This window comes from Phyllobates terribilis, unplaced genomic scaffold (genome assembly GCF_046119375.1).
Source record: "Phyllobates terribilis strain yellow unplaced genomic scaffold, ASM4611937v1 Scaffold_3__8_contigs__length_932513732, whole genome shotgun sequence".
NCBI lineage: Eukaryota > Metazoa > Chordata > Amphibia > Anura > Dendrobatidae > Phyllobates > Phyllobates terribilis.
The window spans coordinates 675,976,845-676,048,933 of record NW_027362763.1 but is presented as its reverse complement, the minus strand read 5'-3'; positions in this window follow the sequence as shown (position 1 = coordinate 676,048,933).

Genomic DNA, 72,089 nt, shown 5'->3' with positions numbered 1-72,089 from the left:
TTTCCTCTTACTCTTTTGGTGGCAAGAATGTTCTCTACCTCAAACTCGTCCTCAGCGGAAACCGGAGCAGGAGGCGTACCTGTAGACTTGGAAAAAGAGTTAAGCACCACGGGTTTGAGGAGAGATACATGGAAGGAGTTAGGGATCCGTAAGTTGGCCGGGAGTTTCAATTTATAGGCCACCGGGTTGATCTGACTGATGACCTCCAGAGGACCGATGAACCGAGGCCCTAACTTGTAAGAAGGTATCTTGAGTCGAACATATTTAGATGAGAGCCAGACTTTATCTCCTGGACGAAATTGTGGAGGATCCAGGCGTTTTTTGTCAGCGTGTCTTTTCATACGCTCGGATGACAGAAGGAGTGCGGACCGGGTACTCTCCCATATGGAGGAAAATTTGCTAACGAGAGATTCCGCAGCCGGGTTGTCCACAGAGGTGGAGACAGGAAAAGGAATCCGAGGATGCTGACCAAAGACTACAAAAAACTCGGATTTGGAGGAGGATTCGCTCTCGTGATTATTATAAGAGAACTCGGCCCATGGTAGGAGATCCACCCAGTCAGAATGGTGGGCATTAACGAAGTGCCGGAGGTAACTGGTCAGGTTCTGATTGATCCGCTCCACTTGACCATTGGACTGTGGGTGGTAAGCGGAAGAGAAGTCCAGGGTGACGTCTAGTAGTTTACAAGTGGCTCTCCAGAAACGTGAGGTGAACTGTACCCCACGATCCGACACGATGTGGAGGGGCAGGCCATGAAGACGGAAGATGTGGCGGATAAAGTCTTTAGCCAGCTCGGGTGCAGACGGGAGGCCTGGCAGGGGAATAAAGTGAGCCATCTTGGAAAAGCGGTCAGCGACCACCCAAATGACCGTACAACCGGCAGAGACGGGGAGATCAGTTATGAAGTCCATAGCAATATGCTGCCAGGGGGCAGCAGGCACAGGAAGCGGAAGGAGGCGTCCGGCTGGCAGATGTCTCGGGACTTTGTTGCGGGCGCAGGACACACAGGCAGAAACAAAGTCTATTACGTCCTTGTGCAGGGTAGGCCACCAATAGTGCCGGGCAATAAGCTGGAGGGTCTTTTTCTGACCGGCGTGGCCAGCTAGTTTAGACGAATGGCCCCAGTGTAGGATCTTCTCCCGATCAGGTACTGAAACAAACGTCTTACCGGGAGGGAGACGATTTAGACTCACGAGAGCCACCTGCATTACTCTGGCGGGATCGATGATATGTTTAGGTTCTTCCTCGAGATCGGACACCAGAAAGGATCGGGACAAGGCGTCTGCTTTGACGTTTTTGTCAGCCGGGCGAAAATGAAGAACAAAATCAAAGCGAGCAAAAAACAAGGACCACCGGGCTTGGCGCGGGTTAAGTCTCTGGGCATGCTGGAGGTAAGCCAAGTTCTTGTGGTCAGTGTAAATTATTACCGGATGAAGAGCCCCCTCGAGTAGGTAACGCCACTCCTCCAACGCCAGCTTGATGGCCAATAACTCTCGGTCTCCTATGGAATAGTTGCGCTCAGAAGAGGAGAAGAGTTTGGAGAAGAAGCCACAAGTTACCATTCTCCCGGAAGATGATTTTTGAGTAAGTACCGCTCCGGCTCCAGAGGAGGAGGCGTCAACTTCCAGGAAGAACTGCTTGTTGCCGTCCGGGCGATGCAGCACCGGGGCGGAAGAGAAGGCCTGTTTTAGGGAAAGAAAGGACTCCTCTGCTTCGGGCGGCCACTCTTTGGGATTAGTACCCTTACGGGTGAGCGCGGAAATTGGGGCAGTCCGGGAAGAGAAGTGTGGTATGAAGAGGCGGTAGTAGTTGGCGAAGCCCAGGAATCGCTGAATGGCCTTCAACCCCTCCGGTCGGGGCCATTTCTCGATGGCAGACAGTTTCTCAGGATCCATTTGTAGGCCGGTCTGAGAGATAATGTAGCCCAGAAACGGAAGCGAGGTCTGCTCAAAGAGGCACTTCTCATATTTAGCGTAGAGATGGTTCTGCCTGAGCCTGAGCAGGACCTGACGAACGTCCCTCCGGTGAGTCTGGAGATCCGGAGAGAAGACCAAGATGTCGTCCAGGTACACCACTACGCAGGAGTAGAGAAGGTCCCGGAAGATGTCATTGACCAACTCTTGAAAGACGGCAGGAGCGTTACAGAGGCCAAAGGGCATTACCAGATATTCATAGTGGCCGTCCCGGGTGTTGAATGCCGTCTTCCATTCATCCCCCTGACGGATACGAACCAGGTTGTACGCCCCATGGAGGTCCAGTTTGGTGAAGATTCTAGCCCCCCTCAGACAATCAAATAACTCCGGAATGAGCGGAAGGGGGTACTTATTCTTCACTGTGATCTGGTTAAGGCCTCTATAGTCTATACAGGGACGGAGAGAGCCGTCCTTCTTTTTGACGAAAAAGAAGCCTGCTCCCGCCGGGGAGGTAGATTTCCGGATGAATCCCCTGGCCAGATTCTCCTCAATATATTCGGACATCGACCGGGTCTCAGCAGCGGATAATGGATAAATACGCCCACGGGGAGGAGAAGTACCAGGTAACAGGTCGATAGGGCAGTCGTATGGTCTATGAGGGGGTAGTGTCTCTGCCTCCTTTTTATTAAAGACATCAGCATAAGACCAATAAGGGATCGGAAGTCCAGGTAGATTAGCTGGGGTAGGAGAAGGACGGACGGGATGAACGGGAACCAGACAGGTCTTATGGCAGCCCTGTCCCCAGCGAAGGACTTCTCCGGTCTGCCAGTCAAGAACGGGTGCATGTCTCTGGAGCCAAGGTAGACCTAGCAAGAGGGCGTGAGAGAGTCCAGGCAGAACATGGAAGGAGATACTTTCAGAATGCAGCATTCCCACCTGCAGAGTAATGGATTCGGTGATGAGTTGGATGGGGCGTGGTAAGAGCCCCCCATCCACGGCAGCAACAGACAAGGGTACAGTCAGAGGTTTGGTGGGGATGCGGTATTTCTCTACCAGGGACTGTGAAATAAGATTCCCGGCTGCTCCAGAGTCAAGTTGGGCTAGTTCGAAATAACGGTTCTCCCCGTAGACGATTGAAACTGACAACAGCAGGGATGGAGAGGATTTATTCTTGTCTAGGTGGACCTCTCTGAGCGAACCTAGACACAGGCGTTTCCCGACCTCTCCGGGCAGGCACGGATCCGGTGCTCCTTACTGCCACAGTAGAAGCAGGTCCCCTCGGCACGGCGTAAGTCCTGACGGGTTTTGACCATCTTGGCCTGGTCGACCTGCATAGGCTCAGGAGTGTGTACCTGGGTAGAGACGGAAGGAGTGACGGGTTTCTGAAAAGTAGGAGCTAGACGTGGTAACCTCCTCTCACGGGTGACCTCTCTGGCACGCTCCTGGAACCGTAGGTCAATCCGGGTGGCAAGAGTTATTAAGTCATCGAGAGTGGTAGGAATGTCCCGACCGGCAAGTTCATCTTTAATACGGCCGGACAGACCCTCCCAGAAGACGGATACCAGAGCGTCGTTATCCCAGGCCAGCTCCGAGGCAAGGGTACGGAACCGTATGGCATATTGGCCCACGGTGAGACTCTCCTGACGGAGGCGTAGCAATGATGATGCGGATGAGATTTTCCGTCCGGGTTCGTCAAAAACTTTCCGGAAAGACGTGAGAAAAGCAGGCAAGTTGGACACCAGGGGGTCTCCTCTCTCCCATAGAGGATTTAGCCAGGCCAGGGCCTCCCCGGTGAGATGGGACATGATGAATGCAATTTTGGCTCGGTCAGAGTTAAACTGGTGGGACAATAGTTCAAAGTGCAGGGTGCACTGATTTATGAAGCCCCGAGCCTGGGCGGAGTCGCCTCCGAAGCGAGGAGGTGCAGAAAGCCGGGGTCCGGGGTAGGATGTCATGGTATTAGTGGGCAGCGGAGCTGCCGGATTGCGAGACATGGCACTGGCGGAGGTTGCTGGCGGAGCAGTCAGAGTGTCCAGGCGAGTATTGACATTCCGCAGGTGACCCAGGATGGACTCTTGTTGGGACCTTTGACGGGACAGTTCATGACACAGGTCCGAGAGCGAGGGAGCTTGGGTGCCACCGGGTTCCATGGCCAGTGCAAACTGTAACGGGTCTGGGAGGCGGAACCTCTGAGCTACTATACAAGGGGGCAGTCCTTGTAAGGGAGCGGGTGGCGACCAGGCAGGCAGTCACAGCAGGTGACCGGGGCAGTCTCTGGAAGAAGGGGCAGGAGGTCACGGCCAGTGATCGGGGCAGTCTCTGGATGAACGGGCAGATGGTCACGGCAAGTGACCGGGGCTGTCTCTGCGTGAACGGGAAGATGGTCACGGCAAGTGACCGGGGCAGTCTCTGAGAGAGGGGTTGGTACGACCTGTGGCAGCTGAAGGTAGATGAGCGCTCCCAGGTGAGCGGGCAGAAGTCTATGGGCAGGCAGGTGGTCACAGCACGTGACGGCAAGGCCTCCAGGTAGGCTAGCGAACAGGCAGCAGATGAGCGCTCCCAGGTGAGCGGGCAGGAGTCACTGGACAGGCAGGTGGTCACAGCACGTGACGGCGGAGCCTCCAGGTAGGCTAGCAGGCAGGTAGCAGATGAGCGCTCCCAGGTGAGCGGGCAGGAGTCACTGGACAGGCAGGTGGTCACAGCACGTGACGGCGGAGCCTACAGGTAGGCTAACAGGCAGGTAGCAGATGTGCGCTCCCAGGTGAGCGGGCAAGCTGGTCCATAGACAGACTGACCGGAGTTGTAAGGCAGACCGTCGGACCTCAGGCAAGCAGGCAGGTAGCTGATGTGCGCTCCCAGGTGAGCGGGCAAGTTGGTACTTAGACAGACTGACCGGAGTTGTAAGGCAGACCGTCGGACCTCAGGCAGGCAGGCAGGTAGCAGGAAATCAGGCAGGATTAGGACAGCAAGCTGTCAGGAATCTGGCAGGTAACTGGCAGGTAACTGGCAACGGGACCTGAGGGCTGAAGCAGAGTAGAACGGTGCAACAACATTGCTCGGGCACCTCCATTTTGGAGGAGGTGCCTTATATATGGTAAAGTCCTCCGGCCATTGGCCGGGGACTCCTTAAGACGGCGCGCGCGGCCCCTTTAAGAGGGAGGGAGAGCGCGCGCGCCCTAAGCACAGTGGCCGGGAAGGAGCGCGCGCTGCCAGCAGAGCGGGAGAGGGACGCCGGGCACGGAGCAGAGCGGTGAGGGGAACAGCGTCCCTGCCTAGCAGAGGGCAGGGACGCCGGCACTACAGCCTGTCAACTGACAATGCTGACAAGGTGACCCTTATCAAAATGAACAAGGGCTGGATTGGGCCAGACTTCTCATCACCACTAAATGACAGCAGAGTAACATAAAGTCAAATCCACTGTGTTATTTCGGGAGGTGTATTCCCATGCACAGCTTCACACCCACACATGGGTATACTCTTCCTCATTTTGGCTGTTTTTTGCTCTTCTCCTTATCCTCAGCCTCCACCACCACTATACCATTAGGGTGACTGTGGTCCGTGTTGCCAGCATTGCAAGTTCCTCCGTCCTAATTTTTGGCAGCTTTTGCTTGGAAGGCATAGGCAAAGACTATGGGAGACCCACTCCCCAATAATGGGAATAATGCTTTTAATATGCTGTACTGCATAGCTCTTGTAAGGGGCATTAAAACCGTCTTGTTAAGCTACTGTGACCTCCACGTCTCTTCCAAGGGGCATTAAAACCGCCTTGTTAAACCACTCTGAACTCCACGTCTAAGGGGCATTAAAACCATCTTGTTAAACCACTCTGACCTCCACGTCTCTTCCAATGGGCATTAGAACCATCTTGTTAAGCTACTGTGACCTCCACGTCTCTTCCAAGGGGCATTAAAACCATCTTGTTAAACCACTCTGAACTCCAAGTCTCTTCCAAGGGGCATTAGAACCATCTTGTTAAGCTACTGTGACCTCCACGTCTCTTCCAAGGGGCATTAAAACCGTCTTGTTAAACCACTCTGAACTCCACATCTCTTCCAAGGGGCATTAAAACCGTCTTTTTAAGCTACTGTGACCTCCACGTCTCTTCCAAGGGGCATTAAAACCGTCTTGTTGAACCACTCTGACCTCCATGTCTCTTCCAAGGGGCATTAAAACCGTCTTAAGCTACTGTGACCTCCACGTCTCTTCCAAGGGGTATTAAAACCGTCTTGTTAAACCACTCTGAACTCCACGTCTCTTTCAAGGGGCATTAAAACCGTCTTGTTAAGCTACTGTGACCTCCACGTCTCTTCCAAGGGGCATTAAATTCGTCTTGCTAAGGTACTGTGACCTCCACGTCTCTTCCAAGGGGCATTAATACCCTCTTGTTAAACCACTCTGAACTCCACGCCTCTTCCAAGGGGCATTAAAACCGTCTTGTTAAACCACTCTGAACTCCACGTCTCTTCCAAGGGGCATTAAAACCATCTTGTTAAGCTACTGTGACCTCCACATCTCTTCCAAGGGGCATTAAAACCGTCTTGTTAAACCACTCTGAACTCCACGTCTCTTCCAAGGGGCATTAAAACTGTCTTGTTAAACCACTCTTAACTCCACGTCTCTTCCAAGGGGCATTAAAACCGTCTTGTTAAGCTACTGTGACATCCACGTCTCTTCCAAGAGGCATTAAAACCGTCTTGTTAAACTACTCTGACCTCCACGTCTCTTACAAGGGGCATTAAAACCGTCTTGTTAAGCTACTGTTACCTCCACGTCTCTTCCAAGGGGCATTAAAACCGTCTTGTTAAGCTACTGTGACCTCCACGTCTCTTCCAAGGGACATTAAAACCTTCTTGTTAAACCACTCTGACGTCCACGTCTATTCCAAGGGACATTAAAACCGTTTTGTTAAGCTATTGTGACCTCCACGTCTCTTCCAAGGGGCAATAAAACCGTCTTGTTAAACCACTCTGACCTCCACGTCTCTTCCAAGGGGCATTAAAACCGTCTTGTTAAGCTACTGTGACCTCCACGTCTCTTCCAAGGGGCATTAAAACCATCTTGTTAAACCACTCTGAACTCCACAGCTCTTCCAAGGGGCATTGAAATGTTGTTTATAATTAACTCTAACCTCCACGACACTTCCAACAGGCATTGCATTTCCTCCTAATTTTAGTCAGCTTTTGCTTTTCAATGCATAGGCGAACACTAAGGGAGACCCACTCCCCAATAATGGGTAGAAGGTTTTTAGAACGCTGTAATCCACGTCTGTTTCAAGGGGAATTGCAGTTCCTCATAATTTTTGGAAAGCCTTCCATTCACTGCTTAGGCCAACAGTATACAGGAGACCCAGTTGCTATAAATGGAAAAAAAAAGTTTAGTTAAGGCTCTCTGACCTCCATATCACTTCCAAGGAGCATTGGAGTGCCTCAAATTTTTTGGTAGGCATTGCACTCACTGTATCACCTATAACTGTGTAGCCGAACCGCTCCTTTTGGTACAAAAACATATCCTACAAGATATGTGTGTTAGACTTGCCTGATATTGATGTGAATGGTCCCTGTTCCTCCTGCTCTTTCTCTTTTGCCACTGTTATGTTCTGCTACCAGAGCTAAGGAAAGAGAGGAGATCTGTCCCTACGATAGAACTCAGCTTAATCCCTACGATGTAACAGGGGACCTGATCCTGCGATCAGACCTGCTAAAGTCCTAAGCTAGTCTGTACGGAGACCTATAGATGTGGGGAAGGAATCCCTACAAGTACTAAGGACTGGGAGGAAAATGGGACACCTCCTAACAGAAATAGTAGCAGACAGACGAACAAACAAAATATATAGAACATAGAGGTCCGTAGACCAAGCAAACTAACAGAGTTAGATACAGAGCACAGGCTAGCTAGAAAGTAGTTAAACAATGAAGTCCAGCAAAGCCAGAAGGGCGGAGCAGGATTAAATAGGCCAACAAGGTCATGTGACCAGCAAAGGAAAAAACCTAAGAGCAAGGTTCTAACAGTACCCCCCCTTCTAAGAGGATCCTCCGGATCCCCTAGGACCAGGCTTATCAGGAAATCTCCTGTGAAACGCTCTGATAAGTCTGGACGCGGAAACATCATCCGACCTCACCCAAGAGTTATCCTCGGGTCCGAAACCTTTCCAGGCCACAAGATACTGCAAACTACCTTTATACCGTCTAGAGTTAAGGATGCGAGAAATTTCATATTCCCCGTCCTCCACCACCGGAGGAACAGAGGCAGAGGCGTCACAATCCGATACAACAGCTTTTTTCAACAGAGAGACATGAAATACTGGATTAATTCTCCAGGAGGTAGGAACCTCCAACCTAACAGCAGATTGGTTGACAACCTGAAGCACCTTAAAGGGCCCTACAAACTTGGGACCCAATTTCTTAGAAGGAATCCTCAACCGCAGATTCCTAGAGGACAACCAAACCATGTCACCAACAGCGAACAAAACCTCCTGTTGTTTTCTATCAAAGTAGTCTTTAGATTTTCTGTTGGCCTCCTGAAGATTACCACGCACATCCGTCCAAACTCTCTCCAAATCACCGGAAAAATTCTCCTCCTCAGGCACGGCAGATCCCAACTTGGAGAACGACCCAAACGACGGATGTCTCCCAGAACAACAAAAAAAAGGCGAACAACCAGCAGAAGAAGATGTATGATTGTTCAGAGCAAATTCAGCAAGTGGCAGAAACTCAGACCACCCCTCTTGATTGTCTGCCACAAAACAACGCAAGAACTGCTCAACATCCTGGTTTTTCCTTTCTGTCTGGCCATTAGATTCAGGATGATATCCGGACGAGAACGACAAATGAACTCCCAACCTGTCACAAAAGGCACGCCAAAAACGAGCCACGAACTGAGGACCCCTATCAGAAACAATGTCAGTAGGAACGCCATGAAGTCTGACAATTTCCTTGACAAAGGCCTTAGCGAGAGTTTTAGCGCAGGGCAGTTTGACGAAGGGAACCAAGTGACACATCTTGCTAAAACGGTCCACGACCACCCAGATGACAGTAAAACCCTCAGAGGGGGGAAGGTCAGTTATAAAGTCCATAGCCAAATGTGTCCAAGGAGCACTGGGAACCTCCAAAGGACAAAGCAACCCAGCAGCAGGAGTATGTGAGGACTTAGATCTAGCACATATAGTACATTGGCGCACCCACTTAATGACTTCCTTCTGCCATCCAGGCCACCAAAAACTGCGACCCACCAGTCTCTTGGTCTCAGAGATTCCGGGATGACCTGCCAACCGAGATTCGTGACACTCAACAAACAAATCTCTCCTAAAGGTCCCAGGCACAAACAACCTCCCATGAGGAGTGTTAGATGGGGCATTCTCCTGTGCTTTAAGAATCTCATCTTCCAAAACGGAGTCCAAAGCAGCTATCACAACACCTTCTTGTAAAATGTTCTCCTCTTTCTCAGCACCGACTATGGGAGAAAAACTGCGAGACAAGGCATCCGCCTTAACATTCTTAGTACCAGGGATGTAAGTAACGGAAAAATTAAACCGCGAGAAAAACAGTGCCCACCTAGCCTGACGGGCATTCAGGCGCTTGGCAGCATCAAGATATATCAGATTTTTATGATCCGTAAGAACCTGAACGGGAAATTCCGCACCTTCCAAGAAGTGGCGCCAGTGTTCAAATGCGAGTTTAATAGCCAATAATTCCCGATTACCAATATCGTAATTCAGTTCAGTCTCCGAAAATTTTTGTTGAAAAAAAGGCACAGGGATGTAATCCATCCCCGTTATCCTGAGACAATACTGCGCCAACCCCCACAGAGGAAGCATCAACCTCAACCAAAAACGGCTTAGTCACATCAGGCTGCATAAGGATGGGAGCAGAGGTGAACCTCTCCTTGAGATACACAAAAGCTTCAATGGCCTCAGAAGACCACTGAACCGCATCAGCACCTTTCCTGGTGAGATCGGTCAGAGGTTTGACAATACTAGAAAATTTTTTTATGAATTTTCTGTAATAATTGGCGAAACCCAAAAACCTCTGTATCGATTTCAAACCAATAGGCCTAGGCCATTCCTGTACAGCTTGAACTTTAACCGGGTCCATCTCAAAACCTTCGCTGGAGATAATGTAGCCCAAAAAACTAATTCTCTGTACAGCGAACTCACATTTCTCCAGCTTAGCAAAAAGCGAATTGTTCATCAATAACTGTAATACCTCACGTACGCTCCGCCAATGAGACTCCAGATCCGGCGAATAAATCAAAATGTCATCCAAATACACAACCACATTTTTGCCGATCAAAGGTCTAAGGATGTCATTAATAAGATTCTGAAAAAATGCAGGAGCATTAGTAAGACCAAAAGGCATAACCAGAATCTCAAAATGACCCACAGGAGTGTTAAAAGCAGTCTTCCATTCGTCACCCTCCTTCATGCTCAACAGATTGTATGCCCCCTTAAGGTCGATTTTAGAGAACCACTTGGCCCCCATTAACTGGTTAAACAGATCAGGAATCAATGGCAGTGGGTAAGGATTGCGTACAGTAATTTTGTTAATCTCACGAAAATCCAGACAAGGACGTAAACCGCCGTCCTTTTTTTTTACAAAAAAAAATCCAACCGCCACAGGAGACTTAGAGGGCCTAATGTGACCGGCGGCCAAGCTTGTCTGTATGTATTCCTCCAAAGCCTTTCTCTCAGGAATAGTAAGGTTAAATAAACGACTTTTAGGAAGAGTCGCTCCAGGGACAAATTCAATAGAACAATCATAGTCTCTATGGGGAGGCAAAACCTGCGATTCCTTCTCAGAAAAAACTCTCCAAAAATCCTGAATAGGAACAGGCAATTCTCCCCTATCCAAAGCTGCAATACGCCCGTTACAACACTTGTCATAACATTTATGGCTCCAGGATTTAATTTCACTGGTAGACCAATCCAGTACAGGATTGTGAAATTTTAACCAGGGCAATCCCAATATTACTGGAGAAGGCAAGTTATTCAACACTACCAAATCCAATTTCTCATGGTGAACACCATTAATAGTGAGAGGAAATTCACACACCTTGAGAGTAATATTCTTCAAAGGGGAACCATCCACAGAAACCACAGCAATGGGGGATGATAAAGGTTCGGGTTTTAAATTGAGTCTTTCCAAGAATCCCCCATCAATAACATTCAGAGTAGACCCACAATCAACAAACACCCGAAATTCCATTAATTTTTCCTGAGCAATCGTGGAAGCAGCTAAAAATACACCCTTGGAATTTAAACAGGCAATACGGGCATGACTGACCATTTTTTTTTCTTTCTTGATACGAAGCTCACAGTCTTTAATTAAATGACCAGATTTTCCGCAATAGAAACACAAGCCTTCAGAAAATCTGCGATCTTTTTCTTGAGAGCGAGGTGCCATCGCTCCAATCTCCATCGATTCACCACTGTTAGTACACACATTCTCATAACCAGAAACTGACATAGCAGAGGATTTGCTCTCATTAACCCTTGCACGCAGTCTCCTATCCACCCGTATAGCTAATTGCATAGCCTGTTGCAAATCTTCAGGTGTAGGATAAGCAATTAGCAGGTCTTTAACCCTTTCACTGAGCCCAGCAAGAAATAGACTTTTCAGAGCAGAATCGTTCCACCCTGTTTAAGTAGACCATCGACGGAAATGAGTACAATATTTTTCCACATTACCTGATCCCTGTCTCAAACGTCTTAACTCAGTCTCAGCTGATGAGACACGGTCAGGATCATCATATAATAGTCCCAAGGCAGAAAAAAAACTATCCACTGAACTGAAGCATGTATCACTAGGTTGCAAAGAAAAGGCCCACTCCTGAGGCTCTTTGCGCAAAAGTGACATTATAAACCCTATGCGCTGGGAATCATCCCCAGAGGACTTGGGTCTCAAACGAAAATACAATAAGCAAGCATTTTTAAATGAAAAAAATTCTCGGTGTTCACCAAAAAATAAATCCGGCAAACGTACCTTAGGCTCCAAGAAATGTGCTCCAGGACAGTTACTCACGTGTTGACGGAGCTCAGTCACCTCCAAAGAGAGTCCCTGCAGGTGTTTAGCCAAATCCAGAACCGACACCATGATGGAACAGAAAAAATCTTTCCTTAGAGCATTTGCTGGGCTGGACTTACTGTTATGTTCTGCTACCAGAGCTAAGGAAAGAGAGGAGATCTGTCCCTACGATAGAACTCAGCTTAATCCCTACGATGTAACAGGGGACCTGATCCTGCGATCAGACCTGCTAAAGTCCTAAGCTAGTCTGTACGGAGACCTATAGATGTGGGGAAGGAATCCCTACAAGTACTAAGGACTGGGAGGAAAATGGGACACCTCCTAACAGAAATAGTAGCAGACAGACGAACAAACAAAATATATAGAACATAGAGGTCCGTAGACCAAGCAAACTAACAGAGTTAGATACAGAGCACAGGCTAGCTAGAAAGTAGTTAAACAATGAAGTCCAGCAAAGCCAGAAGGGCGGAGCAGGATTAAATAGGCCAACAAGGTCATGTGACCAGCAAAGGAAAAAACCTAAGAGCAAGGTTCTAACAGCCACCACCTCATCCATCATTCATCACCTGAAGCTTTGTTTTAACGGGAGTCAAAGAACTGGGATAGTAGCAGGAAAACATCCAGCAATCCTCGGAGGAGGTAGGATATGCGTCAAAACGCTGACAACCTCAGGCCTAGCCGCTACTACATACATGCGCTTGCATTCCAAGGAACAGAAATCTAAGGAGATGGATGGCCTCATGATCATGAATAATTTACTCGTTGTGTAGGAGGCCGACCACTGCTGCTGTCTACCTTCTGAACTTTGTGTTGAAGCCTGATTGACCCAGGACCCGCAATCCTCTATGTCTGGAGGAGGTGTTGCATCCCAGTGTCCAACTGTGTCCCGGCTTCCACAAAATTAACCCAGTGTGAAGGCGTCAGTGAGATGGACCATCTCTGGCCACATTCACTTGTCCACGTGTTTGTGGTTAGGCTGTTCTTCCCACTAAATGCACTGGGGAGGGCACAGGTAATGTTTTGGTATGCGCGCTTGTGTATAAGGCGCACCGGGACAAATAGGGGCGGCTGGGGACCGTTTATGGACACCCGGCCGCCCCCAGGCGGCTGGGGACTGTGTGTGGGCACCCGGCTGGGGATTGTGTGTGGGCACCCGGCTGGGGACTGTGTTTGGGCACCCGCCTGGGGACTGTGTGTGGGCACCCGGCTGCTGGGCGGCTCGGGACCGAGTATGGATACCAGGCCGCCGACGCAGCCATGACGTGGTGGCCAGATTCCGCCTCCACATGCCTAAAAAGCCCAATTTCAAGTGCAAGCAAGCAAGCAGTATGGTATTGCAGCCTGGGGGTGTGTGGGTGGCAGGCTGCATACTTGCGCTTGCATTCCAAGGAATGGGGGAGGTACAATTGAACACTGCCCTGGGACAAGGACTTGCACGGGGATAGTTGCAAGTCTGCATCTCCTGATGCGGCAAGGATCACTTCTGATAGGCACATTTTTAGGCAGTGACCTGGGTGTCAGAGATGCTTCCAGGGGTCTTCCCCATGCTGTTCCCATGTCTTTTCAGCACTGTATGCATGTGTCACACAGCACATGGCCAGATAAGGTTGTAAAATGTTAAAATTACATTTCCCGGTGAATGCATTTGTCACGGTTGAAAGCAATACAAAAGTGCAAAAACGCATAAAAAATGCTACTTGTGAACATAGCCCAAGGTGTGGAGGAGTATTTTTTTGGGGGGTTATTTATTTTACCTTATACACAAGTCTTTACCCTGGAAAGGAAGTTCCTTAACATATTTCACAGGAAAGCAGTTTCAGTTTCGTTTTTGAACGTTTTATTGTGAGCTCGTAAAAGTGGCTTAATACCTCTGACCACGTTGTTGACAGCAGTGACTTGGGGGTCAGAAATGCTTCCTGGGGCGATCCCCATGCTGTCCCCATGTCATTTGAACACTGTCACTATCGGTTTGGGCACTTTTTAGGCTTTCTACAGACTGCCGGGGGTGCCGTCGCTAAAATGCTCGGGTCTCCCATAGACTAACATTGGGCTCGTTGCTCAGTTCGAGCACCCGAGTATCAGGCTGGGTGCCCACGTTGCGGATTACAAGCGTTTTTGATGCGGAATTTCCGCAGCGGAAACGCTTGTAAAACGCTAGGTAATCCGCTCCCCATGGTCCCCAAGGGGATTCCGCAATGGCAATGCCCATGCTGCGGATTTTTCTGCAGCGTATATGCTGCGGTCAAAAATCCGCAGCATGTTCATTAATTTTGAGTTTCCGCATGCGGATGGTACCCAAGTCTTGAGGAGAGGAGACTCTCCTTCAGACCTGGGTACCAAAGAACCTGTAAAAAAAAGAATAAAATAAAGTTTATACTTATCTTCTGATGTCTTCCCGGTGTTTTCCCGCCGTCGCGAGGTGTGTGAAGGACCTGCCACGTCATTGAGTCATGTGACCCATCACATGACTCAATGACGTCACCGAAGGTCCTGCACACAACAGCGTGAGCCGCTCTAGACTCCGGACGGGGCACAGAATGCATCGGTAGGTGAGTATAAACTTTATTTTTTTATTTTTTACCATTCTGATTCTTTTTTTTTAACTATTACTTGGTCACACTATATAAATACATGCCGGTTGCATGGATTTATATAGTGTGAACAAGTTGTCAAGCACTTTTCCAAGTGATGCTTAAATCACTTGGAGAAGTGCTTGATAACCCGCATGCGGAAATGCATGCAAAGACGCTGCAAAGACGCCTCACATACGCTTCTACCTGGCGGGAAAACCGCATGTAAAATCCGCATGCGATTTTCCCGCCAGGGAGAAGCGTAAAACATATGCTTCAATTCCGCAACGTGGGCACTTAGCCTCACGGTGAGCTCGGCCCGAGCTTCGAGCACCCGAGCATTTTAGTGCTCGCTCAACTCTATTAATTAACTAATTAGGTCTAAGTAATACAAAGTAAGTTGATTAATTCAGCTTTAATTAAGCCGACATGGCTTCCATTACAAAGTTTTAAAGCACCAGTGAACCTCAGAGGACAATGGCTGTAGCGCAAAAAAAAAGCTTCTGACGATATTGAAACATCTGAGTGGAGAAGGATAGGATGAAGATCAGGACGCCACACACGGCCACCTGCGCACTCATTACTGGGTACCTGCAACATGTTTGTCATCCTTTGGGGGGGGGGGGGGTAGGAAAAATTGCAAAAAAAATAAGCAAAACTTGGGAGTATTTGCAGGAAGAATACCTGAATCGTCAGTCATATGTTAACAAGCGAAATTCCACTGATTTGCTAATTCATGCAAACCTGTGGGTGTGGATACAAGCCTAGTGCTGCTAGTATTGGCTTATTGGCTAAAGGATGAGTGAAAACTACACTTAAAGAAGCACTCCTCCTCCACTTACACCTCCCCTCCTTCTCGTCCTCCAACTTCTCCACCTCCCATCTAAGTTTTTATCTTCTTAATATATTGCAGTCATCATATTATACAGCGCTGTGTATTTACAATTGCTCATTTTCCCTTTCTACCTTAATTCTTCTCTTTTCTCTACTGTATGTAGAAACAGGAAGTCTCTTGTCCCTGCATATATCATTCCCCTCTTCACCTCCAGACCGAGCTGCTCCCTCCTCCTCCCCCTGCCAGGGACTTTTGTAGTGACTCGTGTAGCGAAAATTGACCTTGTGTTACTACATAGAGCTTAGATGGATTCAGCTCATCCGTTTTTAATCACATGATGTCATAGACCTAATGGAAAAGAGAATTAACTGAGTAGAAAGGCAAAATGAGCAATAGTAAGTGCACAGTGATATATAATGAAGTGAAAGAGATAACAGTAATGTCCTTGGTGGTCTAGGATAGTGAACACACAAATGATAAGATTCCTGGTGGCTTGGGAAAATGCAGAGGGGTGAATAGTGATATTCCTTGAGATCTTGGGTAATGAAAGGATTATTGTTAACACCATCAGTGGTCTTACGTGGAGACGGAGATTATGGTCATCTATTGAAGAAACAAATGACAATATACTTGGTGGTCTGAGGAAATGAAGGGGCAAATAGCAATATCAATTGCTGACTTAAATAGTGGAAAAGTTATAGTATATATTCTTGGTGATATAACTGTGTAAAGGAGATAATGATTGTCCCTGGTGGTCTAGAGTAGTAGTGATGATGAAATGAAAGATTAGAAGTGATGAGAATACAGGTCTTGATTAGTGAAATGGCTATTTTTGATATCCTTGGAAGTCTAATGTGGTCAGAGAGATAATGGTAATGTCATTTTTGGTCTAGTGTACTAAAAAAAACAAATAATAAAATCCCCTAAGTAAATGAAGATGTAATAATAATGACACTAATGGTTTTTGGTAATGATGAAATTTCAATCCTTATATCGCAGTAGATGAGATGATATTGTTCCTGGTAGTCTAGGGGCATGAATAAATTAATGGTAACATCCCTGGTCATTTTAGGAAAAGAAGGAATAATGATAACACAGGTGGTCTTGAGTAATGGAAGGGTCATTGTTTATTTCACTGGCGATCTAATGGGGTGAGGGAAATGATAATAGCCCTGGTGGTCTAGGGTCATAAATAAATTAATGTTAACATCCCTGGTCATTTGAGGAAAAGGGTTAGAGTTAGTCAGGATTAGATGGTTAGTTTGTTAGTTAGGGTTAGATGATAATAGTCCTGGTGGTCTAGGGACGCAAAGAAATTAATGCAATTAATGAAAACAACTCTGGGAAATGAGGAAGAAATTGGTGGTGAGGAAATAAAACACAAAATATATTAGAAAATTACAGAATATATTGTAAATTATTATTTGTTATACTGTAATGACGCTGTTAAGATGCAAAGGATTGTAATTGAGAAGGTGGAGCGGCAGAGGACCACTCCATTTACATATCCAGTAAATGTTAAAGTAAAATCTACACTACAGGTTTAATTTTTATATTGGTTAAGTCCCCTATATGAATGTATAAATCGTGTAATTTAATTTTTTGGGTTGGACAGATTTTCTATAATTACCAATAATGACTCTTGACATTAGAGTGCAACACTCACAACAAACATTAATACTAGCAATGACATACATTTAACTCAAACAAAACTCAAATAATTAATAAAATCGGTCCCTGATACTAGAACAACCAGTCCTGAGGGACTATCATAGCCTTTGTAAAAAGCAGAGAGAGAAAATGTAACTGCTATTTTGGGGCGAATCTGGATTGTGACAGAACGTTCACAGCTGACACCGCAGCCATAGAGATAGGGAGAGAAAGTTATAAATCACTGAAGAAACTGAACAGACAGTGTGTGCGACAGCACAGCAAAGATCAAGATTATGGGATGAGGAAAAGAGAATAGTGTCATGGGATGAGGAAAAGAGAATAGTGTCATGGGATGAGGAAAAGAGAATAGTGCCATGGGATGAGGAAAAGAGAATAGTGCCATGGGATGAGGAAAAGAGAATAGTGCCATGGGATGAGGAAAAGAGAATAGTGTCATGGGTTGAGGAAAAGAGAATAGTGCCATGGGATGAGGAAAAGAGAATAGTGTCATGGGATGAGGAAAAGAGAATAGTGTCATGGGATGAGGAAAAGAGAATAGTGTCATGGGATGAGGAAAAGAGAATAGTGCCATGGGATGAGGAAAAGAGAATAGTGTCATGGGATGAGGAAAAGAGAATAGTGCCATGGGATGAGGAAAAGAGAATAGTGCCATGGGATGAGGAAAAGAGAATAGTGCCATGGGATGAGGAAAAGAGAATAGTGTCATGGAATGAGGAAAAGAGAATAGTGCCATGGGATGAGGAAAAGAGAATAGTGCCATGGGATGAGGAAAAGAGAATAGTGCCATGGGATGAGGAAAAGAGAATAGTGTCATGGGATGAGGAAAAGAGAATAGTGCCATGGGATGAGGAAAAGAGAATAGTGCCATGGGATGAGGAAAAGAGAATAGTGTCATGGGATGAGGAAAAGAGAATAGTGTCATGGGATGAGGAAAAGAGAATAGTGCCATGGGATGAGGAAAAGAGAATAGTGTCATGGGATGAGGAAAAGAGAATAGTGCCATGGGATGAGGAAAAGAGAATAGTGCCATGGGATGAGGAAAAGAGAATAGTGCCATGGGATGAGGAAAAGAGAATAGTGTCATGGGATGAGGAAAAGAGAATAGTGCCATGGGATGAGGAAAAGAGAATAGTGTCATGGGATGAGGAAAAGAGAATAGTGCCATGGGATGAGGAAAAGAGAATAGTGCCATGGGATGAGGAAAAGAGAATAGTGCCATGGGATGAGGAAAAGAGAATAGTGTCAAGCATGCTTTTTCAGTGCAATTTGAGGCTTTAGAGTGATTTTGATTAACAGCAAATTAATTCTTAGCAAATCAATTTTCCTAGCAAAATTAGGAGTAGCTGGCAAATTCGAATCCTTAAGATGAGATCATGAGTAATAATTCAATCAGAACCAAGATCAGAATTTGCTTTAATTTCCATCAGTTGCTTATATGGCGACAAAATATTCCATCAATATTCATACCCAGTGCCTCAGAGTTAGTTCCCAATAGAGCTCTTAACTGCATGTAATAATACCAGCATACTATATAAAGCTATATAATTAAAGAGCCACTAAATATTTGCTTTAATTGTAAGCAAATTGGATGGGGGCTGGGTCCTGAGACCCCCACCTATCTCAAACAAAAACAAAAAAAAAAGATGTTCATAGAGCAGTATACAGTCAATAGAAAGCATACATTTTACATCAAAGCATACATTTTACATAATTTTTGCAAACGTTTAGTAACTCATTTTTTTTCCATTAATCCCTCTAGAAAAAAGTTTAAGAATGTCATCAAGAAATTGCGCACCCAAAAATGAGACCATCGAAAATATAACTTGACCCATAAAAATATCTTGCCCTCATGAGACTACATTGCCAAAAAATAAAAACAAAGAAAAAGGTTTTGATTCTTGTAATGTATATACACTCCAAGGTCCAAATATTATTGCTTCCCACTTATAGTACTATCACAACAAGAAGCTAGTATTCATTAAACTAGTTTCAGACAGGAAGATATCCAACATAAATTAAAAATAAATATCTTTATTTCATACATATTAAAATCAAATTAGAAAATACAGATGCTTTCAAAAACAATCCACTGCCAACCACAAGCTGAAATCACGACAACTACAAAATTATATTGCACCTCTTTCCATGTTTTAAAGTGCCAATATACACAGAATGCTCAAAAAATGCCTATATAATATCGAAAGTATATCTGTTATACTGTATTATCCTTATTTTAAATATACACTGCTCAAAAAAATAAAGGGAAGACTTAAACAACAGAATATAACTCCAAGTAAATCAAACTTCTGTGAAATCAAACTGTCCACTTAGGAAGTAACACTGATTGACAATCAATTTCACATGCTGTTGTGCAAATGGAATAGACAATAGACGGAAATTATTGGCAATTATCAAGACACCCTCAATAAAGGAGTGGTTCTGCAGGTGGGGACCACAGACCACATCTCAGTACCAAAGCTTTCTGGCTGATGTTTTGGTCACTTTTGAATGTTGGTTGTGCTTTCACACTCGTGGTAGCATGAGATGGACTCTACAACCCACAGAAGTTGCTCAGGTAGTGCAGCTCATCCAGGATGGCACATCAATGCGAGCTGTGGCAAGAAGGTTAACTGTGTCTGTCAGCGTAGTGTCCAGAGGCTGGAGGCGCTACCAGGAGAGAGGCCAGTACACCAGGAGACGTGGAGGGGGCCGTAGGAGGCAACAACCCAGCAGCAGGACGGCTACCTCCGCCTTTGTGCAAGGAGGAACAGGAGGAGCACTGCCAGAGCCCTGCAAAATGACCTCCAGCAGGCCACAAATGTGCATGTTTCTGTACAAACACTTAGAAACTGACTCCATGAGGGTGGTATGAGGGCCCGACGTTCACAACATCGTGCAGGACCCTTGGCATTTGCCACAGAACACCAGGATTGACAAAGTCGCCACTGGCGCCCTGTGCTCTTCACAGATGAAAGCAGGTTCACACTGAGCACATGTGACAGACGTGGCAGAGTCTGGAGACTCCGTGGAGAGCGATCTGCTGCCTGCAACATCCTTCAGCATGACCGGTTTGGCAGTGGGTCAGTAATGGTGTGGGGTTGCATTTCTTTGGAGGGCCGCACAGCCCTCCATGTGCTCGCCAGAGGTAGCCTGACTGCCATTAGGTACCGAGATGATATCCTCAGACTTCTTGTGAGACCATATGCTGGTGCGGTTGGCCCTGGGTTTCTCCTAATGCAGGACAATGCCAGACCTCATGTGGCTGGAGTGTGTCAGCAGTTCCTGCAAGATGAAGGCATTGAAGCTATGGACTGGTCCGCCCGTTCCCTAGACCTGAATCCGATTGAGCACATCTGGGACATCATGTCTCGCTCCATCCACCAACGTCACGTTGCACCACAGGCTGTCCAGGAGTTGGCTGATGCTTTAGTCCAGGTCAGGAGACCATCCGCAACCTCAACAGGAGCATGCCCAGGCGTTGTAGGGAGGTCATACAGGCACGTGGAGGCCACACACAATACTCAGCCTCATCAGGAGCATGCCCAGGCGTTGTAGGGAGGTCATACAGGCACATGGAGGCCACACACAATACTCAGCCTCATCAGGAGCATGCCCAGGCATTGTAGGGAGGTCATACAGGCACGTGGAGGCCACACACAATACTCAGCCTTATTTTGACTTGTTTTAAGGTCATTACATCAAAGTTGGATCAGGCTGTGTGTTTTTCCACTTTAATTTTGGGGGTGACTCCAAATCCAGGCCTCCATTAGTTAATACATTTGATTTCCATTGATGATTTTTGTGTGATTTTGTTGTCAGCACATTCAACTTTGTACAGAACAAAGTATTCAATGAGAATATTTCATTCATTCAGATTTAGTATGTGTTATTTGATTGTTCCCTTTATTTTTTTTTTTCCATGAATTACATGATTGGAAAAAATATATACCAAAAAATCTCATGCATGCCATTGCAAGATGAGTCGCCTCCCCAGATTTTAGCACTTGCACTTTATGCTGGCACATAGAACTATTGTATGCACATATACAACTGCTGCTATTAATCAATTGGATAAAGGGGTATACAATAATCTTTGTTAAATGATCTGGGCATTTGCATTTTATATATATATATACAGTTATATGAAAAAGTTTGGGCACCCCTATTAATCTTAAGCTTAATGTTTTATAAAAATTGGTGTTTTTGCAACAGCTATTTCAGTTTGATATATGTAATAACTGTTGGACACAGTAATGTTTCTGCCTTGAAATGAGGTTTATTGTACTAACAGAAAATGTGCAATCTGCATTCAAACAAAATTTGACAGGTGCATAAGTATGGGCACCTCACCAGAAAAGTGACATTAATATTTAGTAGATCCTCCTTTTGCAAAAATAACAGCCTCTAGTCGCTTCCTGTAGCTTTTAATGAGTTCCTGGATCCTGGATGAAGGTATTTTTGACCATTCCTCTTTACAAAACAATTCCAGTTCAGTTAAGTTTGATGGTCGCCGAGCATGGACAGCCCTCTTCAAATGATCCCACAGATGTTCAATGATATTCAGGTCTGGGGACTGGGATGGCCATTCCAGAACATTGTAATTGTTCCTCTGCATGAATGCCTGAGTAGATTTGGAGCGGTGTTTTGGATCATTGTCTTGCTGAAAGATCCATCCCCTGCGTAACTTCAACTTTGTCACTGATTCTTGAACATTATTGTCAAGAATCTGCTGATACTGAGTGGAATCCATGTGTCCCTGAACTTTAACAAGATTCCCGGTGCTGGCATTGGCCACACAGCCCCAAAGCATGATGGAACCTCCACCAAATTTTACTGTGGGTAGCAAGTGCTTTTCTTGGAATGCTGTGTTTTTTTGCCGCCATGCATAACGCCTTTTTGTATGACCAAACAACTCAATCTTGGTTTCATCAGTCCACAGGACCTTCTTCCAAAAAGAAATTGGCTTCTCCAAATGTGCTTTTGCATACCTCAGCCGACTCTGTTTGTGGCATGCTTGCAGAAACGGCTTCTTTCGCATCACTCTTCCATACAGCTTCTCCTTGTGCAAAGTGCTTTGTATAGTTGACCAATGCACAGTGACACCATCTGCAGCAAGTTGATGCTGCAGCTCTCTGGAGGTGGTCTGAGGATTGTCCTTGACTGATCTCACCATTCTTCTTCTCTGCCTTTCTGATGTTTTTCTTGGCCTGCCACTTCTGGCCTTAACAAGAACTGTCCCTGTGTTCTTCCATTTCCTTACTATGTTCCTCACAGTGGAAACTGACAGGTTAAATCTCTGAGACAGCTTTTTGTATCCTTCCCCTGAACAACTATGTTGAATAATCTTTGTTTTCAGATCATTTGACAGTTGTTTTGAGGAGCCCATGATGCCACTCTTCAGAGGAGATTCAAACAGGAGAACAACTTGCAAGTGGCCACTTTAAGTAGCTTTTCTCATGATTGCATACACCTGGCTATGAAGTTCAAAGCTCAATGAGGTTACAAAACCAAAAAAAGGGCTTTAGTAAGTCATTAAAAAGTAGGTAGGAGTATTTAAAACAAGAAAATGATAAGGGTGCCCATACTTATGCACCTGTCAAATTTTGTTTGAATGCAGATTGCACATTTTCTGTTAGTACAATAAACCTCATTTCAAGGCAGAAACATTACTGTGTCCAACAGTTATTACATAGATCAAACTGAAATAGCTGTTGCAAAAACACCAATTTTTATAAAACATTAAGCTTAAGATTAATAGGGTGCCCAAACTTTTTCATATAACTGTATATATATATATATAAAATGCAAATGCCCAGATCATTTAACAAAGATTATTGTATACCCCTTTATCCAATTGATTAATAGCAGCAGTTGTATATGTGCATACAATAGTTCTATGTGCCAGCATAAAGTGCAAGTGCTAAAATCTGGGGAGGCGACTCATCTTGCAATGGCATGCATGAGATTTTTTGGTATATATTTTTTCCAATCATGTAATTCATGGAAAAAAAAAATTGTCTTTGAAGAATAATGTTTTGTGATAAATTATTTTTTGAATAAGGAACAGTGATTATGTTGCTCCATATAATGGTAAAAAAATGAAAAAAGCCTTATCTATGAAGGGCAACTATGTCCTTGCATATAGAGAGTAGTCGATTATGGAAGGTCCAATAAATCACTTGGGTTGGGGAAGAGGGAGGGATCAGAAGACGATTCTGCCTCTAACCTTTGACCTTCCATGGATGCACCTAGGGACAGTTAATTCCATGGAATAATGATGTGGATATTATATATAAAAATTATTTCTCAGAACATTTCTAAATATGGAATAGCGGAACTGGTTTGCAAATATTGAATCTATCTACAATATAGAAATACAAATGATCCTTCTAATTAGGATGCTGTCTATAATGTCGATTAGATGTAATGCATGCGCAATAGTGTGAATAAATGCTTTGAAAATTATGTTTATAATGGAATACTGATAATGCGCATGATCGATGACGATAAAGCTGGAGGCGGCTTTCTTTACTTGGGAGCAACCACTTCAAAGATAGCGTCTGAGGCACTGCGGATGAAGAGCGCATGCCCGGTGACATCAGAGTATGGGCGGACTGATCTCACTCTGGTCAGCTGACAGAAGTGTGTGTCTCACTACGAGGGACCTGCGCAGTTGTATCTAGAGGACGCTGAGAGTAGCGTGGCATAAACATTTTATATACCATGCATGATTATTGTTAGGTGACTCGTATCCACACATCAAGATTTGCACCTGTGATTATTTATTGACAATTAAGGCACTAAGCACTTTACATAATTTATAGTCTATGATAATGGAAATGATTTTCATGTATATTATTGTATCACTGTTTGTACACTATGTGATATTTTTATGCATGTATTATTTATTGATTCACTATGAATGTATAATATGTATTGATGGATTGTAATTATAACATTTCACCTTTGGACCTATATATACTTCACTACTTGCACTTTTACTCTGCTTGAAAAAGGTTCTATGAACCGAAACGTCGCCATTTGGGCTCAATAAAGTCCTTTTTTTTCTCCAAAAAAGCTATCTTGTTTTGGGAGTGCTGCCTTTAATATATTTTTTCATTATGCTGAATATGGACAGATTGTTTAGAGGCCTGGCACCCACTGTATTTGCTAAATGGTGCTGTTCCAATACATTTTTTCTAATAGATTGATAGTTTTGTCCCTTTTTAAAAAAACTGGTTAATAAACATCATAGCTGGGGAAGAAACACCAGCGTCAAGATGTAAAAACCTCATTTAATTACTGATGTGCGACAAAAAATAAAATTACTGGATTGTAATGTTCATTCAAGAGGTTGATCATATTTTTGTAGTATTTTATTTCAGGTTTTTCTCCTCCATATTCTCCATTCTCTTAATATATATTCATCTAAAAACACAATATTTGATAAACCAACATCTATTAAAATTTATTTATTCCAGATTAGGGAGTGTTTTTTTTTATTACTTTTATAGGCAGGGGTTAGACGAGTTCTGCCTTAGGAAGCACACATTACGTAAGAATTTATTTTGTCACCCACTTTGCAATAAGTAAGTGAATTATTTGCATTGTTTTCTTGCTATGCATGTAGGATTTTCCAGTTTGTTGTTGCATGAACTTATTTTTCTAAAAATTAACAGACTTGCGCATTTATTTATTTTTTAAAGAAAAAAATAAAGTTTTAAAATTTTATGTCAAAGCCCCCACTGCCATCATCCTCCATTACATATTGCTGCTATATGCAGCCATCTCCCTCATACTGTATACAGCGTATACTGGCTGCTCTTTTCCTAGTTTCTGTCAGTTATTTTCCCTCAGACGTGCTCCATGTCCTCCATTATCTGTATGTTTACAGACTCCTGTCAGGAAGTGTGTAATATATTCAGGCCTCTTAGATTTAGCATTAATGTTCCCTCATTTCTGCTCATCACACACTTCCCTCAGAGAAGGGCTGCACGTCCTCCATTACTGGGATATCTACAGTTTGTACATTATATGGCCGTTACTATTTTCCCTCAGCGATGCCTCCATTACATATATCACTGGTTTCCTGACATATTTAGTATGCGCTGTCCTGTCTGCTCTGTCATATCATTCACTGTGAACTCTGTTTCTGATTGTTCTTTTAGGTCTAGCAATTTATTCCCTCTCTACTTCAAATCACATTTCTCCCAGTTATAGGAGCAGGTGCGACCTCTTGTAAGAGAGCAGCTCGGTCTCATATGAGGCAATTACAAGAAGCACAATAAAATGGAGAATAATGTATGACTGGAAACATAGGCAGATTATAATGAGGGCAATCCGGGTGACCGCCCGGGGCCCCGAGCCTGCAGGGGGCCCGCAGCTCCGGGCGGGGTGTCTAATGCCGGATTTCCCTCATTATATGTGCGGGCCGCCGCGGCACATACCGGTAGCAGTGGCGGGAGGGGGGGGCCCGGACCGCTCCCCCAGTAGCGGCCGCCGCTACTTCTTCATCGGCCGGGCCAGCACTGCAGCAGTTAACTTCCCTGTGCTGGCCCGGCCGCGTCACTGCTAGGAGACACGGTCCTGTGCGCGGCCGTGTCTCCTAGCTCTGACGTCACGCAGTGCGCCCCGGCCTGCACTGCTGCAACGGAGAAGAGAGAGAGCAGGCAGGAGGAATGGAGGCGGGGGATGGTGAGTGTGTATGTATGTATGTGTGTCTGTGTGGGCAGGTGTGTGTGTGTGTGTCTGTGTGGGCAGGTGTGTGTGTCTGTGTGGGCAGGTGTGTGTGGGTGTGGGCAGGTGTGTGTGTGTGTGGGCAGGTCTGTGTGTGGGCAGGTGTGTGTGTGTGGGCAGGTGTGTGTGTGGGCAGGTGTGTGGGGGGGGGGCTGGTGTGTGTGTGGGCAGGTGTGTGTGTTTGTGTGGGCAGGTGTGTGTGTGGGCAGATGTGTGTGTGTGTGGGCAGGTTAGAAAGTCTTGCCCTGTTGAACACTACACCTGACTTGAGGCCGCCACCTCTTGGTTGTCCAATGTTCTTGCTTCTCTAGGGCTCTTCTCAGATATTCATTATACCAGCTCCCCAGAATACCAAAGCTAGGGTGGGTGACCGCGAGCCCTGGTGGTGGTCATAACTGCGGCCACCCAGGGGCAATACTCCATAACAACAATCCCCTGAGGTGGTGTAGGATGTAAGGACCTATTCACACTACATTCAGCGCTGCATTCAAGTCTTTACACAAGGCTTACAACTGAATCCCTGAAATTCAGGATTGTGCTGTCTGAAATGAGACACCTGAAAGCAGAGCAAATGGAGCCTAAAGATTCAGACTTTAGCCTCGGTTTGCCTTTGTTCAAATCAATGGCTATGTCAAGGCACATCTGAATGTCATTTTTCAGGGATTTAGATAGAAGCCTGGAAAGAGGAGATGAATGCATTGCAAAATTCAGTGTGAATAGGCCCTTATATCTGGAGTCTTGATATTGATGCCACATGCATTTTACTTCTTTTTAACTTAAAAAAAAAAATACACACACACAAATTATACACACATACACACACACTATACATACACACACACACTATACATACACACACATTATACACACACACACTATACATACACACACACACAGATGTGTGTGTGGGCAGGTGTGTGTGTGTGTGGGCAGGTGTGTGTGTGTGTGTGTGGGCAGGTGTGTGTGTGTGTGGGCAGGTGTGTGTGTGGGCAGGTGTGTGTGTGTGGGCAGGTGTGTGTGTGTGGGCAGGTGTGTGTGTGTGTGATGTCTGTCTGTTTGTGTGTGTGTGTGTGGGCAGATGTCATTGTGTGATGTCTGTTTGTATGTATTTTTGTGTTTCAAATGTGTTTATGCGTGTCTGTATATGTTTGTGTGTGTGCATGACTGCATGCGGCCTCCTGCTGAGTATAGTTGGCGCTGTGCGGCCTCCTGATGTCTCTGGGGGGGCGCCGTGCGGCCTCCCGCTGTGTATAGATGGCTACGTGCGGCCCCCCGCTGTGTATAGATGGCTACGTGCGGCCCCCCGCTGTGTATAGACGGCGCCGTGCGGCCCCCCGCTGTGTATAGACGGCTACGTGCGGCCTCCTGCTGTGTATAGATGGCTACATGCGGCCTCCCGCTGAGTATAGATGTCGCCGTGCGGCCTCCTGCTGTGTATAGATGGCTACGTGTGGCCTCCCGCTGAGTATAGATGGCGCTGTGTGGCCTCCTGCTGTCTCTGGGGGGAGCGCCGTGCAGCATCTATACTCAGCAGGAGGCCGCACGTAGCTATCTATACACGTATACTCAGCAGGAGGCCGCACGTAGCCATCTATACACGTATACTCAGCAGGAGGCCGCACGTAGCCATCTATACGGTGCCATCTATACACAGCGGGAGGCCGCACGGCGCCATCTATACACAGCGGGAGTCTCAGTGCTTTGCAAGAGCAGTCAATAAATTCTGCTTGACTAATTCTGAGCACCATAAAGTCTGGTTCGCTTCTAACCTGCTGTCTTCATTTTCAGCTTGCTGAATTCTAACTCATTTACTGTCATTCGAGACGATGCCTTTGCTGGTCTCTTTCACCTTGAATACCTGTAAGTGCTCCACTTAATGTCATATTTTTGATTCTGTTCTTCTTCATCTTTTGGCATGTGCAATTGTATGAGCAAGTATTCATATGAATTTATGACCTTCTTAAACCTTCGAGGACCTTAAATTTTATTCAATCAAATTTTTTTCCAGTTTAAAACTATGGGACATATATGTGCCTTGGTCCTCAAAGGGTTTTTAAAGGGGCTGCAAACAAATACGAAAAAAAAATAATTCAATTAGTGCTTTTTGTGTTCATTTAATTTTTATTTGAAGTCCATTTTTTTTTATATACCTTGAAATTAAGCCCTACCCCATGGAATGAAGCCCTACCTACATGACATCTGAGAGCTACATGGATCCCGCTTGTGAGGTGCCTGTCCGTCACTACTATTCAGTTTTAGGGTCCACTCACTAAGCCATATATTCTCTCATGCAAGAGAATAGGGCCAATTATGCTAATGACACTCGGCTCAAACTCTGTCAGAGCTTCAACTGAGTGTGATCCGATTCTCTCGCAGCACAGATATGGAGAAGATGGAGAACTTAATTTCTCCATCTTCTCCATAGTCTCTGTGAGTGTTCATCGGACTGCACTTGGATGACATCCGAGTGCAGTCCAATGGTTTACGTGCACCCATAGACTTGTATGGGTGCACATGGTCCGAATATCGAATGAGATTATTTTCTCATGCCAATAATCGCAGATCTGCACTGTCCCATAGTATAACATAGGGCAGAGTCTTATCCGATAAAACATCACATAGCATTCGGCCGTGTTATACGACAGTGTGAGCGAGCCCTTAGAGTCAAGGAATATTTACATGCAGATGATGATATTACTCTCCAAGTGTATATTTTTTTAGGCGAGTTCATAGTAAATGCTTTGCCTTTTTGACATGTCATCAACTAAAGAACAAGAAAGATTTAGGACCTCCCCTATAGAGAAACGGAAAATAGTTTGGAGGACTTGCATGTCCTTTTTTATTTATTATGAGAAAATCATAAAAGATCCCGTTTTTTAACCATGCTGTGACTTTCTGCTGAGGGAGAGGGAGAGAGCTGCCCTATTCAGAGTCTGTAATAAGACCTGCTGACAAAAGTGTTGAAGATACAGTCTAATGTGAATTAACAATGAAAAAAAGTTAATTTCACAAATGGCTTGTATTTTTTTTAATACAAACTTTTTTGTGTTTACAGCTCCTTTAAAGGGAATCTGTCTTGAGGTTTTTGCCACCTAATCTGAGAGCAGCATAATGTAGAGTTAGAGGCACTGATTCCAGTAATGTGTCACTTACTGGGCTGTTTAGTGTTGTTTTGATAAAATCATTGATTTGTCAGAAGGTAATTATCACTAGATGACTAGTAAGTTCTGTAGGACCCCACCCCCATCACTGATCAGTAGATTTCTGTGTACACTGAGCATGGGCAGAAAGCTGCCAATCAGTGGTGTGGGTGGGGCTATACAGAGCGCAGCATTCAGAGAGCTGCTAGATCTGCAGCAGATAAAACGGTGATTTTCTCAAAATGACAACAAGCAACTAAAAAAGTGACACATCGCTGGAATCAGGGTATCTGCCCCTACATTGTGCTGCTCTCAGATGGGGCAGCACAATTAATATTGTGCCAAATTAATTTCACGTGAACTATCACATGATCTATCACAGGGGATCATGTGACATGTCACGTGATAAATCAGGTGTGTGTGTGGGGGGACCCGCGCACTCTAAACTGCCCGGGGCCCTTGCTACTCTTAATCCACCCCTGACTGGAAATGTACAGAGTGTAGATAGATGGATAGATAGATCTATATATATAATTTATACACACTTTGTGCATTTTCAGTCATACATTATCCTCCATTTTATTGTTGTAGTTGCCTCATATTCCAAACTGCTCTCTTACAAGTAGTAATATATATATGTATATATATACATATATACACACAGTAAAATAAATATGTATATAAATTATACACACTTTGTACATTTCCAGTTATATGCCAAGCTGCCCTCTTTACAAGTGGTAATATATAAAAACACCTCATAAATGTACTAGGGGCACTAATATGTGTGTGTGTGTGTGTGTGTGTGTGTGTGTGTATGTGTGTGTGTATGTGTGTGTGTGTGTGTGTGTGTGTGTGTGTGTGTGTGTATATATATATATATATATATATTATACAGTGTATACACACACACATATATATACACTAGCTATTGAACCCGTTCTACGACCGGGTGGCGAGCATTTTTATTGGTATATGGTCTCCCACGTTGGTATGTGCTGCCCCCCTCTCCTGGTATTTGTGCTGCCCCCACCATCCTATCCCGGTATGCGTGGCACCCCTCATCCCCAATCCCGGTATGCGTGGCACCCCTCATCCCCAATCCCAGTATGTGTGGCTCCCCTCATCCCCAATCCCGGTATGCGTGGCTCCCCTCATCCCCAATCCTGGTATGCGTGGCACCCCTCATCCCTTTTCTCTTATGCGTGGCACCCCTCATCCCCAATCCCGGTATGCGTGGCACCCCTCATCCCCAATCCCGGTATGCGTGGCACCCCTCATCCCTATTCTGGTATGCATGCCACCCCTCATCCCCAATCCCGGTATGCGTGGCACCCCTCATCCCCAATACCGGTATGCGTGGCACCCCTCATCCCCAAATCCCGGTATGCGTGGCACCCCTCATCCCCAATCCCGGTATACGTGGCACCCCTCATCCCTATTCTGGTATGCGTGGCACCTTTCATTCCCAATCCTGGTATGCGTGGCACCCCTCATCCCCAATCCTGGTATGCGTGGCACCCCTCATCCCCAATCCCGGTATGCGTGGCACCCCTCATCCCTATTCTGGTATGCGTGGCACCCCTCATCCCTATTCTGGTATGCGTGGCACCTTTCATCCACAATCCTGGTATGCATGGAACCCCTCATCCCCAATCCCAGTATGCGTGGCTCCCCTCATCCCCAATCCTGGTATGCGTGGCTCCCCTCATCCCAATCCTGGTATGCATGGCACCCCTCATCCCTATTCTGGTATGCGTGGCACCCCTCATCCCTATTCTGCTATGTGTGGCACCCCTCATCCCCAATCCCGGCATGTGTTGCTCCCCTCAACCCCAATCCCATTATGCGTGGCACCCCTCATCCCCAATCCCAGTATGCGTGGCACCCCTCATCCCCAATCCCGGTATGCGTGTCACCCCTCATCCCCAATCCCGGTATGCGTGTCACCCCTCATCCCCAATCCCGGTATGCGTGTCACCCCTCATCCCTATTTTGGTATGCGTGGCACCCCTCATCCCCAATCCTGGTATGCGTGGCACCCCTCATCCCTATTCTGGTATGCATCGCACCCCTCATCCCCAATCCTGGTATGCGTGGCACCCCTCATCCCCAATCCTGGTATGCATGGCACCCCTCATCCCCAATCCTGGTATGCATGGCACCCCTCATCCCCAATCCTGGTATGCGTGTCACCCCTCATCCCCAATCCCGGTATGCGTGGCTCCCCTCATCCCTATTCTGGTATGCATGGCTCCCCTAATCAAGGTATGCGTGGCACCCCTCATCCCTATTCTGGTATGCATGCCACCCCTCATCCCCAATCCCGGTATGCGTGGCACCCCTCATCCCCAATACCGGTATGCGTGGCACCCCTCATCCCCAAATCCCGGTATGCGTGGCACCCCTCATCCCCAATCCCGGTATACGTGGCACCCCTCATCCCTATTCTGGTATGCGTGGCACCTTTCATTCCCAATCCTGGTATGCGTGGCACCCCTCATCCCCAATCCTGGTATGCGTGGCACCCCTCATCCCCAATCCCGGTATGCGTGGCACCCCTCATCCCTATTCTGGTATGCGTGGCACCCCTCATCCCTATTCTGGTATGCGTGGCACCTTTCATCCCCAATCCTGGTATGCATGGAACCCCTCATCCCCAATCCCAGTATGCGTGGCTCCCCTCATCCCCAATCCTGGTATGCGTGGCTCCCCTCATCCCAATCCTGGTATGCATGGCACCCCTCATCCCTATTCTGGTATGCGTGGCACCCCTCATCCCTATTCTGCTATGCGTGGCACCCCTCATCCCCAATCCCGGCATGCGTTGCTCCCCTCAACCCCAATCCCATTATGCGTGGCACCCCTCATCCCCAATCCCAGTATGCGTGGCACCCCTCATCCCCAATCCCGGTATGCGTGTCACCCCTTATCCCCAATCCCGGTATGCGTGTCACCCCTCATCCCCAATCCCGGTATGCGTGTCACCCCTCATCCCTATTTTGGTATGCGTGGCACCCCTCATCCCCAATCCTGGTATGCGTGGCACCCCTCATCCCTATTCTGGTATGCATCGCACCCCTCATCCCCAATCCTGGTATGCGTGGCACCCCTCATCCCCAATCCTGGTATGCATGGCACCCCTCATCCCCAATCCTGGTATGCATGGCACCCCTCATCCCCAATCCTGGTATGCGTGTCACCCCTCATCCCCAATCCCGGTATGCGTGGCCCCCCTCATCCCTATTCTGGTATGCATGGCTCCCCTAATCCCAGTATGCGTGGCACCCCTCACCCCCCCACTATACACACATCCCCCAAAAAATAAACAGTTATACTCACCTTTCTTCTCTGTACTCCAGCGCTGCAGCGTCCTGTTCTGCCGGAGGCCAGGGGAGGAGTGCGGCGACAGAGCACCGCGCTGTCCGGTGCCAGAGCACCGTGCTGTCCGGCGCCATTTTGCTGAAGACACACTGTAAATGTGTCTTCAGTAAAATGGCGCCGGATAGCGCTATGCGCACGCGCCGATCCGACGTCTCACTCCGCCCCCGGTCTCCGCTGAAGAGAGGCGCCGTGGCAACGCTCTTCCTGGTCAGGTAAGTATGGCGCCGGAGATCGCAGTGTGCGTTCAGTGCCTACGCATACTGCGATCTCTGACGCCATACACCTCCTCTTACCTGTAACGGCTGGATGTGGTCTTCTGTCTGGAGCCAGACTGCGCGTCACGCATGCGCAGTCTATCAAGGCTTCGGACAGAGACGCGTATCCCCGGTTATATTATAGATACACACACACATACAGTTACATGAAAAAGTTTGGGCACCCCTATTAATCTTAAGCTTAATGTTTTATAAAAATTGGTGTTTTTGCAACAGCTATTTCAGTTTAATATAAGTAATAACTGTTGGACACAGTAATGTTTCTGCCTTGAAATGAGGTTTATTGTACTAACAGAAAATGTGCAATCTGCATTCAAACAAAATTTGACAGGTGCATAAGTATGGGCACCTCACCAGAAAAGTAACATTAATATTTAGTAGATCCTCCTTTTGCAAAAATATCAGCCTCTAGTCGCTTCCTGTAGCTTTTAATGATTTCCTGGATCCTGGATGAAGGTATTTTTGACCATTCCTCTTTACAAAACAATTCCAGTTCAGTTAAGTTTTATGGTCGCCGAGCATGGACAGCCCTCTTCAAATGATCCCACAGCTGTTCAATGATATTCAGGTCTGGGGACTGGGATGGCCATTCCAGAACATTGTAACTGTTCCTCTGCATGAATGCCTGAGTAGATTTGGAGCGGTGTTTTGGATCATTGTTTCCTGAAAGATCCATCCCCTGCGTAACTTCAACTTTGTCACTGATTCTTGAACATTATTGTCAAGAATCTGCTGATACTGAATGGAATCCATGCGTCCCTCAACTTTAACAAGATTCCCGGTGCCGGCATTGGCCACACAGCCCAAAAGCATGATGGAACCTCCACCAAATTTTACTGTGGGTAGCAAGTGTTTTTCTTGGAATGCTGTGTTTTTTTGCCGCCATGCATAACAACTCAATCTTGGTTTCATTAGTCCACAGGACCTTCTTCCAAGAAGAAATTGGCTTCTCCAAATGTGCTTTTGCATACCTCAGCCGACTCTATTTGTGGCGTGCTTGCAGAAACGGCTTCTTTCGCATCACTCTCCCATACAGCTTCTCCTTGTGCAAAGTGCGTTGTATAGTTGACCGATGCACAGTGACACCATCTGCAGCAAGTTGATGCTGAAGCTCTCTGGAGGTGGTCTGAGGATTGTCCTTGACTGATCTCACCATTCTTCTTCTCTGCCTTTCTGATGTTTTTCTTGGCCTGCCACTTCTGGCCTTAACAAGAACTGTCCCTGTGTTCTTCCATTTCCTTACTATGTTCCTCACAGTGGAAACTGACAGGTTAAATCTCTGAGACAGCTTTTTGTATCCTTCCCTTGAACAACTATGTTGAATAATCTTTGTTTTCAGATCATTTGACAGTTGTTTTGAGGAGCCCATGATGCCACTCTTCAGAGGAGATTCAAACAGGAGAACAACTTGCAAGTGGCCACTTTAAGTAGCTTTTCTCATGATTGCATACACCTGGCTATGAAGTTCAAAGCTCAATGAGGTTACAAAACCAAAAAAAGTGCTTTAGTAAGTCAGTAAAAAGTAGGTAGGAGTATTTAAAACAAGAAAATGATAAGGGTGCCTATACTTATGCACCTGTCAAATTTTGTTTGAATGCAGATTGCACATTTTCTGTTAGTACAATAAACCTCATTTCAAGGCAGAAACATTACTATGTCCAACTGTTATTACATATATCAACCTGAAATAGCTGTTGCAAAAACACCAATTTTTATAAAACATTAAGCTTAAGATTAATAGGGGTGCCCAAACTTTTTCATATAACTGTATATATATATATACATACACACATATATATAAATATATATATATATATATACACACACATATCTATACGTATATACACACACACATACAGTACAGACCAAAAGTTTGGACACACCTTCTCATTTAAAGATTTTTCTGTATTTTCTTGACTACGAAAATTGTACATTCACACTGAAGGCATCAAAACTATGAATTAACACATGTGGAATTATATACTTAACAAAAAAGTGTGAAACAACTGAAAATATGTCTTATATTCTAGGCTCTTCAAAGTAGCCACCTTTGGCTTTGATGACTGCTTTGCACACTCTTGGCATTCTCTTGATGAGCTTCAAGAGGTAGTCACCGGAAATGGTCTTCCAACAATCTTGAAGGAGTTCCCAGAGATGCTTAGCACTTGTTGGCCCTTTTGCCTTCACTCTGCGGTCCAGCTCACCCCAAACCATCTCGATTGGGTTCAGGTCTGGTGACTGTGGAGGCCAGGTCATCTGGCGTAGCACCCCATCACTCTCCTTCTTGGTCAAATAGCCCTTACACAGCCTGGAGGTGTGTTTGGGGTCATTGTCCTGTTGAAAAATAAATGATGGTCCAACTAAACGCAAACCGGATGGAATAGCATGCCGCTGCAAGATGCTGTGGTAGCCATGCTGGTTCAGTATGCCTTCAATTTTGAATAAATTCCCAACAATGTCACCAGCAAAGCACCCCCACACCATCACACCTCCTCCTCCATGCTTCACGGTGGGAACCAGGCATGTAGAGTCCATCCGTTCACCCTTTCTGCATCGCACAAAGACACGGTGGTTGGAACCAAAGATCTCAAATTTAGGACTCATCAGACCAAAGCACAGATTTCCACTGGTCTAATGTCCATTCCTTGTGTTCTTTAGCCCAAACAAGTCTCTTCTGCTTGTTGCCTGTCCTTAGCAGTGGTTTCCTAGCAGCTATTTTACCATGAAGGCCTGCTGCACAAAGTCTCCTCTTAACAGTTGTTGTAGAGATGTGTCTGCTGCTAGAACTCTGTGTGGCATTGACCTGGTCTCTAATCTGAGCTGCTGTTAACCTGCGATTTCTGAGGCTGGTGACTTGGATAAACTTATCCTCAGAAGCAGAGGTGACTCTTGGTCTTCCTTTCCTAGGGCAGTCCTCATGTGAGCCAGTTTCTTTGTAGCGCTTGATGATTTTTGCAACTGCACTTGGGGACACTTTCAAAGTTTTCCCAATTTTTCGGACTGACTGACCTTCATTTCTTAAAGTAATGATGGCCACTCGTTTTTCTTTACTTAGCTGCTTTTTTCTTGCCATAATACAAATTCTAACAGTCTATTCAGTAGGACTATCAGCTGTGTATCCACCTGACTTCAGCACAACACAACTGATGGTCCCAACCTCATTTATAAGGCAAGAAATCCCACTTATTAAACCTGACAGTGAAAACCATTTCCGGTGACTACCTCTTGAAGCTTATCAAGAGAATACCAAGAGTGTGCAAAGCAGTCATCAAAGCAAAAGGTGGCCACTTTGAAGAACCTAGAATATAAGACATATTTTCAGTTGTTTCACACTTTTTTGTTAAGTATATAATTCCACATGTGTTAATTCATAGTTTTGATGCCTTCAGTGTGAATGTACAATTTTCAAAGTCATGAAAATACAGAAAAATCTTTAAATGAGAAGGTGTGTCCAAACTTTTGGTCTGTACTGTATATACACACATATATATACACACACATATATATATATACACATATATACACACACATATCTATACGTATATACACATATATATATATACACACACACACACACACATATATATGTATATACACATATATATACACACATATCTATACGTATATACACACACACATATATACACACATATATATACACACATATATATATACACACATATATACACACACATATATATACGTATATACACATATATACACACACATATATACACACACATACAGTACAGACCAAAAGTTTGGACACACCTTCTCATTTAAACATTTTTCTGTATTTTCATGACTATGAAAATTGTACATTCACACTGAAGGCATCAAAACTATGAATTAACACATGTGGAATTATATACTTAACAAAAAAGTGTGAAACAACTGAAAATATGTCTTATATTCTAGGTTCTTCAAAGTAGCCACCTTTTGCTTTGATGACTACTTTGCACACTCTTGGCATTCTCTTGATGAGCTTCAAGAGGTAGTCACCAGAAAAAGTTTTCATTTCACAGGTGTGCCCTCTCTGGCTTAATAAGTGGGATTTCTTGCCTTATGAATGGGGTTGGGACTAACACTTGTGTAGTGCAGAAGTCAGGTGGATACACAGCTGATAGTCCTACTAAATAGACTGTTAGAATTTGTATTATGGCAAGAAAAAAGCAGCTAAGTAAAGAAAAACGAGTGGCCATCATTATTTTAAGAAATGAATTTTAGTCAGTGCGAAAAATTGGGAAAACTTTGAAAGTGTCCCCAAGTGCAGTTGCAAAAACCATCAAGCGCTACAAAGAAACTGGCTCACATGAGGACCGCCCAAGGAAAGGAAGACAAAGAGTCACCTCTGCTTCTGAGGTTAAGTTTATCCGAGTCACCAGCCTCAGAAATCACAGGTTAACAGCAGCTCAGATTAGAGACCAGGTCAATGCCACACAGAGTTCTAGCAGCAGTCACATCTCTACAACAACTGTTAAGAGGAGACTTTGTGCAGCAGGCCTTCATGGTAAAATAGCTGCTAGGGAACCACTGCTAAGGACAGGCAACAAGCAGAAGAGACTTGTTTGGGCTAAACAACACAAGGAATGGACATTAGACCAGTGGAAATCTGTGCTTTGGTCTGATGAGTCCAAATTTGAGATCTTTGGTTCCAACCACCGTGTCTTTGTGCGACGCAGAAAAGATGAAAGGATGGACTCTACATGCCTGGTTCCCACCATGAAGCATGGAGGAGGAGGTGTGATGGTGTGGGGGGGCTTTGCTGGTGACGCTGTTGGGGATTTATTCAAAATTGAAGGCATACTGAACCAGCATGGCTACCACAGCATCTTGCAGCGGCATGCTATTCCATCCGGTTTGCGTTTAGTTGGAACATCATTTATTTTTCAACAAGACAATGACTCCAAACACACCTCCAGGCTCTGTAAGGGCTATTTGACCAAGAAGGAGAGTGATGGAGTGCTACGCCAGATGACCTGGCCTCCACAGTCACCAGACCTGAACCCAATCGAGATGGTTTGGAGTGAGCTGGACCACAGAGTGAAGGCAAAAGGGCCAACAAGTGCTAAGCATCTCTGGGAACTCCTTCAAGATTGTAGGAAGACCATTTCCGGTGACTACCTCTTGAAGCTCATCAAGAGAATGCCAAGAGTGTGCAAAGCAGTCATCAAAGCAAAAGGTGGCTACTTTAAAGAACCTAGAATATAAGACATATTTTCAGTTGTTTCACACTTTTTTGTTAAGTATATAATTCCACATGTGTTAATTCATAGTTTTGATGCCTTCAGTGTGAATGTACAATTTTCATAGTCATGAAAATACAGAAAAATGTTTAAATGAGGTGTGTCCAAACTTTTGGTCTGTATTGTATATATCTACTATATAATTGTCTTATCCCGTCTGTCTGTCTGTCTATCTGTCTGTCTGTCCAGGAAATCCCGCGTCGCTCATTGGTCCAGCAGCGGCCAATCAGCGCTGTGGGATTTCAGAAAAAAGATGGCGGCCGTTAGCGGCTCATCTGCGGGACGGAGCTCAGCGGCGTTGCAGCCGGGAGATGAGCGCCGCGAGGCGCTCATCTCCCAGCCGGTAACAGCAGAAGGACCCCAACCGCCGGACCCATCTGCGGGACGGAGATGCAGCCGGGAGATGAGCGGCGCGAGGCGCTCATGTCCCGGCCGGTAGCAGCGGAAGGACCGCCGGCGTCGCTGACATCCATGCGGAAGGGAGGACCGGGGAGCGGCGCTGCGGGTCGGGATACTTCTGCTGCGAGTGCCTGCTCATGTCCCGGGTTCTCGCAGCGGAAGTAGCCGCACAGGCAGCGCCGCATAGGCAGCGCCGCTCCCCGGTCCTCACCAAGACGATTCGATGATTGGTCGCGGTCTTCGGACCCGACCAATCACTGATCTTAGCACAAAAGTTAAATACCGCTGTGCTGACTGGTCGCGGACGGTGCCCGCGACCAATCACCGATTTGGGCGCCAAATTTAAATGTCGGCCGCGACCAATCAGCACAGTAGTGGTTAACTTTAGCCGCAAGATCAGTGATTGGTCGCGGGCCAAGATCGCGACCAATCACCGATTTGTGCGGCACATTTAAATAGCGGCCGCGACCAATTGGATGTCAGCGCCGCTCCCCGGTCCTCCCTTCACACCCTAGCCGCTGACGTCCCCACAGTATCCGCATGCTGTTACAAAGATCCGGACATTTGTGTTAAAAATCTCTGATTGGTTGCTGGCGGTGCCCGCGACCAATCACCGATTTGGGCGCCAAATTTAAATATCGGCCGCGACCAATCACCGATCTTGGCTCCACATTTAAACACCGCTGTACTGATTTAAATAGCGGCCGCGACCAATCAATACAGCAGTGTTTAAATGTGGAGCCAAGATCGGTGATTGGTCGCGGCCGATATTTAAATGTGGCGCCCAAATCGGTGATTGGTCGCGGGCAGCAGCCGCGACCAATCAGCAGAGCGGTGTTTAACTTTAGCGCCAAGATCACTGATTGGTCGCGTGCGGAGAGCGCGACCAATCAGCGAATCGTATTGGTGAGGAGCAGGGAGCGGAATCGTATTAGTGAGGACCGGGGAGCGCCGCTGCCTGTGCGGCTACTTCCGCTGCGAGAACCCGGGACATGAGCGACTGCTCGCAGCAGAAGTATCCTGACCCGCAGCGCCGCTCCCCGGTCTTCCCTTCACACCCTAGCCGCTGATCTCCCCACAGTATCCGCATGGTGTTACAAAGGTCCGGACATTTGTGTTAAAAATCGCTGATTGGTCGCTGGCGCTGCCCGCGACCAATCACCGATTTGGGCGCCAAATTTAAATATCGGGCGCGACCAATCACCGATCTTGGCTCCATATTTAAACACCGCTGTACTGATTGGTCGCGGACGCTATTTAAATGTGGCGCCAAAATCGGTGATTGGTCGCGCCCAGCGTCGGCGACCAATCAGCACAGCGGTGTTTAAATGTGGAGCCAAGATCGGTGATTGGTCGCGGCCGATATTTAAATTTGGCGCCCAAATCGGTGATTGGTCGCGGACAGCGCCAGCGACCAATCAGCGATTTTTAACACAAATGTCCGGACCTTTGTAACACCATGCGGATACTGTGGGGACATCAGCGGCTAGGGTGTGAAGTGAAGACCGGGGAGCGGCGCTGCGGGTCGGGATACTTCTGCTGCGAGCAGTCGCTCATGTCCCGGCTTCTCGCAGCGGAAGTAGCCGCACAGGCAGCGGCGCTCCCCGGTCCTCACTAATACGCTTCCGCTCCCCGCTCCTCACCAATACGATTTGCTGATTGGTCGCGCTCTCCGCACGCGACCAATCAGTGATCTTGGCGCTAAAGTTAAACACCGCTCTGCTGATTGGTCGCGGCCGCTGCCCGCGACCAATCACCGATTTGGGCGCCACATTTAAATAGCGGCCGCGACCAATCACCAATCTTGCCGCCACATTTAAACACTGCTGTGCTAATTGGTCGCGGACGCCAGCCGCGACCAATCAGCGAGCTTGGCACCAAATTTAAACGCCGCTCTGCTAATTGCGCCCCGTCTGCCGCATACCTATTCTAGAATACCCGATGCGTTCGAATCGGGCCACTATCTAGTATATATATATATATATATTACGCATACATATATATATACGCATACATACATATACATACACACACACACATATATATATATACATACACACACATATATATATATATATATATATATATATATATATATATATGTGCATTTTGTACATTTATGAGGTGTTTTTTTTCATGTTGGTTAGGACAACAAGTTAAAGGGGTTGTCCACTACTTACACTCGTTTAAAGGCTATATTCACACATTCGAGTCTATTTTTACGTGCATAATACAGACCATCTTTACCATTTTTCTCTCTCATCATCCATGTGCATCTGTTTTTCTTCTCTTCCTTCTTTAAATACTGAAGGTGGTAGACCATCTGAACTTTTACAGACTCACAACAAAGGATCCGTTATAATCGGATGAAACACTTCAATAAAAAGGATGTTTTCCGCATATCATCTGCATGTAATGGATCCAATTTTAATGGCAGAGTCTGATCTAGATGAGAATAGGACGTGCTCCGAGTCTAATGGCTCAGACACTTGGATTGGATCACACAAGGTTTTTTTTTCAGGCTTTTTTTTGAGTGGGGCAGTTGTGAAGAACAGCTGAAAAATAGTTGATAAAACGATTAAAAGATTTCCTATACATTTCTATGAAAATAAAACACCTTGTTGTTCATACGTTCAGGCTGCTGAGGCCTGTGCACATTGCAGATTTGACACTTTTTGTTTCTGCACAGATTTGTTACAAAACCTGAAGGGTTTCCAGATGCCAGCAAAGTGGGTCAGAATCCTGAAATGTCTTGCACATGTTGCTTCTTTTTCCCTTGCAGATTTGGTGCAGACTTAAATCTGCAGCATGTCAGTTCTTTTGCTACAGATTTCAATTATACTAATGAGTGGGAAAAAATCTGCAACAAAAATGCATGTAAAAAAAAATCGCACCTATTTTACACTGCATTTTTCTTGCCAAGAGATGCAGAAATGGTGCAGAAATTTCTGCACCAAGTACATAACGTGTGCACATACACTTGGCTATAATCCCACGTTGCGGCTTTGCTGCATTTTTTTGCTGTGTTTTTTTAATGCAAATTTTAATCTGCGTTTTACAGTACCAGCAGAAGTTATGAGATTTCAGAAATCTCATGCACACACATTGTTTTTTTCCTGACTGAATTGGAAAACTGCTGCGTTTTTGAAAATTGCAGCATGTCACTTCTTTCAGCGTTTTTGCAGCGTTTTTTCACCCATAGAAAGCAATGAGTAAGTGAAAAAACACAGCAAAAAATGCAGGTATCAGGTTTTGCTGCATTTTTGGTGCAGAAAACTCCTCAGGAATTTACATGATGTATTTTTTTGTGGCACTAAACTTTATCAGCATGCACAAGAGACAAATGAAAAAAAAAATTCTGCAAAAATTCAGCAAAACCTGTTTTTGTAAGCAGCTTCTTTACGGCCAAGAGAGCTGGTTTTGCCTGCAGAAAAAAAAACGCAGCAAAAACACAACGTGTGAACATAGCCATAGAGAGTTTTGCAAGCGTTTTTACCTTGAAAAGCATTAGCTTTTTTATCTCTCCATGGATTTCATAGAAACATCAGAAATCACCAATAAAATAAACTGAAAACACCCAAGAAAGCTGAAAAGTGATGTGGTTTTAGGCAAAAAAAAAAAAATTACCTTTTTTTTATGACGGCCTTCTGAATTCGGCCTAAGGCTAAGTGCACACAGACATTTTCAGTCTATGTTCTCTCAGGACTGAAAACTGATCGCACATGGACCGATGTCAATGTGATTGCTTTTCTACGCGAACCAATGGTCTAAGTGGAAAAAAAATTACTGTGTATGATCATCTCTTCGGCTTTTTATATTGCCACATTCGTAAAAGTAATTTTACTTCTATAGAAAACACAAAAGCAAAGTAAAAACAGAATCAAAACTCAAGATTTGATGTTTCTCAGGTGCCATACTTATTCCAAACGCAAAAAAAAATAACCAAAATATCAACTATTTTCCAAATTGATACAACCTGCCACGTGAAAAGAAAGCTCTCAAACAACTCCATTGATAGAAAAATGTTACTGGTCTTCGAAAATGACACCAAGTTGTTGTGTTTAGCTGTTATTTATTTTTATTTTACAAATTTTTGTAATTTTTCACAAATGAAATAAATTTGGTATTGCCATAATAGTACAGAACTGGAAAATCATGTTTCCATGTCATTTTAACGCTCAATGAACACTGTAAAAACAATGAAGGGTGGGGAAAAAACAAATGCGTAAAAACAGAAAATCGCCAATGACGGAATAAGCAGTGGACAGCCCCTTTAACATAAAATTAAAAATAATATACAGATGCCTCTCACTAAATTAGAATATCATCAAAAAGTTAATTTATTTCACTTCTTCAGTACAAAAAGTGAAACTCCTATATTATATAGAGTCATTACAGACAGAGTGATCTATTTCACGTGTTTATTTCTGTTAATGTTGATGATTATGGCTTACAGCCAATGAAAACACAAAAGTCATTATCTCAGATAAGTAGAATACTTTATAACAACAGCTTGTAAACTGATTTTAAAATCCGAAATGTTGTCCTACTGAAATGTAGGTTCAGTTAATGCCCTCAATACTTGGTCAGGGCTCCTTGTTGTTAAATATTAATTCTGGATATTCATTTTATTCTTAATTCTGAGTTCTGTACCATACATAACATTGCATCAGCCATCGTTTCTAGATGACATGCGCTATTTGTGTGTGTATTTTTAGTTCATTACCATATGCGGAATAACAGGTGCAATAAAAGCCCACGTTAGAGACAGGGGGGCGTCTTGCCATTCCACAGGACACAGGACGAGGATCTGTGTGTAAACCAGCTGCTGATGTAGGCCCAAGGGAAACATGGTGTCATCCTGACACACGTGCTGGACACAGACAGACGCAATCTACCAACCAGGATCCCAGGGAAAGATGGGTGAATCTCAACAATTAAGCTAATTATGGACAAATGGACAATCACTTTGTAACTAATTATTGTATGTACCTTCTGAAATCATTCTTTTTAATGGACAACCCGAGAATAAATAGATACATTTTTTTATAAGAATATCTTGATATTGATACTTTGAGAAGTCATCGATAGAGAAAAAATACAGAAAGAAGTATTTTTTTACACTTGTGCATCAATTACTGCATCAATGCGGCAATGTGGCATGGAGGTGATCAGCCTGTGGCTCTGTTGAGGTGTTATGGAAGCCCAGGTTGCTTTGATAGCAGCCTTCAGCTAGCCTGCATTGTTGGATCTGGTGTCTCTCATCTTCCTCTTGACAATACCCCATAGATTCTCTATAATAGATTCTCTATGGGGTTAAGGTTGTTATGATCTGCTACAAGCACTAAGGAAAGAAAGGAGATCTGTCCCTACAATAGAACTAAGCTAAATCCCTACGATGTAACGGGGAACCTGATCCTGCGATCAGACCCGCTAAAGTCCTCGGCTAGTCTGTACGCAGACCTTTAGATGCAAGGGAGGGATACCTACAAGAACTAGGGACTGGGATAAAGTTGGACACCTCCTAGCAGAAATTGTAGCAGAAAAAGACAAACACACAACATAGAACATAAAGGTCCGAAGACCTAGCTAAACTGACTGAGAAAGGTAACTAAGCACCAGGCTAACTTAAGAGTAGAAATTACAATGAAGTCCAGCAAAGCCAGGAGGGCGGAGCAGGATTAAATAGATAGAAAAAACCTAACAGGAGAGTTCTAACAGTACCCCCTCTTCTAAGAGGATCCTCCGGATCCCCTAGGCCCAGGCTTATCAGGAAACCTCTTGTGAAACGCTCTGACAAGTCTGGAAGCAGAAACATCATCCGCCCTTACCCATGAGTTATCCTCGGGTCCGAAACCCTTCCAAGCGACGAGATACTGCAAACTCCCTCTATACCGTCTAGAATTTAGGATGTGGGAAATTTCGTATTACCCGTCCTCCACCACCGGAGGAATAGTGGCAGAGGCGTCTCCATCCGACACATAAGCTCTTTTCAACAGAGAAACATGAAACACCGGATTAATCTTCCAGGAGGTAGGAACCTCCAGCCTAACAGCAGATTGGTTAACTACCTGAAGCACCTTGGGACCCAATTTTTTAGAAGGAATCCTCAACCGCAGATTCTTAGAGGACAACCAAACCATGTCACCAATAGCAAACGAAATCTCTTGCCGTTTCCTATCAAAATACCTCTTAGATTTTTTGTTAGCCTCCTGAAGATTACCACGCACATCCGTCCAAACTCTCTCCAAATCACCGGAAAAACTCTCCTCCTCAGGCACAGCCGATACCAATTTGGAGAATGACCCAAAAGACGGATGTCTCCCAGAACAACAAAAAAAAGGCGAACAACCAGCAGAAGAGGATGTATGGTTGTTAAGAGCAAACTCAGCAAGTGGCAGAAACTCAGACCACCCCTCCTGATTGTCTGCCACAAAGCAACGCAAGAACTGCTCAACATCCTGATTCTTCCTTTCTGTCTGGCCATTAGACTCAGGATGATATCCGGATGAAAACGACAAATGAACTCCCAACCTGTCACAAAAGGCACGCCAAAAACGAGCCACGAACTGAGGTCCCCTATCAGAAACAATGTCAGTAGGAACGCCATGTAGTCTACAATTTCCTTGACAAAGGCCTTAGCGAGTGTCTTAGCGCAGGGCAGTTTGATGAAAGGAACCAAGTGACACATCTTGCTAAAACGGTCCACGACCACCTAGATGACTGTGAAACCCTCAGAGGAGGGAAGGTCAGTAATAAAGTCCATAGCCAGATGTGTCCAAGGTGCACTAGGGACCTCCAGAGGGCAAAGCAACCCCGCTGCAGTAGTATGAGAAGACTTAGATCTAGCACACACCGTACATTGACGCACCCACTTAATGACTTCCTTCTGCCATCCAGGCCACCAAAAACTGCGACCCACAAGTCTCTTGGTCTCAGAAATTCCTGGATGACCTGCCAACCGAGACTCATGACACTCAACAAACAAATCTCTCTGTAACGGGTCTGGGAGGCGGAACCTCTGAGCTACTATACAAGAGGGCAGTCCTTGTAAGGGAGCGGGTGGCGACCAGGCAGGCAGTCACAGCAGGTGACCGGGGCAGTCTCTGGAAGAAGGGGCAGGAGGTCACGGCAAGTGATCGGGGCAGTCTCTGGATGAACGGGCAGATGGTCACGGCAAGTGACCGGGGCTGTCTCTGGGTGAACGGGAAGATGGTCACGGCAAGTGACCGGGGCAGTCTCTGAGAGAGGGGTTGGTACGACCTGTGGCAGCTGAAGGTAGATGAGCGCTCCCAGGTGAGCGGGCAGAAGTCTCTGGGCAGGCAGGTGGTCACAGCACGTGACGGCAAGGCCTCCAGGTAGGCTAGCGAACAGGCAGCAGATGAGCGCTCCCAGGTGAGCGGGCAGGAGTCACTGGACAGGCAGGTGGTCACAGCACGTGACGGCGGAGCCTCCAGGTAGGCTAACAGACAGGTAGCAGATGTGCGCTCCCAGGTGAGCGGGCCTGCTGGTCCATAGACAGACTGACCGGAGTTGTAAGGCAGACCGTCGGACCTCAGGCAAGCAGGCAGGTAGCTGATGTGCGCTCCCAGGTGAGCGGGCAAGTTGGTCCTTAGACAGACTGACCGGAGTTGTAAGGCAGACCGTCGGACCACAGGCAGGCAGGCAGGTAGCAGGAAATCAGGCAGGATTAGGACAGCAAGCTGGCAGGAATCTGGCAGGTAACTGGCAGGTAACTGGCAACGGGACCTGAGGGCTGAAGCAGAGTAGAACGGTGCAACAACATTGCTCGGGCACCTCCATTTTGGAGGAGGTGCCTTATATATGGTAAAGTCCTCCGGCCATTGGCCGGGGACTCCTTAGGACGGCGCGCGCGGCCCCTTTAAGAGGGAGGGAGAGCGCGCGCGCGCGCCCTAAGCACAGTGGCCGGGAAGGAGCGCGCGCTGCCAGCAGAGCGGGAGAGGGACGCCGGGCACGGAGCAGAGCGGTGAGGGGAACAGCGTTCCTGCCTAGCAGAGGGCAGGGACGCCGGCACTACAGTACCCCCCCCTTTAGGCCCCCCCTTTTTTAGGCCAGACAGAAATTTAGCAAGGATGAGAGGGGCATGGATGTTCTCCCGGGGCTCCCACGTTCTCTCCTCAGGACCAAACCCCTTCCAATCTACCAGAAAAAAGGTCTTTCCTCTTACCCTTTTGGTGGCAAGAATGTTCTCTACCTCAAACTCGTCCTCAGCGGAAACCGGAGCAGGAGGCGTACCTGTAGACTTGGAAAAAGAGTTAAGCACCACGGGTTTGAGGAGAGATACATGGAAGGAGTTAGGGATCCGTAAGTTGGCTGGGAGTTTCAATTTATAGGCCACCGGGTTGATCTGACTGATGACCTCCAGAGGACCGATGAACCGAGGCCCTAACTTGTAAGAAGGTATCTTGAGTCGAACATATTTAGATGAGAGCCAGACTTTATCTCCTGGACGAAATTGTGGAGGATCCAGGCGTTTTTTGTCAGCGTGTCTTTTCATACGCTCGGATGACAGAAGGAGTGCGGACCGGGTACTCTCCCATATGGAGGAAAATTTGCTAACGAGAGATTCCGCAGCCGGGTTGTCCACAGAGGTGGAGACAGGAAAAGGAATCCGAGGATGCTGACCAAAGACTACAAAAAACGGGGATTTGGAGGAGGATTCGCTCTCGTGATTATTATAAGAGAACTCGGCCCATGGTAGGAGATCCACCCAGTCAGAATGGTGGGCATTAACGAAGTGCCGGAGGTAACTGGTCAGGTTCTGATTGATCCGCTCCACTTGACCATTGGACTGTGGGTGGTAAGCGGAAGAGAAGTCCAGGGTGACGTCTAGTAGTTTACAAGTGGCTCTCCAGAAACGTGAGGTGAACTGTACCCCACGATCCGACACGATGTGGAGGGGCAGGCCATGAAGACGGAAGATGTGGCGGATAAAGTCTTTAGCCAGCTCGTGTGCAGACGGGAGGCCTGGCAGGGGAATAAAGTGAGCCATCTTGGAAAAGCGGTCAGCGACCACCCAAATGACCGTACAACCGGCAGAGACGGGGAGATCAGTTATGAAGGCCATAGCAATATGCTGCCAGGGGGCAGCAGGCACAGGAAGCGGAAGGAGGCGTCCGGCTGGCAGATGTCTCGGGACTTTGTTGCGGGCGCAGGACACACAGGAAGAAACAAAGTCTATTACGTCCTTGTGCAGGGTAGGCCACCAATAGTGCCGGGCAATAAGCTGGAGGGTCTTTTTCTGACCGGCGTGGCCAGCTAGTTTAGACGAATGGCCCCAGTGTAGGATCTTCTCCCGATCAGGTACTGAAACAAACGTCTTACCGGGAGGGAGACGATTTAGACTCACGGGAGCCACCTGCATTACTCTGGCGGGATCGATGATATGTTTAGGTTCTTCCTCGAGATCGGACACCAGAAAGGATCGGGACAAGGCGTCTGCTTTGACGTTTTTGTCAGCCGGGCGAAAATGAAGAACAAAATCAAAGCGAGCAAAAAACAAGGACCACCGGGCTTGGCGCGGGTTAAGTCTCTGGGCATGCTGGAGGTAAGCCAAGTTCTTGTGGTCAGTGTAAATTATTACCGGATGAAGAGCCCCCTCGAGTAGGTAACGCCACTCCTCCAACGCCAGCTTGATGGCCAATAACTCTCGGTCTCCTATGGAATAGTTGCGCTCAGAAGAGAAGAAGAGTTTGGAGAAGAAGCCACAAGTTACCATTCTCCCGGAAGATGATTTTTGAGTAAGTACCGCTCCGGCTCCAGAGGAGGAGGCGTCAACTTCCAGGAAGAACTGCTTGTTGCCGTCCGGGCGATGCAGCACCGGGGCGGAAGAGAAGGCCTGTTTTAGGGAAAGAAAGGCCTCCTCTGCTTCGGGCGGCCACTCTTTGGGATTAGTACCCTTACGGGTGAGCGCGGAAATTGGGGCAGTCCGGGAAGAGAAGTGTGGTATGAAGAGGCGGTAGTAGTTGGCGAAGCCCAGGAATCGCTGAATGGCCTTCAACCCCTCCGGTCGGGGCCATTTCTCGATGGCAGACAGTTTCTCAGGATCCATTTGTAGGCCGGTCTGAGAGATAATGTAGCCCAGAAATGGAAGCGAGGTCTGCTCAAAGAGGCACTTCTCATATTTAGCGTAGAGATGGTTCTGCCTGAGCCTGAGCAGGACCTGACGAACGTCCCTCCGGTGAGTCTGGAGATCCGGAGAGAAGACCAAGATGTCGTCCAGGTTCACCACTACGCAGGAGTAGAGAAGGTCCCGGAAGATGTCATTGACCAACTCTTGAAAGACGGCAGGAGCGTTACAGAGGCCAAAGGGCATTACCAGATATTCATAGTGGCCGTCCCGGGTGTTGAATGCCGTCTTCCATTCATCCCCCTGACGGATACGAACCAGGTTGTACGCCCCACGGAGGTCCAGTTTGGTGAAGATTCTAGCCCCCCTCAGACGATCAAATAACTCCGGAATGAGCGGAAGGGGGTACTTATTCTTCACCGTGATCTGGTTAAGGCCTCTATAGTCTATACAGGGACGGAGAGAGCCGTCCTTCTTTTTGACGAAAAAGAAGCCTGCTCCCGCCGGGGAGGTAGATTTCCGGATGAATCCCCTGGCCAGATTCTCCTCAATATATTCGGACATCGACCGGGTCTCAGCAGCGGATAATGGATAAATACACCCACGGGGAGGAGAAGTACCAGGTAACAGGTCGATAGGGCAGTCGTATGGTCTATGAGGGGGTAGTGTCTCTGCTTCCTTTTTATTAAAGACATCAGCATAAAACCAATAAGGGATCGGAAGTCCAGGTAGATTAGCTGGGGTAGGAGAAGGACGGACGGGATGAACGGGAACCAGACAGGTCTTATGGCAGCCCTGTCCCCAGCGAAGGACTTCTCCGGTCTGCCAGTCAAGAACGGGTGCATGTCTCTGGAGCCAAGGTAGACCTAGCAAGAGGGCGTGAGAGAGTCCAGGCAGAACATGGAAGGAGATACTCTCAGAATGCAGCATTCCCACCTGCAGAGTAATGGATTCGGTGATGAGTTGGATGGGGCGTGGTAAGAGCCCCCCATCCACGGCAGCAACAGACAAGGGTACAGCCAGAGGTTTGGTGGGGATGCGGTATTTCTCTACCAGGGACTGTGAAATAAGATTCCCGGCTGCTCCAGAGTCAAGTTGGGCTAGTTCGAAATAACGGTTCTCCCCGTAGACGATTGAAACTGACAACAGCAGGGATGGAGAGGATTTATTCTTGTCTAGGTGGACCTCTCTGAGCGAACCTAGACACAGGCGTTTCCCGACCTCTCCGGGCAGGCACGGATCCGGTGCTCCTTACTGCCACAGTAGAAGCAGGTCCCCTCGGCACGGCGTAAGTCCTGACGGGTTTTGACCATCTTGGCCTGGTCGACCTGCATAGGCTCAGGAGTGTGTACCTGGGTAGAGACGGAAGGAGTGACGGGTTTCTGAAAAGTGGGAGCTAGACGTGGTAACCTCCTCTCACGGGTGACCTCTCTGGCACGCTCCTGGAACCGTAGGTCAATCCGGGTGGCAAGAGTTATTAAGTCATCGAGAGTGGTAGGAATGTCCCGACCGGCAAGTTCATCTTTAATACGGCCGGACAGACCCTCCCAGAAGACGGATACCAGAGCGTCGTTATCCCAGGCCAGCTCCGAGGCAAGGGTACGGAACCGTATGGCATATTGGCCCACGGTGAGACTCTCCTGACGGAGGCGTAGCAATGATGATGCGGATGAGGTTCTCCGTCCAGGTTCGTCGAAGACTTTCCGGAAAGCCGTGAGAAAAGCAGGCAAGTTGGACACCAGGGGGTCTCCTCTCTCCCATAGAGGATTTAGCCAGGCCAGGGCCTCCCCGGTGAGATGGGACATGATGAATGCAATTTTGGCTCGGTCAGAGTTAAACTGGTGGGACAATAGTTCAAAGTGCAGGGTGCACTGATTTATGAAGCCCCGAGCCTGGGCGGAGTCGCCTCCGAAGCGAGGAGGTGCAGAAAGCCGGGGTCCGGGGTAGGATGTCATGGTATTAGTGGGCAGCGGAGCTGCCGGATTGCGAGACATGGCACTGGCGGAGGTTGCTGGCGGAGCAGTCAGAGTGTCCAGGCGAGTATTGACATTCCGCAGGTGACCCAGGATGGACTCTTGTTGGGACCTTTGACGGGACAGTTCATGACACAGGTCCGAGAGCGAGGGAGCTTGGGTGCCACCGGGTTCCATGGCCCGAGCAAACTGTAACGGGTCTGGGAGGCGGAACCTCTGAGCTACTATACAAGAGGGCAGTCCTTGTAAGGGAGCGGGTGGCGACCAGGCAGGCAGTCACAGCAGGTGACCGGGGCAGTCTCTGGAAGAAGGGGCAGGAGGTCACGGCAAGTGATCGGGGCAGTCTCTGGATGAACGGGCAGATGGTCACGGCAAGTGACCGGGGCTGTCTCTGGGTGAACGGGAAGATGGTCACGGCAAGTGACCGGGGCAGTCTCTGAGAGAGGGGTTGGTACGACCTGTGGCAGCTGAAGGTAGATGAGCGCTCCCAGGTGAGCGGGCAGAAGTCTCTGGGCAGGCAGGTGGTCACAGCACGTGACGGCAAGGCCTCCAGGTAGGCTAGCGAACAGGCAGCAGATGAGCGCTCCCAGGTGAGCGGGCAGGAGTCACTGGACAGGCAGGTGGTCACAGCACGTGACGGCGGAGCCTCCAGGTAGGCTAACAGGCAGGTAGCAGATGTGCGCTCCCAGGTGAGCGGGCAAGCTGGTCCATAGACAGACTGACCGGAGTTGTAAGGCAGACCGTCGGACCTCAGGCAAGCAGGCAGATAGCTGATGTGCGCTCCCAGGTGAGCGGGCAAGTTGGTCCTTAGACAGACTGACCGGAGTTGTAAGGCAGACCGTCGGACCACAGGCAGGCAGGCAGGTAGCAGGAAATCAGGCAGGATTAGGACAGCAAGCTGGCAGGAATCTGGCAGGTAACTGGCAGGTAACTGGCAACGGGACCTGAGGGCTGAAGCAGAGTAGAACGGTGCAACAACATTGCTCGGGCACCTCCATTTTGGAGGAGGTGCCTTATATATGGTAAAGTCCTCCGGCCATTGGCCGGGGACTCCTTGGGACGGCGCGCGCGGCCCCTTTAAGAGGGAGGGAGAGCACGCGCGCGCGCCCTAAGCACAGTGGCCGGGAAGGAGCGCGCGCTGCCAGCAGAGCGGGAGAGGGACGCCGGGCACGGAGCAGAGCGGTGAGGGGAACAGCGTCCCTGCCTAGCAGAGAGCAGGGACGCCGGCACTACCCTCTCCTAAAGGTCCTAGGCACAAACAACCTCCCATGGGGAGTGTTAGATGGGGCATTCTCCTGGGCTTTAAGAATCTCATCTTCCAAAACGGAGTCCAATGCAGCAATCACAACACCTTCTTGTAAAATGCTCCCTTCCTCCTCAGCACCGACCATGGGAGAAAAGCTGCGAGACAAAGCATCAGCTTTAACATTCTTGGTACCCGGGATGTAAGTAACGGAAAAATTAAACCGTGAGAAAAAAAGTGCCCACCTAGCCTGACGGGCTTTCAAGCGCTTGGCAGCATCAAGATAGATCAGATTTTTATGATCAGTGAAAACCTGAATGGGAAAATCAGCACCTTCCAAGAGATGACGCCAATGTTCAAATGCGAGTTTAATCGCCAGCAATTCCCGATTACCAATATCGTAATTAAGTTCAGTCTCAGAAAATTTTTTTGAAAAAAAGGCACAGGGATGTACTCCATCCTTGTTTTCCTGAGACAACACCGCACCGACCCCCACCGAAGAAGCATCAACCTCAACCAAAAACGGCTTAGTCACATCAGGCTGCATAAGGATGGGGGCAGAGGTGAACCTCTCCTTTAGAAACACAAAAGCTTCAATGGCCTCAGAAATCCACTGAACCGCATTAGCACCTTTCCTGGTGAGATCGGTCAGTGGTTTGACAATAATAGAAAATTTTTTAATGAATTTTCTGTAATAATTGGCGAAACCCAAAAACCTCTGTATCGATTTCAAACCAATAGGCCTAGGCCATTCCTGTACAGCCTGAACTTTAACCGGGTCCATCTCAAAACCTTCACTGGAGACAATGTAGCCCAAAAAACTAATTCTCTGTACAGCGAACTCACATTTCTCTAGCTTAGCAAAAAGCGAATTGTCAATTAATAGCTGTAATACCTCACGTACGCTCCGCCAATGAGATTCCAGATCAGGCGAATAAATCAGAATGTCATCCAAATACACCACCACATTTTTGCCGATCAAAGGTCTAAGGATGTCATTAATAAGATTCTGAAAAAATGCTGGAGCATTGGTAAGACCAAAAGGCATAACCAGATTCTCAAAATGACCCACAGGAGTGTTAAAAGCAGTCATCCATTCATCACCCTCCTTCATGCGCAACAAATTGTATGCCCCCCGGAGATCAATTTTAGAGAACCACTTGGCCCCCACTAACTGGTTAAACAAATCAGGAATCAATGGCAGTGGGTAAGGATTGCGTACAGTAATTTTATTAATCTCACGAAAAGTCCAGACAATGACGTAAACCGCCATCTTTTTTTTTAACAAAAAAAAATCCAACAGCCACAGGAGACTTGGAAGGCCTAATGTGACCGGCGGCCAAGCTTGTCTGTATGTATTCCTCCAAAGCCTTTCTCTCAGGAATAGTAAGATTAAATAAACGACTTTTAGGAAGAGTCGCTCCAGGGACAAATTCAATGGTACAATCATAGTCTCTATGGGGAGGCAAAATTTGTGACTCCTCCTCAGAAAAAACTCTCCAAAAATCCTGAATAGGTACAGGTAATTCCCCTTTTTCCACCGCAGCAATACGTCCGTTACAACACTTGTCATAACATTTAGGGCTCCAGGACTTAATTTCATTGGTAGACCAATCCAGTACAGGATTATGCAATTTTAACCAGGGCAACCCCAATATTACTGGAGAAGGCAAATTATTCAATACTACCAAATCCAAATTCTCTTGATGAACACCATTAATAGTGAGGGGAAACTCACAGACCTTGTGAGTAACACTCTTCAAGGGAGAGCCATCAACAGAAACCACAGCAATAGGGGATGACAAAGGTTTAGGTTTTAATGTAAGTTTTTCCAAAAATCCCCCATCAATCACATTCAGAGTAGAACCACAATCCACAAATACCCGAAATTCAATTAATTCTTCCTGAGCAGCGGTAGTAGCAGATAGGAATACTCCCTTAGTATTTAAACAGGCTATACGTGCATAACTGACCATTTTTTTTTCTTTGTTCATACGAAGCACACAGTTCTTAATAAAATGACCAGAATTTCCGCAATAGAAGCACAAACCTTCAGAAAGCCTGCGGTCTTTTTCCTGAGAGCGGGGTGTCATCGCCCCAATCTCCATCGGCTCTCCTTTGTCAGCACAGACCCTCTCAAGACTCGGAGCTGACATAGCAGAGGATTTGCTCTCATTAACCCTTGCACGCAGTCTCCTCTCCACCCGTATAGCTAATTGCATTGCTTCCTGCAAGTTTCCAGGTGTGGGATAAGCAATCAGCAAATCTTTAACCCTTTCACCTAGCCCCGCAAGAAACAAACTTTTCAAAGCTGAATCGTTCCACCCCACCTGGGCAGACCACAGACGGAAGTGAGAACAATATTTTTCCACATTACCTGATCCCTGCCTCAAACGTCTCAATTCAGACTCAGCAGATGAGACACGATCAGGATCATCGTACAACAAACCCAAAGCAGAAAAAAAACTATCCACTGATCTAAAGCACGGATCACTAGGTTGGAGAGAAAAAGCCCATCCCTGAGGATCCTTGCGCAAAAGTGACATTATGAACCCTATGCGCTGTGATTCATCACCAGAGGATCCGGGTCTTAAACGAAAATACAATAAACAAGCATTTTTAAAAGAAAAAAAATCTTGTTGTTCACCAAAAAATAGATCAGGCAGACGTACCTTTGGCTCCACAAAATGTGCTCCAGGGCAGCTACTCACGTGTTGTTGGAGCTTGACCACCTCCAGAGAGAGTCCCTGCAAGCGTTGAGCCAAATCCTGAACCGAGACCATGATGGAAACTGGGGGTCTTTCCTTAGAGAAATTTTTTAGGCTGGACTTACTGTTATGTTCTGCTACAAGCACTAAGGAAAGACAGGAGATCTGTCCCTACAATAGAACTAAACTGGATCCCTACGATGTAACGGGGAACCTGATCCTGCGATCAGACCCGCTAAAGTCCTCGACTAGTCTGTACGAAGACCTATAGATGCAAGGGAGGGATCCCTACAAGAACTAGGGACTGGGATAAAGTTGGACATATCCTAGTAGAAATTGTAGCAGTAAAAGACAAACACACAACATAGAACATAGAGGTCAGAAGACCTAGCAAAACTAACAGAGAAAGGTAACAGAGTACCAAGCTAGCTCAAGAGTAGAAAATACAATGAAGTCCAGCAAGGCCAGGAGGGCGGAGCCGGATTAAATAGGCAAAAATGGTCATGTGACCAGCAAATTAGAAAAAACCTAACAGGAGAGTTCTAACAGATCCTGTGTTATCTACTGTATATGGAGGTGTTATAAGTCATTGTTCAGGAGGAGGAGGAGAGCTGTGATATCACCTATTGTGAATGGTGGATCTTGTGTTATCTACTGTATATAGAGGAGTTATCAGTCATTGTACAGGAGGAGGAGGAGGTGAGCTGTGATATCACCTATTGTGAATGGTGGATCCTGTGTTATCTACTGTATATAGAGGTGTTATCAGGCATTGTACAGGAGGAGGAGGAGAGCTGTGATATCACCTATTGTGAATGGTGGATCCTGTGTTATCTACTGTATATAGAGGTGTTATCAGTCATTGTACAGGAGGAGGAGGAGGTGAGCTGTGATATCACCTATTGTGAATGGTGGATCCTGTGTTATCTACTGTATATAGAGGTGTTATCAGTCATTGTACAGGAGGAGGAGGTGAGCTGTGATATCACTTATTGTGAATGGTGGATCCTGTGTTATCTACTGTATATGGAGGTGTTATCAGTCATTGTTCAGGAGGAGGAGGTGAGCTGTGATATCACCTATTGTGAATGGTGGATCCTGTGTTATCTACTGTATATAGAGGTGTTATCAGTCATTGTACAGGAGGAGGAGGAGGTGAGCTGTGATCTCACCTATTGTGAATGGTGGATCCTGTGTTATCTACTGTATATAGAGGAGTTATCAGTCATTGTACAGGAGGAGGAGGGGGTGAGTTCATAGAATCATAGAATGGTAGAGTTGGAAGGGACCTCCTGGGTCATCTGGTCCAACCCCCTGCTCAAAGCAGGATTCACTAAATCATCTCAGACAGATGTCTGTCCAGCCTCTGTTTGAAGACATCCATTGAAGGGGAACTCACCACCTCTCGTGGCAGCCTGTTCCACTCATTAATCACCCTAACTGTCAAAAAGTTTTTTCTAATATCTAATCTGTGTCTCCTCCCATTCAGTTTCATCCCATTGCTTCTAGTCTTTCCTTGTGCAAATGAGAATAAAGATGATCCTTCTACAATGTGACAGCCCTTGACATATTTGTAGACAGCTATTAAATCTCCTCTCAGTCTTCTTTTTTGCAAGCTAAACATTCCCAAATCCTGCAACCGTTCCTCATGGGACATGGTTTGCAGTCCAGTCACCATTCTGGTCGCTCTTCTCTGAACTTGCTCCAGTTTGTCTATGTCTTTTTTAAAATGTGGTGCCCAAAACTGTACACAGTATTCCAGATGAGGTCTGACCAAAGAGGAGTAAAGACCGATAATGACTTCACGTGATCTAGACTGTATGCTTCTGTTAATACATCCCAGAATTGTATTTGCCTTTTTTGCTGCTGCATCACACTGTTGACTCATGTTCAGTCTATGATCTATTAGTATACCTAAGTCTTTTTCACATGTACTGTTGCTTAGCTCTATTCCTCCCATTCTGTATATGCTTTTTTCATTTTTATTGCCCAGATGTAGTACTTTGCATTTTTCCCTGTTAAAAACCATTCTGTTGGTTGCTGCCCACTGCTCCAGTTTATTTAGGTCTTTTTGAATCCTCTCTCTCTCTTCTCTAGTATTAGCTATCCCTCCTAGCTTTGTGTCATCAGCAAATTTAATCAGTTTACCCTCAATTCCTTCATCTAAATCATTGATAAAGATGTTGAACAATACAGGTCCCAGGACGGAGTCCTGTGGTACCCCACTTGAGACATTCATCCAGCTGGATGTGAAGCCATTTACAACCACCCTTTGAGTCCGATCACTAAGCCAGTTATGAATCCACCTAACAGTTGCCTGGTCCATTGCATAATTGGTCATTTTTTCAATAAGGATGGTGTGAGATACTTTGTCAAATGCTTTGCTGAAGTCAAGATATACTATATCTACAGCATTTCCCTGATCTACCCAGTCAGTGATTCTGTCATAGAAGGAAATTAAGTTAGTCTGACATGACTTGTTAGTTACAAACCCATGCTGACTCTGGTTAATCACTTCATTCTTATCCATGTACTTACATACATGTTGTTTAATAATTTGTTCAAAGATCTTTCCTGGTATAGAAGTCAGACTCACCGGCCTATAGTTCCCTGGGTCCACCTTCTTCCCCTTTTTGAAGATAGGAACAACATTTGTGATATCACCTATTGTGAATGGTGGATCCTGTGTTACCTACTGTATATAGAGGTGTTATCATTCATTGTACAGGAGGAGGAGGTGAGCTGTTATATCACCTATTGTGAATGGTGGATCCTGTGTTATCTACTGTATATAGAGGTGTTATCAGTCATTGTACAGGAGGAGGAGGTGAGCTGTGATATCACCTATTGTGAATGGTGGATCCAGTGTAATCTACTGTATATAGAGGTGTTATCAGTCATTGTACAGGAGGAGGAGGAGGTGAGCTGTTACATCACCTATTGTGAATGGTGGGTCCCCTGTGTTATCTACTGTATATAGAGGTGTTATCAGTCATTGTACAGGAGGAGGAGGAGGTGAGCAGTGATCTCGCCTATCGTGAATGGTGGATCCTGTGTTATCAGTCATTGTACAGGAGGAGGAAGTGAGTTGTGATATCACCTATTGTGAATGGTGGATCCTGTGTTACCTACTGTATATAGAGATGTTATCAGTCATTATACAGGAGGAGGAGGTGAGCTGTGATATCACCTATTGTGAATGGTGTGTCCCCTGTGTTATCTACTGTATATAGAGGTGTTATCAGTCATTGTACAGGAGGAGGAGGTGAGTTGTGATATCACCTATTGTGAATGGTGGATCCTGTATTATCTACTGTATATAAAGGTGTTATCAGTCATTGTACAGGAGGAGGAGGAGGTGAGCTGTGATCTAACCTATTGTGAATGGTGGATCCTGTGTTATCTACTGTATATAGAGGTGTTATCAGTCATTGTACAGGAGGAGGAGGTGAGCTGTGATACCACCTATTGTGAATGGTGGATCCTGTGTTATTTATTGTATATAGAGGTGTTATCAGTCATTGTACAGGAGGAGGAGGTGAGCTGTGATATCACCTATTGTGAATGGTGGATCCTGTGTTATCTACTGTATATAGAGGTATTATCAGTCATTGTACAGGAGGAGGAGGAGGTGAGCTGTTACATCACCTATTGTGAATGGTGGGTCCCCTGTGTCATCTACTGTACATAGAGGTGTTATCAGTCATTGTACAGGAGGAGGAGGAGGTGAGCTGTGATCTCACCTATTGTGAATGGTGGATCCTGTGTAATCTACTGTATATAGAGGTGTTATCATTCATTGTACAGGAGGAGGAGGTGAGCTGTGATATCACCTATTGTGAATGGTGGATCCTGTATAATCTACTGTATATAGATGTGTTATCAGTCATTGTACAGGAGGAGGAGGACGTGAGCTGTGATATCACCTGTTGTGAATGGTGGATCCTGTGTTATCTACTGTATATAGAGGTGTTATCAGTCATTATACAGGAGGAGGAGGAGGTGAGCTGTGATATCACCTATTGTGAATGGTGGATCCTCTGTTATCTACTGTACATAGAGGTGTTATCAGTAATTGTACAGGAGGAGGAGGTGAGTTGTGATATCACCTATTGTGAATGGTGTATCCTGTGTTACCTACTGTATATAGAGGTGTTATCAGTCATTGTACAGGAGGAGGAGTAGGTGAGCTGTGATCTCACCTATTGTGAATGGTGGATCCTGTGTTACCTACTGTATATAGAGGTGTTATCAGTCATTATACAGGAGGAGTAGGTGAGCTTTGATATCACCTTTTGTGAATGGTGTGTCTTCTGTGTAATCTACTGTATATAGAGGTGTTATCAGTCATTGTGCAGGAGGAGGAGGTGAGCTGTGATATCACTTATTGTGAATGGTGGATCCTGTGTTATCTACTGTATATGGACTTGTTATCAGTCTTTGTACAGGAGGAGAAGGTGAGCTGTGATATCACCTTTTGTGAAGGGTGGATACTGTGTTATCTACTGTATATAGAGGTGTTATCAGTCATTGTACAGGAGGAGGAGGAGGTGAGCTGTGATATCACCTATTGTGAATGGTGGATCCTGTGTTATCTACTGTATATAGAGGTGCTATCAGTCATTGTACAGGAGGAGGAGGAGGTGAGCTGTTACATCACCTATTGTGAATGGTGGGTCCCCTTTGGCATCTACTGTACATAGGGGTGTTATCAGTCATTGTGCAGGATGAGGAGGTGAGCTGTGATATCACCTATGGTGAATGGTGGATCCTGTGTTACCTACTGTATATAGAGGTGTTATCAGTCATTATACAGGAGGAGGAGGTGAGCTGTGATATCACCTATTTTGAATGGTGTGTCCTCTGTGTTATCTACTGTATATAGAGGTGTTATCAGTCATTGTACAGGAGAAGGAGGTGAGCTGTGATATCACTTATTGTGAATGGTGGATCCTGTGTTATCTACTGTATATGGAGGTGTTATCAGTCATTGTTCAGGAGGAGGAGGTGAGCTGTGATATCACCTATTGTGAATGGTGGATCCTGTGTTATCTACTGTATATAGATGTGCTATCAGTCATTGTACAGGAGGAGGAGGAGGAGGAGAGCTGTGATATCACCTATTGTGAATGGTGGATCCTGTGTTATCTACTGTATATAGAGGTGTTATCAGTCATTGTACAGGATGAGGAGGTGAGCTGTGAAATCACCTATTGTGAATGGTGGATCCTGTGTTATCTACTGTATATAGATGTATTATCAGTCATTGTACAGGAGGAGGAGGAGGGGAGCTGTTACATCACCTATTGTGAATGGTGGGTCCCCTATGTCATCTACTGTACATAGAGGTGTTATCAGTCATTGTACAGGAGGAGGAGGAGGTGAGCTGTGATCTCACCTATTGTGAATGGTGGATCCTGTGTAATCTACTGTATATAGAGGTGTTATCATTCATTGTACAGGAGGAGTAGGTGAGCTGTGATATCACCTATTGTGAATTGTGGATCCTGTGTAATCTACTGTATATAGATGTGTTATCAGTCATTGTACAGGAGGAGGAGGACGTGAGCTGTGATATCACCTGTTGTGAATGGTGGATCCTGTGTTATCTACTGTATATAGAGGTGTTATCAGTCATTGTACAGGAGGAGGAGGTGAGTTGGGATATCACCTATTGTGAATGTTGGATCATTTGTTACCTACTGTATATAGAGGTGTTATCAGTCATTATACAGGAGGAGGAGGTGAGCTGTGATATCATCTATTGTGAATCGTGTGTCCCCTGTGTTATCTACTGTATATAGAGGTGTTATCAGTCATTGTACAGGAGGAGGAGGAGGTGAGCTGTGATATCACCTATTGTGTATGGTGGATCCTCTGTTATCTACTGTATATAGAGGTGTTATCAGTCATTGTACAGGAGGAGGAGGTGAGTTGTGATATCACCTATTGTGAATGGTGTATCCTGTGTTACCTACTGTATATAGAGGTGTTATCAGTCATTGTACAGGAGGAGGAGTAGGTGAGCTGTGATCTCACCTATTGTAAATGGTGGATCCTGTGTTACCTACTGTATATAGACGTGTTATCAGTCATTATACAGGAGGAGGAGGTGAGCTTTGATATCACCTATTGTGAATGGTGGATCCTGTGTTATCTACTGTATATAGTGGTGTTATCAGTCATTGTGCAAGAGGAGGAGGTGAGGTGTGATATCACTTATTGTGAATGGTGGATCCTGTGTTATGTACTGTATATGGACTTGTTATCAGTCATTGTTCAGGAGGAGGAGGTGAGGTGTGATATCACCTATTGTGAATGGTGGATCCTGTGTTATCTACTGTATATAGAGGTGTCATTGTACAGGAGGAGGAGGAGGTGAGCTGTGATCTCACCTATGGTGAATGGTGGATCCCGTGTTATCTACTGTATATAGAGGTGTTATCAGTCATTGTACAGGAGGAGGAGGTGAGCTGTGATATCACCTATTGTGAATGGTGGATCCAGTGTTATCTACTGTATATAGAGGTGTTATCAGTCATTGTACAGGAGGAGGAAGTGAGCTGTGATATCACCTATTGTGAATGGTGGATCCTGTGTTATCTACTGTATATAGAGGTGTTATCAGTCATTGTACAGGAGGAGGTGAGCTGTTACATCACCTATTGTGAATGATGGGTCCCCTTTGTCATCTACTGTACATAGGGGTGTTATCAGTCATTTTACAGGAGGAGGAGGAGGTGAGCTGTGATATCACCTATTGTGAATGGTGGATCCTGTGTTATCTACTGTATATAGAGGTGTTATCAGTCATTGTACAGGAGGAGGAGGTGAGTTGTGATATCACCTATTGTGAATGGTGGATCCTGTGTTATCTACTGTATATAGAGGTGTTATCAGACATTGTACAGGAGGAGGAGGTGAATTGTGTTATCACCTATTGTGAATGGTGTATCCTGTGTTACCTACTGTATATAAAGGTGTTATCACTCATTATACAGGAGGAGGAGGTTAGCTGTGATATCACCTATTGTGAATGGTGTGTCCTCTGTGTTATCTACTGTATATAGAGGTGTTATCAGTCATTGTACAGGAGGAGGAGGTGAGCTGTGATATCACTTATTGTGAATGGTGGATCCTGTGTTATCTACTGTATATGGAGGTGTTATCAGTCATTGTTCAGGAGGAGGAGGTGAGCTGTGATCTCACCTATTGTGAATGGTGGATCCTGTGTTATCTACTGTATATAGAGGAGTTATCAGTCATTGTACAGGAGGAGGAGGAGGTGAGCTGTGATATAACCTATGGTGAATGGTGGATCCTGTGTTATCTACTGTATATAGAGGTGTTATCAGTCATTGTACAGGAGGAGGAGGTGAGCTGTGATATCACCTATTGTGAATGGTAAATCCTGTGTTATCTACTGTATATAGAGGTGTTATCAGTCATTGTACAGGAGGAGGAGGAGGTGAGCTGTGATATCACCTATTGTGAATTATGGATCCTGTGTTATCTACTGTATATAGAGGTGTTATCAGTCCTTGTACAGGAGGAGGAGGTGAGTTGTGATATCACCTATTGTGAAAGGTGGATCCTGTGTTATTACTGTATATAGAGGTGTTATCAGTCATTGTACAGGAGGAGGAGGTGAGTTGTGTTATCACCTATTGTGAATGGTGTGTCCTCTGTGTTATCTACTGTATATAGAGGTGTTATCAGTCATTGTACAGTAGGAGGAGGTGAGCTGTGATATCACTTATTGTGAAAAGTGGATCCTGTGTTATCTACTGTATATGGAGGTGTTATCAGCCATTGTACAGGAGGAGGAGGTGAGCTGTGATATCACCTATTGTGAATGGTGGATCCTGTGTTATCTACTGTATATATAGGTGTTATCAGTCATTGTACAGGAGGAGGAGGAGGTGAGCTGTGATATCACCTATTGTGAATGGTGGATCCTGTGTTATTTACTGTATATAAAGGTGTTATCAATCATTGTACAGGAGGAGGAGGAGGTGAGCTGTGATATCACCTATTGTGAATGGTGGATCCTGTGTTATCTACTATAAATAGAGGTGTTATCAGTCATTGTACAGGAGGAGGAGGTGAGCTGTGATATCACCTATTGTGAATGGTGGATCCTGTGTTATCTACTGTATATAGAGGTGTTATCAGTCATTGTACAGGAGGAGGAAGTGAGCTTTGATATTACCTATTGCGAATGGTGGATCCTGTGTTATCTACTGTATATAGAGGTGTTATCAGTCATTGTACAGGAGGAGGAGGAGGTGAGCTGTTACATCACCTATTGTGAATGGTGGGTCCCCTTTATCATCTACTGTACATAGGGGTGTTATCAGTCATTGTGCAGGATGAGGAGGTGAGCAGTGATATCACCTATGGTGAATGGTGGATCCTGTGTTACCTACTGTATATAGAGGTGTTATCAGTCATTATACAGGAGGAGGAGGTGAGTTGTGATATCACCTAGTGTGAATGGTGTGTCCTCTGTGTTATCTACTGTATATAGAGGTGTTATCAGTCATTGTACATGAGGAGGAGGTGAGCTGTGATATCACTTATTGTGAATGGTTGATCCTGTGTTATCTACTGTATATAGAGGTGTTATCAGTCATTGTACAGGAGGAGGAGGAGGTGAGCTGTGATATCACCTATTGTGAATGGTGGATCCTGTGTTATCTACTGTATATAGAGGTGTTACCAGTCATTGTACAGGAGGAGGAGGTGAGTTGTGATATCACCTATTGTGAATGGTGGATCCTGTGTTATCTACTGTATATAGAGGTGTTATCAGTCATGGTACAGGAGGAGGAGGTGAGCTGTGATATCACCTATTGTGAATGGTGTGTCCTCTGTGTTATCTACTGTATATAGAGGTGTTATCAGTCATTGTACAGGAGGAGGAGGTGAGCTGTGATATCACCTATTGTGAATGGTGGATCCTGTGTTATCTACTGTATATATAGGTGCTATCAGTCATTGTACAGGAGGAGGAGGAGGAGGTGAGCTGTGATTTCACCTATTGTGAATGGTGGATACTGTGTTATCTACTGTATATAGAGGTGTTATCAGTCATTGTACAGGAGGAGGAGGAGGTAGGCTGTGATATCACCTATTGTGAATGGTGGATCCTGTGTTACGTACTGTATATAGAGGTGTTATCAGTCATTATACAGGAGGAGGAGGTGAGGTGTGATATCACCTAGTGTGAATGGTGTGTCCTCTGTGTTATCTACTGTATATAGAGGTGTTATCCGTCATTGTACAGGAGGAGGAGGTGAGCTGTGATATCACTTATTGTGAATGGTTGATCCTGTGTTATCTACTGTATATAGAGGTGTTATCAGTCATTGTACAGGAGGACGAGGTGAGCTGTGATATCACCTATTGTGAATGGTGGATCCTGTGTTACCTACTGTATATAAAGGTGTTATCAGTCATTATACAGGAGGAGGAGGTGAACTCTGATATCACCTATTGTGAATGGTGTGTCCTCTGTGTTATCTACTGTATATAGAGGTGTTATCAGTCATTGTACAGGAGGAGGAGGTGAGCTGTGATATCACTTATTGTGAATGGTGGATCCTGTGTTATCTACTGTATTTGGAGGTGTTATCAGTCATTGTATAGGAGGAGGAGGAGGTGAGCTATTACATCACCTATTGTGAATGATGGGTCCCCTTTGTCATTTACTGTACATAGGGGTGTTATCAGTCATTGTGCAGGATGAGGAGGTGAGCTGTGATATCACCTATTGTGAATGGTGGGTCCTGTGTTATCTACTGTATATAGAGGTGTTATCAGTCATTGTACAGGTGGAGGAGGAGGTGAGCTGTGATCTCGCCTGTTGTGAATGGTGGATCCTGTCTAATCTACTGTATATAGAGGTGTTATCATTCATTGTACAGGGGAAGGAGGTGAGCTGTGATATCACCTATTGTGAATGGTGGATCCTGTGTTATCTACTGTATATAGAAGTGTTATCATTCATTGTACAGGAGGAGGAGGTGAGCTGTTATATCACCTATTGTGAATGGTGAATCCTGTGTTACCTACTGTATATAGAGGTGTTATCAGTCATTGTACAGGATGAGGAGGTGAGCTGTGATATCACCTATTGTGAATGGTGGGTCCCCTGTGTCATCTACTGTATATAGAGGTATTATCAGTCATTGTAGAGGATGAGGAGGTGAGCTGTGATATCACCAATTGTGAATGGTGGATCCTGTGTTATCTACTGTATATAGAGGTGTTATCAGTCATTGTACAGGAGGAGGAGGTGAGCTGTGATATCACCTATTGTGAATGGTGGATCCTGTGTTATCTACTGTATATAGAGGTGTTATCAGTCATTGTACAGGAGGAGGAGGTGAGCTGTGATATCACCTATTGTGAATGGTGGATCCTGTGTTATCTACTGTATATAGAGGTGTTATCAGTCATTGTACAGGAGGAGGAGGAGGTGAGCTGTGATATCACCTATTGTGAATGGTGGATCCTGTGTTATCTACTGTATATAGAGGTGTTATCAGTCATTGTACAGGAGGATGAGGTGAGCTGTGATATCACCTATTGTGAATGGTGGATCCTGTGTTACCTACTGTATATAAAGGTGTTATCAGTCATTATACAGGAGGAGGAGGTGAACTCTGATATCACCTATTGTGAATGGTGTGTCCTCTGTGTTATCTACTGTATATAGAGGTGTTATCAGTCATTGTACAGGAGGAGGAGGTGAGCTGTGATATCACTTATTGTGAATGGTGGATCCTGTGTTATCTACTGTATTTGGAGGTGTTATCAGTCATTGTATAGGAGGAGGAGGAGGTGAGCTATTACATCACCTATTGTGAATGATGGGTCCCCTTTGTCATTTACTGTACATAGGGGTGTTATCAGTCATTGTGCAGGATGAGGAGGTGAGCTGTGATATCACCTATTGTGAATGGTGGGTCCTGTGTTATCTACTGTATATAGAGGTGTTATCAGTCATTGTACAGGTGGAGGAGGAGGTGAGCTGTGATCTCGCCTGTTGTGAATGGTGGATCCTGTCTAATCTACTGTATATAGAGGTGTTATCATTCATTGTACAGGGGAAGGAGGTGAGCTGTGATATCACCTATTGTGAATGGTGGATCCTGTGTTATCTACTGTATATAGAAGTGTTATCATTCATTGTACAGGAGGAGGAGGTGAGCTGTTATATCACCTATTGTGAATGGTGAATCCTGTGTTACCTACTGTATATAGAGGTGTTATCAGTCATTGTACAGGATGAGGAGGTGAGCTGTGATATCACCTATTGTGAATGGTGGGTCCCCTGTGTCATCTACTGTATATAGAGGTATTATCAGTCATTGTAGAGGATGAGGAGGTGAGCTGTGATATCACCAATTGTGAATGGTGGATCCTGTGTTATCTACTGTATATAGAGGTGTTATCAGTCATTGTACAGGAGGAGGAGGTGAGCTGTGATATCACCTATTGTGAATGGTGGATCCTGTGTTATCTACTGTATATAGAGGTGTTATCAGTCATTGTACAGGAGGAGGAGGAGGTGAGCTGTGATATCACCTATTGTGAATGGTGGATCCTGTGTTATCTACTGTATATAGAGGTGTTATCAGTCATTGTACAGGAGGATGAGGTGAGTTGTGATATCACCTATTGTGAATGGTGGATCCTGTGTTATCTACTGTATATAGAGGTGTTATCAGTCATGGTACAGGAGGAGGAGGTGAGCTGTGATATCACCTATTGTGAATGGTGTGTCCTCTGTGTTATCTACTGTATATAGAGGTGTTATCAGTCATTGTACAGGAGGAGGAGGTGAGCTGTGATATCACCTATTGTGAATGGTGGATCCTGTGTTATCTACTGTATATAGAGGTGCTATCAGTCATTGTACAGGAGGAGGAGGTGAGCTGTGATTTCACCTATTGTGAATGGTGGATACTGTGTTATCTACTGTATATAGAGGTGTTATCAGTCATTGTACAGGAGGAGGAGGAGGTAGGCTGTGATATTACCTATTGTGAATGGTGGATCCTGTGTTATCTACTGTATATAGAGGTGTTATCAGTCATGGTACAGGAGGAGGAGGTGAGCTGTGATATCACCTATTGTGAATGGTGTGTCCTCTGTGTTATCTACTGTATATAGAGGTGTTATCAGTCATTGTACAGGAGGAGGTGAGCTGTGATATCACTTATTGTGAATGGTGGATCCTGTGTTATCTACTGTATATAGAGGTGTTATCAGTCATTGTACAGGAGGAGGAGGTGAGCTGTGATATCACCTATTGTCAATGGTGGATCCTGTGTTATCTACTGTATATAGAAGTGTTATCAGTCATTGTAAAGGAGGAGGAGGTGAGTTGTGATATCACCTATTGTGAATGGTGGATCCTGTGTTATCTACTGTATATAGAGGTGTTATCAGTCATGGTACAGGAGGAGGAGGTGAGCTGTGATATCACCTATTGTGAATGGTGTGTCCTCTGTGTTATCTACTGTATATAGAGGTGTTATCAGTCATTGTAGAGGAGGAGGAGGTGAGCTGTGATATCACTTATTGTGAATGGTGGATCCTGTGTTATCTACTGTATATGGAATTGTTATCAGTCATTGTACAGGAGGAGGAGGTGAGCTGTGATATCACTTATTGTGAATGGTGGATCCTGTGTTATCTACTGTATATAGAGGTGTTATCAGTCATTGTACAGGAGGAGGAGGTGAGCTTTGATAACACTTATTGTGAATGGTGGATCCTGTGTTATCTACTGTATATAGAGGTGTTATCAGTCATTGTACAGGAGGAGGAGGTGAGCTGTGTTATCACCTATTGTGAATGGTGTATCCTGTGTTACCTACTGTATATAGAGGTGTTATCAGTCATTATACAGGAGGAGGAGATGAGCTGTGATATCACCTATTGTGAATGGTGTGTCCTCTGTGTTATCTACTGTATATAGAGGTGTTATCAGTCATTGTACAGGAGGAGGAGGTGAGCTGTGATATCACTTATTGTGAATGGTGGATCCTGTGTTATCTACTGTATATGGAGGTGTTATCAGTCATTGTTCAGGAGGAGGAGGTGAGCTGTGATATCACCTATTGTGAATGGTGGATCCTGTGTTATTTACTGTATATAGAGGTGTTATCAGTCATTGTACAGGAGGAGGAGGAGGTGAGCTGTGATCTCACCTATTGTGAATGGTGGATCCTGTGTTGTCTACTGTATATAGAGGAGTTATCAGTCATTGTACAGGAGGAGGAGGAGGTGCGCTGTGATATCACCTATTGTGAATGGTGGATCCTGTGTTATCTACTGTATATAGAGGAGTTATCAGTCATTGTACAGGAGGAGGAGGGGGTGAGTTCATAGAATCATAGAATGGTAGAGTTGGAAGGGACCTCCTGGGTCATCTGGTCCAACCCCCTGCTCAAAGCAGGATTCACTAAATCATCTCAGACAGATGTCTGTCCAGCCTCTGTTTGAAGACATCCATTGAAGGGGAACTCACCACCTCTCGTGGCAGCCTGTTCCACTCATTAATCACCCTAACTGTCAAAAAGTTTTTTCTAATATCTAATCTGTGTCTCCTCCCATTCAGTTTCATCCCATTGCTTCTAGTCTTTCCTTGTGCAAATGAGAATAAAGATGATCCTTCTACAATGTGACAGCCCTTGACATATTTGTAGACAGCTATTAAATCTCCTCTCAGTCTTCTTTTTTGCAAGCTAAACATTCCCAAATCCTGCAACCGTTCCTCATGGGACATGGTTTGCAGTCCAGTCACCATTCTGGTCGCTCTTCTCTGAACTTGCTCCAGTTTGTCTATGTCTTTTTTAAAATGTGGTGCCCAAAACTGTACACAGTATTCCAGATGAGGTCTGACCAAAGAGGAGTAAAGACCGATAATGACTTCACGTGATCTAGACTGTATGCTTCTGTTAATACATCCCAGAATTGTATTTGCCTTTTTTGCTGCTGCATCACACTGTTGACTCATGTTCAGTCTATGATCTATTAGTATACCTAAGTCTTTTTCACATGTACTGTTGCTTAGCTCTATTCCTCCCATTCTGTATATGCTTTTTTCATTTTTATTGCCCAGATGTAGTACTTTGCATTTTTCCCTGTTAAAAACCATTCTGTTGGTTGCTGCCCACTGCTCCAGTTTATTTAGGTCTTTTTGAATCCTCTCTCTCTCTTCTCTAGTATTAGCTATCCCTCCTAGCTTTGTGTCATCAGCAAATTTAATCAGTTTACCCTCAATTCCTTCATCTAAATCATTGATAAAGATGTTGAACAATACAGGTCCCAGGACGGAGTCCTGTGGTACCCCACTTGAGACATTCATCCAGCTGGATGTGAAGCCATTTACAACCACCCTTTGAGTCCGATCACTAAGCCAGTTATGAATCCACCTAACAGTTGCCTGGTCCATTGCATAATTGGTCATTTTTTCAATAAGGATGGTGTGAGATACTTTGTCAAATGCTTTGCTGAAGTCAAGATATACTATATCTACAGCATTTCCCTGATCTACCCAGTCAGTGATTCTGTCATAGAAGGAAATTAAGTTAGTCTGACATGACTTGTTAGTTACAAACCCATGCTGACTCTGGTTAATCACTTCATTCTTATCCATGTACTTACATACATGTTGTTTAATAATTTGTTCAAAGATCTTTCCTGGTATAGAAGTCAGACTCACCGGCCTATAGTTCCCTGGGTCCACCTTCTTCCCCTTTTTGAAGATAGGAACAACATTTGTGATATCACCTATTGTGAATGGTGGATCCTGTGTTACCTACTGTATATAGAGGTGTTATCATTCATTGTACAGGAGGAGGAGGTGAGCTGTTATATCACCTATTGTGAATGGTGGATCCTGTGTTATCTACTGTATATAGAGGTGTTATCAGTCATTGTACAGGAGGAGGAGGTGAGCTGTGATATCACCTATTGTGAATGGTGGATCCAGTGTAATCTACTGTATATAGAGGTGTTATCAGTCATTGTACAGGAGGAGGAGGAGGTGAGCTGTTACATCACCTATTGTGAATGGTGGGTCCCCTGTGTTATCTACTGTATATAGAGGTGTTATCAGTCATTGTACAGGAGGAGGAGGAGGTGAGCAGTGATCTCGCCTATCGTGAATGGTGGATCCTGTGTTATCAGTCATTGTACAGGAGGAGGAAGTGAGTTGTGATATCACCTATTGTGAATGGTGGATCCTGTGTTACCTACTGTATATAGAGATGTTATCAGTCATTATACAGGAGGAGGAGGTGAGCTGTGATATCACCTATTGTGAATGGTGTGTCCCCTGTGTTATCTACTGTATATAGAGGTGTTATCAGTCATTGTACAGGAGGAGGAGGTGAGTTGTGATATCACCTATTGTGAATGGTGGATCCTGTATTATCTACTGTATATAAAGGTGTTATCAGTCATTGTACAGGAGGAGGAGGAGGTGAGCTGTGATCTAACCTATTGTGAATGGTGGATCCTGTGTTATCTACTGTATATAGAGGTGTTATCAGTCATTGTACAGGAGGAGGAGGTGAGCTGTGATACCACCTATTGTGAATGGTGGATCCTGTGTTATTTATTGTATATAGAGGTGTTATCAGTCATTGTACAGGAGGAGGAGGTGAGCTGTGATATCACCTATTGTGAATGGTGGATCCTGTGTTATCTACTGTATATAGAGGTATTATCAGTCATTGTACAGGAGGAGGAGGAGGTGAGCTGTTACATCACCTATTGTGAATGGTGGGTCCCCTGTGTCATCTACTGTACATAGAGGTGTTATCAGTCATTGTACAGGAGGAGGAGGAGGTGAGCTGTGATCTCACCTATTGTGAATGGTGGATCCTGTGTAATCTACTGTATATAGAGGTGTTATCATTCATTGTACAGGAGGAGGAGGTGAGCTGTGATATCACCTATTGTGAATGGTGGATCCTGTATAATCTACTGTATATAGATGTGTTATCAGTCATTGTACAGGAGGAGGAGGACGTGAGCTGTGATATCACCTGTTGTGAATGGTGGATCCTGTGTTATCTACTGTATATAGAGGTGTTATCAGTCATTATACAGGAGGAGGAGGAGGTGAGCTGTGATATCACCTATTGTGAATGGTGGATCCTCTGTTATCTACTGTACATAGAGGTGTTATCAGTAATTGTACAGGAGGAGGAGGTGAGTTGTGATATCACCTATTGTGAATGGTGTATCCTGTGTTACCTACTGTATATAGAGGTGTTATCAGTCATTGTACAGGAGGAGGAGTAGGTGAGCTGTGATCTCACCTATTGTGAATGGTGGATCCTGTGTTACCTACTGTATATAGAGGTGTTATCAGTCATTATACAGGAGGAGTAGGTGAGCTTTGATATCACCTTTTGTGAATGGTGTGTCTTCTTTGTAATCTACTGTATATAGAGGTGTTATCAGTCATTGTGCAGGAGGAGGAGGTGAGCTGTGATATCACTTATTGTGAATGGTGGATCCTGTGTTATCTACTGTATATGGACTTGTTATCAGTCTTTGTACAGGAGGAGAAGGTGAGCTGTGATATCACCTTTTGTGAAGGGTGGATACTGTGTTATCTACTGTATATAGAGGTGTTATCAGTCATTGTACAGGAGGAGGAGGAGGTGAGCTGTGATATCACCTATTGTGAATGGTGGATCCTGTGTTATCTACTGTATATAGAGGTGCTATCAGTCATTGTACAGGAGGAGGAGGAGGTGAGCTGTTACATCACCTATTGTGAATGGTGGGTCCCCTTTGGCATCTACTGTACATAGGGGTGTTATCAGTCATTGTGCAGGATGAGGAGGTGAGCTGTGATATCACCTATGGTGAATGGTGGATCCTGTGTTACCTACTGTATATAGAGGTGTTATCAGTCATTATACAGGAGGAGGAGGTGAGCTGTGATATCACCTATTTTGAATGGTGTGTCCTCTGTGTTATCTACTGTATATAGAGGTGTTATCAGTCATTGTACAGGAGAAGGAGGTGAGCTGTGATATCACTTATTGTGAATGGTGGATCCTGTGTTATCTACTGTATATGGAGGTGTTATCAGTCATTGTTCAGGAGGAGGAGGTGAGCTGTGATATCACCTATTGTGAATGGTGGATCCTGTGTTATCTACTGTATATAGATGTGTTATCAGTCATTGTACAGGAGGAGGAGGAGGAGGAGAGCTGTGATATCACCTATTGTGAATGGTGGATCCTGTGTTATCTACTGTATATAGAGGTGTTATCAGTCATTGTACAGGATGAGGAGGTGAGCTGTGAAATCACCTATTGTGAATGGTGGATCCTGTGTTATCTACTGTATATAGATGTATTATCAGTCATTGTACAGGAGGAGGAGGAGGGGAGCTGTTACATCACCTATTGTGAATGGTGGGTCCCCTATGTCATCTACTGTACATAGAGGTGTTATCAGTCATTGTACAGGAGGAGGAGGAGGTGAGCTGTGATCTCACCTATTGTGAATGGTGGATCCTGTGTAATCTACTGTATATAGAGGTGTTATCATTCATTGTACAGGAGGAGTAGGTGAGCTGTGATATCACCTATTGTGAATTGTGGATCCTGTGTAATCTACTGTATATAGATGTGTTATCAGTCATTGTACAGGAGGAGGAGGACGTGAGCTGTGATATCACCTGTTGTGAATGGTGGATCCTGTGTTATCTACTGTATATAGAGGTGTTATCAGTCATTGTACAGGAGGAGGAGGTGAGTTGGGATATCACCTATTGTGAATGTTGGATCATTTGTTACCTACTGTATATAGAGGTGTTATCAGTCATTATACAGGA